This window comes from Hibiscus syriacus, unplaced genomic scaffold (genome assembly GCF_006381635.1).
Source record: "Hibiscus syriacus cultivar Baekdansim isolate YM2019G1 unplaced genomic scaffold, ASM638163v2 tig00110860_pilon, whole genome shotgun sequence".
Lineage (NCBI taxonomy): Eukaryota > Viridiplantae > Streptophyta > Magnoliopsida > Malvales > Malvaceae > Hibiscus > Hibiscus syriacus.
The window spans coordinates 153,636-212,107 of record NW_024062891.1 but is presented as its reverse complement, the minus strand read 5'-3'; the positions used below and the strand labels follow the sequence as shown (position 1 = coordinate 212,107).

Genomic DNA, 58,472 nt, shown 5'->3' with positions numbered 1-58,472 from the left:
TTCTTTAAAATGTCTTTTTGATTTAACAAAAAGGGGAGAAGTGTTAAATGTGTTTTAAATGATAAATGGGAGAAGTGTTAAAGTAAGGGGGAGTAATTTCAAAACTTGATTTCAAAATCTTAAAATACTAAAATGTTTTGTTATATCAAAAAGGGGGGAGATTGTTGAAAACATTTTGATATTTTGATATAACAAATTAAGTTAAATGAATTTTAAGATTTTTCCAAATGATTTTCTAAGTATATTTGATATAACTATTCGAATATCAAAACATTACTCCAAATCTTTTAAAGATCATTTTTAATCCTTACTCAAGTGTAAAATTAAGATTTAATCTTAAAACAATTTCAAAATAATTTTACAAAGTATTTCGAATCATTTCAAAGCCAAAAATTCCAGATTGCTCATAGGGAATCGATTCCCCCCCCAAGGGGGTACCGATTCCCCCTGAATGGTTTGGCTCCGAGAATTCCAGTATGCTCGGAGGGAACCGATTCCCCCTTGTATAACAGTCGAAATATTTGAATTTTACACTTAGGGAACCGATTCCCCCCATGCTCCAAACTGTTTTATTAATTGTTTTCTCACTAAAGCGGCTATATTATTTTATCTAATCATCCCCAATATTCAGAAGTGATTCAAGGTGTATTTAAGCAAGCTTAGAAGCCATTGATCAATAACAAGAAACATCAAGCAATTAGAATCAAGAGAGAATCAAAGAGAAAGCATCAAACCTCAAGTTTGAGCATTTCAAGCTTATTTTTCATTCAATATTCATTTTGCTTTCAAGAACACTTATTGTGCTCAATTGTATTTATTCTTGAGTGTTCTTTCTTTGTTCTAGAATTGTGCAAACATATTTGCCTTGTGAGGTTTTTTTCTTGTAAGTTTGCAAATTTGTATTTCTCTTTGAGAAAAGAGTGTTCTCAAGAATTGGGGTATATTCTTGAGGGAGTTGTAAGGTTATCTCTTTGACCTCAAAAGAAAGAACAAATTAGTGAATTTGTTGGAAAATCCTTAGTGTGGATAGCTAAGGTAGTGGACGTAGACTTTGGTTGATAAAGTCGAACCACTCTAAATCGCTGTGCAATTTCTTTCAATTTTCTGCAAAAGCTTCCACCAAAATTTTTATTGCCAATTCACCTCCTCTTGGCCAATTCAGTCAATCGATTAACTCAACAATTGGCATCAGAGCCTAACTCATTTGAAGGTTTAATCGCCTCTTGAGTCGATTCGGGAAGAGTTATATCGATAATCAAAGTCATCAATGGTCTCCGCTTAAAACTTCGACTCCGGTCTCAATTCGATGCCCGTCAACAAGCCTCATTTCTTCAATGGAGCTAACTATGCCTATTGGAAGAATAAAATGATGTACTTCATTCAAGCAAGTGACATGGGAGCATGGAATGCCGTAGAAGAAGGATACATCAAACCTCTCAATCATCCAAGGTTGTGGAGTGAAGGAGAGACAAGAATATTCCAGCTCAACTCCAAAGCCATCCATATAATTTTTTATGCTCTTGGACCAGATGAATACGGAAGAGTTTCATCGTGTACAACCGCCAAAGAAATATGGGACAAACTTCAAGTCACTCATGAAGGTAGCGATGAGGTAAAGAAATCTAAAATTAGTATTCTAAGCATAGCTATGAAAATTTCAGGATGAAACCAAATGAAGATATCAAAGCTATGACAGATAGATTTTCAACGATTGTCAATGGTCTCAAATCATATGGAGAGATCATTTCAAATGAAAAGCTTGTGAGGAAGTTAGTCTACTCCCTCCCAAAATCTTGGTAATCAAAGAAGACGGCAATCATCGAGTCTAAGGACTTAACGTCCTTAACTCTTGAAGAGCTAATTGGGTCACTCCTCACTCATGAAATGATGCTCGAATATGAGGTGGACCTCGACAAGATTGACGAGACACAAAAGGAGAAGGAGAAGAAGAAAAACATTAGAGTTGCTCTCAAATCCATAAAAGATGAGAGTGATTCGAATGACGATGATGAGGAAATGGCATTGTTTTCCAAACGGTTCAGAAAAATGATGAGACCTTATCGAGGAAGAAAATTCAAACGAAATGAAGGCCTAAAAAATAAACCGAAAGAGAATGACTCAATCATTTGCTATGAATACAAAAAGCTAGGGCATGTCAAATATGATTGCCCACAATTGAAGAAAAATGGTCAATCAAAGAATAAGCACATGGCTCATGTGGCTACATGGAGCGATGAAGAAAGTTCCGATGAAGAGGAACAAGAAGTAGCTAACTTGTGCTTGATGGCATTCGGGGAAGATTCTAAGGTAACCTCTAACTCATCCGATTTTGATGATTTATCCTATGATGAGTTATTAGAGGAATATAATGGGTTGGCTTCGGATTATGAGAAATTATTTTTAAAATATAAAAATGATGTTTCAAAATTGAAAAATGAAAACAAACTCATATCCAAAACCAACAACGATCTTAAAAGTAAAATCAAAGATTTGCAAATCAAAACTAGAAGAGTTTGAAAAGAAAAATTTAGATTTGAAAATTTTACTTTCAAAGATCAATGATGATCATCAAAAGAAAATTGATGATCTTAAAACTTCTTTTGATAAAGTTGGAACAAAACATTTTGAAAAAGGTGGAAATTCAAAATCCAACTTTGTTAGAAAAAGTTTTAGAAACTACAATCATAGAGGTCCCCAAAGAAACTCTAATGGAAAAATCGTTAGAAGTATGTGGGTTCCTAAAGAACTCATTACTACTAAAGATAAAAATATCCTACACAAATGGATACCTAAGGGGACTAGGATTTTGGAAACTAATGAATATGGACCCAAAAGAATTTGGGTACCAAAAAATCAAAAATTAATCTATGTTTGTAGGGAAAGGAGCATTGCTACAAGGCATGAGAAACAAATTCAAATTCATGGTACCTTGATAGTGGATGCTCAAGACACATGACCGGAGACAAAAGCCGGTTCATTGAGCTTAACGCCAAAAATGGAGGAGAATTGACTTTTGGAGACAATTCAAAAGGTCACATTGAAGGTATTGGTACAATAAGTAATACCTCTTCCATACAAATTAAAAATGTTTTATATGTGAATGGATTAAAGCATAATCTATTGAGTATTAGTCAATTATGCGATAAAGGATTCAATGTCTTATTTGAAATTAATGGTTGTAAAGTCATTGACATTGCATCTAATCAGATTATGCTTGTTGGTAATAGACTAGGAAACATATACATGGTGCATTTAGATTCTTTTGATATGACTAATTTTTGCCTAGTTTCTAAGGATTAGCATGATAGTTGGTTATGGCATAGGAGACTAGGACATGCTAGTATGAGTGTTTTGCAAAGGTTAATTCAAGGAGACCTAGTAAGAGGGTTGCCTAAGCTTAAATTTGATAATAATAAAATCTGTGATGCTTGGGCTAAAGGAAAACAAAAACGAGTTTCTTTTAAATCCATTAATGATGTATCAACTAGTAGAGTTTTACAATTGATCTATTTAGATCTTTTTGGGCCAACTAGAACTACTAGCTTGGGTGGAAAACAATATGCATTTGTCTTATTAGATGACTATTCTAGATATACTTAGGTTCTATTTTTAAGTACTAAAGATGAAGCATTAGAACAATTCATCACGTTTTCAAAAGTAATCCAAAATGAAAAAGGTTACTCTATAACTAGTGTTATGAGTGATCATGGAACTGAATTTGAAAATCTTGGATTTACTGAATTTTGTAACTCTAACAGTATTAGCCATAATTTTTCAGCACCTAGAACCCCTCAACAAAATGGAGTTGTTGAGAGGAAAAATCGAACTTTAGAAGAAATGGCTAGAACCATGCTTTGTGAAAATAATTTACCAAAATATTTTTGGGCGGAAGCCACAAATACTGCTTGTTATGTTGTAAATCGAGTAATGATTAGGCCAATTTTAAAGAAAACTCCATATGAAATTTTCAAAAATAAAAAGCCTAACATTAGTTATTTTCATCCTTTTGGATGTAAATGTTTTGTTTTAAACAACGGTAAAGAGAACCTTGGCAAATTTGATGCTAAAAGTGATGAAGGAATTTTTCTGGGTTATTCCTTAAATTCTAAAGTTTATCGTGTATTTAATAAAAGAACTTTAGTTGTAGAAGAGTCTATACATGTTGTTTTCGATGATAATCCCCTTCCGAGAAAGGATTCTTGTATGAATGATGATGTAGGTGTTATAAATACAAATGACGTTAGACATGACGTTGGAGAACCATCATCAAAGGAAGAAACGAAAAATGAGGAAACTCATGATCCTCTTGAAAATCCAACCATTGAAGAAAGGGAAGTATCTTATCCAAGAGAGTACAACTATGTCAAGGATGATGAAATTATAGGTGATCCATCCAAAGGGGTAACAACTCGATCTTCTCTTAGAAATATTTGTAATTATGTTGCATTTATCTCATGCATAGAGCCTAAGAATATTAAAGAAGCATTAAATGATGAACATTGGATTATGGCTATGCAATAAGAGTTAAATCAATTTGAGAGAAGTAAAGTATGGACATTAGTTGAAAGGCCTAGTAATAAATCTACTGTAGGTACTAGATGAGTATTTAGGAATAAGCTTGATGAGAGTGGTAATATAGTGAGAAACATGGCTAGACTTGTTGCTCAAGGGTATACTCAAGAAGAGGGCATAGACTATGATGAAACATACGCTCCCGTAGCTAGGATGGAAGCAATTAGAATGTTATTAGCATTTGCATGTTTCAATGAATTTAAATTATATCAAATGGATGTTAAAAGTGCATTTTTAAATGGTTTTATAAAAGAAGAAGTGTATGTGAAACAACCTCCAGGTTTTGAAGATTCAAATTTTCCGGATCATGTTTTAAAATTGACAAAAGCTCTTTATGGTTTAAAACAAGCTCCTAGAGCTTGGTATGAAAGATTGTCAAATTTTTTAATTGAAAAAGGTTTTTCAAAAGGAAATGTTGACACTACATTGTTTTTAAAGAGAAAAGGTAAAGATTTATTAGTAGTTCAAATTTATGTTGATGATATAATATTTGGTTCTACTAATGATGTTCTTTGCCAAGAATTTTCTAAGCTAATGCAAAGTGAGTTCGAGATGAGCATGATGGGGGAGCTCTCATATTTCTTGGGACTCCAAATCAAGCAAAGAAAAGATGGCATCTTCATCAATCAAGCTAAGTACGTCAAGGATATGCTCAAGAAATTTGGATTTGAAAATGGGAAACCCTATGCCACTCCAATGAGTTCTTCTATAAAGCTTGACTTGGATGAAGGAGGTAAATGTGTAGATGTTAAATTATATAGATCCATGATTGGTTCATTGCTTTATCTAACCGCAAGTGGACCGGATATTATGTTTAGTGTTTGCTTGTGTGCTAGGTTTCAATCATGTCCTAAAGAATCACATTTACTAGTTGTTAAGAGGATCTTTAGATACCTTAAGGACACTCCTAGTATATGACTTTGGTATCCTAGAGACTCTAGCTTTAGCTTGTATGCCTTCTTAGATGCGGATTATGGAGGATGCAAATTAGATAGGAAAAGCACCTCCGGTACTTGCCAATTCCTTAGAAATATGCTAATTTCTTAGTTTTCAAAGAAACAAAATTGTGTTGCATTATCTACCACTGAAGCAGAATACATTTCAGCTAGTAGTTGTTGTGCACAAATTTTATGGATGAAACAACAACTTTTAGATCATGGAATTGAAGTAAGTACTATTCCTATCAAATGTGACAATACTAGTTCTATTTGTCTCACTAAAAATCCCATCCAACACTCTAGAACTAAACATATTGAAATTAGACATCACTTCATTAGAGACCATGTCGCTAAGGAAGATGTAGCTCTAGAATTTGTTGATACTTTGCACCAATTAGCGGATATTTTTACAAAACCCTTAGATAAGGAAAGATTTTGAACACTTAGGAGAGAATTAGGTTTAACTGACCTATCTTCACTTAATGTTTAAAATAATTTTAGCACTTTTTAATAAATATTGAAAATTGCTTATAATAATAATCTTTGATTGCATTCTTGCTATTAGTTAGGGGGAGTTTATGATTCTTAATGAAAAAATTAATTTTATGTTCAAAGATTAGTTTAATTATTTGAACATGATTAATTTTCAATATATGAGTTGCCAATACCACTAGAGGAAATTAATTTAGCATTTTGAGTGTTTAAAATTGAATTTTAGCATTTTGGTGCAGAGGGAATCGATCCCCCCATGAGGGAACCGATTCCCCCTTTGAAGGAGAACCGATTCCCCCCACAGGAGAATCGATACCCCCTGGGGTTCTGGTTATACACGGGTAGAACCCTTATTTTTGTTCAAAACTATTTTCTCTCTTCCACCGTTCCCTCTCAACTCTCTCCCTATCTCCATTCTTGCCTCAAATCATCGATTTTAATCGGAATTCACTTCAAATATCATCTCCTAAACTTGTAATCATCATTAAAATCGTGCAAACAACATCAAAATCCACTCAATCTCTTCCTTCAAGGTAAAATTTTCTAAACTCTCTATTTTATTGATTTTGAACATAAGACTTATTTTAATTAGTTCTAGGATGAACTTTAGACCGGGCATTGATTGTTTAGTGATTAGAAACTAGATATTACAACCAATTTCATCAAAAACACAAGAATTTTCCAATTTTTTTAAAATTTTCGAAATTAAAAAAAAAATTAATTTTCAAATTATTGTGTTTTGATTAAATTATGTTGTTGTTATGAAAACTATACATATATTGTTTCTCAAAACCATATTTTTCAAAAGTTTTTCAAAAACTTTGCCCATTAGGATTGATTTAGAGAACCTTGAAATATTGAAGACTCAATTGAGTTTTGGGATTGATTGAATTACATACATGTGTTTTCTAAATTGCAGGTTATCAATTCTATTCCGATTTCCTAAACCATGTCCAATCCTAAACGTGCTAGGTCATCATCTAGTCGCTCACACCGTCAACCAAATCCACCTCCAAATCCTCCTCTTATTCCAATTTCTAATCCTAATCCCATTGATCCTAACTTGACTATCCAAAATTCATGTTTCAATCATCATGGTCCTAGAAATCATCGTTTTTGGTATTATCAATATTTCGACTTACAAAATCCGGGAATAACATATTCTTTCTCGTCAAGCTATGTTAGCTATCAATTGTAAATATCTTCCTCTTTTACAAGAGTGGAAATTTGATAAACTCTTTGACCTTGAACCCATCGTTTACCATCAACTTGTTCATATTTTCTATTCTAATGCCGTTTGTGTTAAAAACCAAACTGAAACCGAAACCATAGGAATTCATTCCTACCTCCTAGGAACATTCTTATATATTGACTCGGCTTACATAGCCAATACATTCGGATTAGATAATGATGGTATTTCAACTGAAAAACAGGTTTTAGGATCTCGTTATAAAAGAAGGGATAGTGCAAGTGTCTTATACCTTCATGAACGTTTTCTTCATCTAATGATTTCTTGGTGGTTTCGACCATCCGGAGGTCGTTATTCTACTCTTAGAGCCTTAGATCTTTGGTGGTTACATTGTTTCGAAAACAATATTAAAATTAACCTACCTCAGATTATTTTTGCTGAAATTGTTGAAACCACAAATCTTGTTCCTAACAAGAAACTCTGTTCATCTCTTGTTTACGGTTGCATTTTGAGTAATCTGTTTTCCAAAGCTGGGCTTAGAGTCGGTCTAGATGTCGTTTTTCCCCTTAAGAAACAAATTAACCTTCTTTCCTTAACGAGAGCGTGATGGATTAAGGATAAGGAAACCAGTGAATGGGTTCGATCTTCTGCAAATACTCCGGGAGCTAGTTCTTCACAAGCTCCACCCGAAGCTGACGAAGATCTCGAGCTTGAGCAATTAATGCGAGACATCGATGAAGCCGAAGATGAGCCTGAGCAGCCCGAGGAGCAAGCACAACAAACGCATCAAATGCCTCCATATTTTCAATCCTTTATGGAGACATTCGATTTCCGATATGCTACCATGGATTCGCGCTTTACTTCTATAGAATCCCACTTATCCACAATGGGAGCTCAACAATTAGAAATTCTTCGGGAGATGCGTACAAACAACGAAGCAACCAACATTTTGAACTCTATGTGATTCTATGTTTTGCTTTGAACTCTAAACTTATTGTTTTAACATTTTGAATATTTTGGAATGTTTAAATTTGTGTATTGATTGACTTTGAATTTGTTTGGATTTATGAATGGTTAGAACTTATCGATTTGCTGTGATTAAATTTATTGCATCATTTACTTCATGATTAGATATATGACCAATTTTTCCATTTCATATTAACTATGAATATTGATTATGAAACTAATGGCTAACGTTTCTCTTGCTTGTGATCTTAGCAGCTTAAAATATAATCAATTGGCTAAATGATTTCAAAACCTTGTTTAATTCTTTAAAATGTCTTTTTGATTTAACAAAAAGGGGAGAAGTGTTAAATGTGTTTTAAATGATAAATGGGAGAAGTGTTAAAGTAAGGGGGAGTAATTTCAAAACTTGATTTCAAAATCTTAAAATACTAAAATGTTTTGTTATATCAAAAAGGGGGAGATTGTTGAAAACATTTTGATATTTCGATATAACAAATTAAGTTAAATGAATTTTAAGATTTTTCCAAATGATTTTCTAAGTATATTTGATATAACTATTCGAATATCAAAACATTACTCCAAATCTTTTAAAGATCATTTTTAATCCTTACTCAAGTGTAAAATTAAGATTTAATCTTAAAACAATTTTAAAATAATTTTACAAAGTATTTCGAATCATTTCAAAGCCAAAAATTCCAGATTGCTCATAGGGAACCGATTCCCCCCCAAGGGGGTACCGATTCCCCCTGAATGGTTTAGCTCCGATAATTCCAGTATGCTCGGAGGGAACCGATTCCCCCTTGTATAACAGTCGAAATATTTGAATTTTACACTTAGGGAACCGATTCCCCATAGGGGGTACCGATTCCCCCCATGCTCCAAACTGTTTTATTAATTGTTTTCTCACTAAAGCGGCTATATTATTTTCTCTAATCATCCCCAACATTCAGAAGTGATTCAAGGTGTATTTAAGCAAGCTTAGAAGCCATTGATCAATAACAAGAAACATCAAGCAATTAGAATCAAGAGAGAATCAAAGAGAAAGCATCAAACCTCAAGTTTGAGCATTTCAAGCCTATTTTTCATTCAATATTCATTTTGCTTTCAAGAACACTTATTGTGCTCAATTGTATTTATTCTTGAGTGTTCTTTCTTTGTTCTAGAATTGTGCAAACATATTTGCCTTGTGAGGTTTTTTTCTTGTAAGTTTGCAAATTTGTATTTCTCTTTGAGAAAAGAGTGTTCTCAAGAATTGGGGTATATTCTTGAGGGAGTTGTAAGGTTATCTCTTTGGCCTCGAAAGAAAGAACAAATTAGTGAATTTGTTGGAAAATCCTTAGTGTGGATAGCTAAGGTAGTGGACGTAGACTTTGGTTGATAAAGTCGAACCACTCTAAATCGCTGTGCAATTTCTTTCAATTTTCTGCAAAAGCTTCCACCAAATTTTTTATTGCCAATTCACCCCCCTCTTGGCCGATTCAGTCAATCGATTAACTCAACAATTAGTTATTTTCATCCTTTTGGATATAAATGTTTTGTTTTAAACAACGGTAAAGAGAACCTTGGTAAATTTGATGCTAAAAGTGATGAAGGAATTTTTTTTGGGTTATTCCTTAACTTCTAAAGCTTATCGAGTATTTAATAAAAGAACTTTAGTTGTAGAAGAGTCTATACATGTTGTTTTCAATGATAATCCCCTTCCGAGGAAGGATTCCTGTGTGAATGATAATGTAGGTGTTATAAATACAAATGACGTTAGACATGACGTTGGAGAACCATCATCAAAGGAAGAAACGAAAAATGAGGAAACTCATGATCCTCTTGAGAATCCAACCATTGAAGAAAGGGAAGTATCTTATCCAAGAGAGTACAACTATGTCAAGGATGGTGAAATTATAGGTAATCCATCCAAAGGGGTAACAACTCGATCTTATCTTAGAAATATTTGTAATTATGTTGCATTTATTTCATGCATAGAGCCTAAGAACATCAAAGAAGCATTAAAAGATGAACGTTGGATTATGGCTATGCAAGATGAATTAAATCAATTTGAGAGAAGTAAAGTATGGACATTAGTTGAAAGGCCTAGTAATAAATCTAATGTAGGTACTAGATGGGTATTTAGGAATAAGCTTGATGAGAGTGGTAATATAGTGAGAAACAAGGCTAGACTTGTTGCTCAAGGGTATACTCAAGAAGAGGGCATAGACTATGATGAAACATACGCTCCCGTAGCTAGGATGGAAGCAATTAGAATGTTATTAGCATTTGCATGTTTTCATGAATTTAAATTATATTAAATGGATGTTAAAAGTGCATTTTTAAATGGTTTTATAAAGGAAGAAGTGTATGTGGAACAACCTCCAGGTTTTGAAGATTCAAAATTTCCGGACCATGTTCTTAAATTGACAAAAGCTCTTTATGGTTTAAAACAAGCTCCTAGAGCTTGGTATGAAAGATTGTCAAATTTTTTAATTGAAAAATGTTTTTCAAAAGGGAAGGTTGACACTACATTGTTTTTGAAGCATAAAGGTAAAGATTTATTAGTAGTTCAAATTTATGTTGAAGATATAATATTTGGTTCTACTAATGATATTCTTTGCCAAGAATTTTCTAAGCTAATGCAAAGTGAGTTTGAGATGAGCATGATGGGGGAACTCTCATTTTTCTTGGGACTCCAAATCAAGCAAAGAAAAGATGGCATCTTCATCAATCAAGCTAAGTACGTCAAAGATATGCTCAAGAAGTTTGGACTGGAAAATGGTAAACCGTATGACACTCCAATGAGCTCTTCAACAAAGCTTGACTTAGATGAATGAGGTAAATGTGTAGATGTTAAATTATATAGGTCAATGATTGGATCTCTACTTTATCTAACTGCAAGTAGACTGAACATTATGTTTAGTGTTTGCTTATGTGCTAGATTTTAATCATGCCTTAAGGAATCACATTTACTAGCTGTTAAGAGAATCTTTAGATACCTTAAGGACACTCCTAGCTTAGGACTTTGGTATCCTAGAGACTCTAGCTTTAGCTTGCATGCTTTTTCTGATGCGGATTATGGAGGATGCAAATTAGATAGGAAAAGCACCTCCGGTACTTGCCAATTCCTTGGAAATATGCTAATTTCTTGGTTTTCAAAGAAACAAAATTGTGTTGCATTATCTACCACTGAAGCCGAATACATTTCAGCTGGTAGTTGTTGTGCACAAGTTTTATGGATGAAACAACAACTTTTTGATTATGGAATTGAAGTGGGTACCATTCCTATCAAGTGTGACAATACTAGTGCTATTTTTCTCACTAAAAATCCCATCCAACACTCTAGAACTAAGCACATTGAAATAAGACATCACTTCATTAGAGACCATGCCACTAAGGAAGATGTAGTTCTAGAATTTGTTGATACTTTGCACCAATTAGCGGATATCTTCACAAAATCTTTAGACAAGGAAAGATTTTGGACACTTAGGAGAGAATTAGGTTTGACCAACCTATCTTCACTTAGTGTTTAAAATAATTTTAGCACTTTTACGAATATATGAAAAATGCTTATAAAAGTAATTTTTTATTGCATTCATTGCTATTAGTTAGGGGGAGTTTATGATTCTTAATGAAAAATTAATTTTATGTTCAAATATCGTTTAAAGATTAATTTAATTGTTTGAACATGATTAATTTTCAATATATGAGTTGCCAATACCACTAGAGGAAATTAATTTAGCATTTTGGGTGTTTAAAATCGGATTTTAGCATTTTGGTGCAGAGGGAATCGATCCCCCCCTGGGTTCTGGTTATACACGGGTAGAACCCTTATTTTTGTTCAAAACCCTTTTCTTCCTTGCCGCCGTTTCCTATAAACTCTCTCCCTATCTCCATTCTTGCCTCAAATAAACGTTCTTAATCGGAATTCACTTCAAATATCATCTTCTAAACCTGTTGGAATCATCAAAAACGTGCAAACTTCATCTAATCTCACTCAAATTCGAAATCCTTCAAGGTATTTTTCCAAAACTTCTATTTCATCAATTTATGAACATAGAACTAGTTTTAATTAGTTCTAGGATGAACTTTAGATCGGACATTGATTGTTTAGTGATTAGAAACTAGATATCACAACTAATTTCATAAAAAACACAAGAATTTTTCCAAAAATTTTTAAATTTTCGAAAAAAAAAATGTTGATTTTCAAATTATTGTGTTTTGATTGAATTATGTTGTTGTTATGAAAACTATATTGTTTCTCAAAACCGTATTTTTCAAAAAATTTCAAAAACTTTGCCCATTAGGATTGATTTAGAGAACCTTGAAATATTGAGGACTCAATTGAGTTTTGGATTGATTGAATTGCATATATGTGTTTTCTAAATTGCAGGTTATCCATTCTATTCCGATTTTCTAAACCATGTTCAATCCTAAACGTGCTAGGTCATCATCTAGTCGCTCACACCGTCAACCAAATCCACCTCCAAATCCTCCTCCTATTCCAATTTCTAATCCTAATCCCATTGATCCTAACTTGACTATCCAAAATTCGTGTTTCAATCATCCTGGTCCTAGAAATCATCGTTTTTGGTATTATCAATTTTTTGACTCTTACAAAATCCGGGAAGAACGTATTCCTTCTCGTCAAGCTATGTTAGCTATCAATTTTAAATATCTTCCTCTTTTACAAGAGTGAAAATTTGATAAACTCTTTGACCTTGAACCCATCGTTTACCATCAACTTGTTCGTATTTTCTATTCGAATGTCGTTTGTGTTAAAAACCAAACTGAAACCGAAACCATAGGAATTCGTTCCTACCTCCTAGGACAATTCTTATATATTGACTCGGCTTACATAGCCAATACATTCGGATTAGATAATGATGGTATTTCAAATGAAAAACAGGTTTTAGGATCTCGTTATAAAAGAATGGATAGTACAAGTGTCTTAGACCTTCATGAATGTTTTCTTTATCTAATGATTTCTTCGTGGTTTCGACCATCCGGAGGTCGTTATTCTACTCTTAGAGCCTTAGATCTTTGGTGGTTACATTGTTTTGAAAACAATATTAAAATTAACCTACCTCAGATTATTTTTGCTGAAATTGTTGAAACAGTAAATTTTTTCCTAACAAGAAACTCTGTTCATCTCTAGTTTACGGTTGCATTTTGAGTATTCTGTTTTCCAAAGCTGGGCTTAGAGTCGGTCTAGATGTCGTTTTTCCCCTTAAGAAACAAATTAACCTTCTTTCCTTAATGAGAGCGGGATGGATTAAGGATAAGAAAACCGGTGAATGGGTTCGATCTTCTGCAAATACTCCGGGAGCTAGTTCTTCACAAGCTCCACCCGAAGCTGACGAAGATCTCGAGCTTGAGCAATTAATGCGAGACATCGATGAAGCTGAAGATGAGCCTGAGCAGCCCGAGAAGCAAGCACAACAAACGCATCAAATGCCTCCATATTTTCAAACCTTTATGGAGACATTCGATTTCCGATATGCTACCATGGATTCGCGCTTTACTTCTATAGAGTCCCACTTATCCACAATGGGAGCTCAACAATTAGAAATTCTTCGGGAGATGCGTGCAAACAACGAAGCAACCAACGCGCGTATTAATGACCTCTCTCACAAAATGGCCGCTATGCGAGCTCGTTTTTCTCCTCCTGATCCTGATATGTGATTCTATGTTTTGCTTTGAACTCCAAACTTATTGTTTTAACATTTTGAATATTTTGAAATGTTTGAATTTGTGGATTGATTGACTTTGAATTTGTTTGGATTTATGAATGGTTAGAACTTATCTTTTTGGTGTGATTAAATTTATTCATTATTGCATCATTTACTTCATGATTAGATATATGACCAATTTTGCAATTTCACATTAACTATGAATATTGATTATGAAACTAATGGCTAACGTTTCTCTTGCTTATGATCTTAGCAGCTTAAAATATAATCAATTGGCTAAATGATTTCAAAACCTTGTTTAATTCTTTAAAATGTCTTTTTGATTTAACAAAAAGGGGGAGAAGTGTTAAATGTGTTTTTAAATGATAAATGGGAGAAGTGTTAAAGTAAGGGGGAGTAATTTCAAAACTTGATTTCAAAATCTCAAAATCTTAAAATTACTAAAATGTTTTGTTATATCAAAAAGGGGGAGATTGTTGAAAACATTTTGATATTTTGATATAACAAATTAAGTTAAATGAATTTTAAGATTTTCCAAATGATTTTCTAAGTATATTCGATATAATTATTCGAATATCAAAACATTACTCCAAATCTTTTAAAGATCATTTTTAATCCTTACTCAAGTGTAAAATTAAGTTTTAATCTTAAAACAATTTCAAAATAATTTTACAAAGTATTTCGAATCATTTCAAAGCCAAAAATTTCAGATTGCTCAGAGGGAACCGATTCCCCCCCAAGGGGGTACCGACTCCCCCTGAATGGTTTGGCTCCGAGAAATCCAGAATGCTCGGAGGGAACCGATTCCCCCCCAAGGGGTACTGATTCCCCCCTTGTATAACGGTCAAAATATTTGAATTTTACACTTAGGAAACTGATTCCCCCACGCTCCAAGCTGTTTTATTAATTGTTTTCACACTAAAACGGCTATATGATCTTCACTAATCATCCCCAACGTTCAGAAGTGATTCAAGGTGTATTTAAACAAGTTCTGAAGCCTTTGATCAATAAGAAATCATAGAGAAACAAGAGTGAAAGCATCAAACACCAAGTATGTGCAAATCAAGCCAATTTTCCTTTCAATATTCATTTTGCTTTCAAAGAACACCATTTGTGCTCATTTGTAATTATTTGTGAGTTTTCTTTTCTTGTTCTAGAATTGTGCAAACATCTTACCTTGTGAGGTTTTTCTTGTAAGTTTGCAAATTTGTAATCTTCTATTTGGGAAAGAGTGTTCTCAAGAATTGGGGTATATTCTTGAGGGTGTTGTAAGGTTATCTCTTTGGCCCCAAAAGAAAGAACAAATTAGTGAATTTGTTGGAAAATCCTTAGTGTGGATAGCTAAGGTAGTGGACGTAGACTTTGATTGAGAAAGTCGAACCACTCTAAATCACTGTGCAATTACTTTCAATTTTCTGCAAAAGCTTCCACCAAATTTTTAATTGCCAATTCACCCCCTCTTGGCCAATTCCGTCAATCGATTAACTCAACAGATAAATTCAAGGACTAATGGTTGGATATTTTGTATTAGGAGTTAATTGCAAAGAAGTAAGAGAATAAGGGCAAGATAGTCTTTTTGAGCATATGAATTTTATATCCATTTTATATTAAGATATTAATTGGATAAGGAAGGGAAAATTATGGATACTTAGTTCATTTCCTTCTTCTCTTGGTTTGTGCCTTCTTGGGAGTTAAGGTGAGTTTCTTTTAAGTTGTTGATTTTCTTTAATTATGGGTTTATATTGAAGCTATAAGAGGTATAGAAGATTAAGGAAGCTTTGAAATGAAGAAAAACTAAGTTAATAAGGATTTATCAGGGAATGAATAATATGGGTTTTGAGGTGAAAATTTGTAATTTGGTTGATTAGTGAATTCTAAAGGTAGAATTGACTTGTCAAAGTCCTAGCTAAGAGATTTGAGGTGTCAAAACTAAATAATAACATGTTTGATAAAATGATATGATTTTTAGTTTCAAGGATATTATTTAGAAATTTGGATGTTATAAGGGGATTAATGAAGATAAGTGATTAGTATGAATATTAGTGAGTTTGAGGAGATGATTAGAGTTAAAAGTAAAAGGTTTAGATGATTTTTGGGTTAAATTTGAAGTGGAAGAATTGGAAATCTGGGCACGAGTATCGGTACTATAAGAATAGTATCGATACTTCAAGGCTTAAACAATTGAAAATTAAGGATCAATATCGGTATTGATTGTCAGGGTACTGATATTGTAAGGGTAGTATCGATACCAAGAGTAAGGTATCGATACCATTTTGAAGCAGAAATTACACTATGTAAAAATTGTATCGGTACCAAAGGGAGGTATCGATACCAACCAAGGGAAGTATCGGTACTGTTGAGAGAGTATCGATACTACTAAGTATGAAATTAGAGATTTAGTGTTTCTTGCCGATTAAGCTTTTATGATTAAGGATAAGTGATTCGATATTTATTTTTGATTGTTTTGTGTAGACTGTGATCAAAATCAATATTCGGACAACTCGATATTACAAGTTTCGAACATAAGAGTAAAGGACCTTAGTGAGGCAAAGGTGAGTGCAATCAAATTGTTTTATATTGGATTTGAGGACGGCTTTGCGATAAACCAACTTCAAATTTTCGATCAAAAACTATTTTCAATTCTTTTATGCAATATTTTACGATGTTCATTCAATTATATATTAAAGTAAGTTGTATGGTTAATTGTTTTGAATATGAACATGTGACATGTGAATGCAAAATGGTTACGTGTAAATGATCTACGAGAATGCTATATATATATATGCAAATAAGATACACTTTAAATGGTGAAAATTAAAATAATTATAAGTTAAAACCCAAAATGTATATGTGAGAATTAGGGGTATAGTTGGCATGCCAAGAGTCGAGGGTTCTATGCGGTCCTTCGGGATAATTTATGTGATCCTTCGGGATACTTCTACGTGGTCCTTAGGGACAAATTCTACGCGGTCCTTCGGGACAAATTCTACGTGACACCTCGATGCAAATTATATGGGTTGGGGTGACAGCAATTGTGCACAATCTCAGTGTACTCAGATATCCTAAATTCTCAGTGTTATACATTAGGCTAAGTGAATAAAGTTATAAGTTGAATAAAGAAATGAGTTATTGAAGTTTTAGAAACCAAATTTCATTCAATTAGGAAACGTTTTATGTATTAATTGGAAAAGATGTTTGTAAATGTTTTATGTTACTTATTGTCTCACTAAGTCAAAGACTTAGCGTGTGGATTGTTTCCCACATAGGTTCAAAGAAATCTGAAGAGTGAAGAGTAGGAGAGGACAACATAAGCAGTGAAGATCATATCAGAATCATTTGAGATAGTAGGTTATTACGTTTTGTTCATTTTGTTGGCATGTATCCCTGCTTTAAATGAAAATGCTCTGATCAGTTTTTTTTTGTAAATGTAAAATTTTATAGTGTTTATGTAAATGATGAATTATACTTTTGCATTTAAATTTAAAAGTTGTACCCTTTATCCTTTATAAAAATGTTCTACTGTTCAAAAGAAAATTTTATTGTCAACTATTTGTTTAAAAGTCAAAGATATGAAAAGTCAATGTGACACATTGAATTCGTATTCGGGTCGAATACGGGTTGGGGTGTTACAAGTATAGATAACTGGAAACTGATAACTTATAAGTACTCATTTAATGGCATTCCAATTGTACATACGACTCTCAATACAACATATAATGGACTTTTAGATTATATCTTATTCGTTTTATAATCAATATTTCAATTCAGAATCATTTTTTCCAATCATTCTCATAAAAATCATAATTTGTGTAATTCGTGCCCTAAACATTCATAAGACATATATAAACATTATGAAAATAATAATCTATGCTTAATATAGAAAACATACTTTAAGTAATGCGAGGTTGACTTATAACAAGTAATCCTCGATCAAAATAGCTAAATAAATAAATTGCATTCACTTTGACACTTGATTAATAAATCAAAATATAAGCATCACTAAACTTTAGAATTAATCATTCGTTCCCAAATGCTTCAACTATCCAATTTTATCCAAATTTCATGTTATGGTAGTTTGCACTACCTTCAAAGAAATATTATTTTGTATTAATATACATACTTAAAAATTATTCCTTTAATACCATTAGAAACTAGAATCGAATACAAATCTAACCATATAAGACACTGCTTCTAGTTCAACTTGTACAATTTATAACGAATTTTTAAAGTTGGCTAACAGAAGTTGTTTTGAGCAGAATCTGCTGCCCTGTTTTCTGACCCATTCTTGATTAAAAAATCATATATTTTTGTATACACCTCGAAATCATTAGCCGTTTGTTTTAGACAAAACTATACTGATATACGAATTCAACGGTATAACATTCATCCTCTAATCATTTCTATGTAATTTATGGTGAATTTCTAAACTTACTGTTCGAGTCATGAATTTCTAGACAATTTTTCTTAATTTGCATCCTTAATTCTTTTCCCTAATTCTATAAGCTTAATAAATGAGCATATAGGCTAGAATAGCAATTCATATAACATTAGGAATAACTTTTTATCGTTGTAATTCTGACACTGGTCTATCGCAAGCCAATGTTTGTTCGATAACATAAATACAAATTAAATGCATTTACCTTTGCCTTGCTATCGAACTTTCTCCATGATAACATTCTCGATCTCAAACTCTTTCCTTCCCTTTTGAGCTACTCGAATCACTAGATTTACCGTGATCTAACGACATCATATAATAACATAGAATGTTCATACTACATGGTAGTATCAAACTAACATAATCTAAGCATAATTATAAAATTCGATAGAAATAAAAATGATATTTAAATCATTATAAACTAAATCATACTTCTATCGTAATTTCAAACTTCTCAAAATATTTCCTTAAATTCCATAAGTATTTATTTTCATTATCAAACCTTCAACTTTTGTCAAATACAAAATCAAGCCACTAATTATGAATTCTTTCTAGAATTCGCCTAACTTTTTCATTAAATTCATAATAATCCCTCGCCATTTAGATCATTGCACTATAATTTCTAAAATTTCCAAAACCTTATCAAAATTCATAAATCAATACTTTAACATTAAAAACTTACAATTTCATCCTAAATTTTCTTAGACTTTTCGAATTCAACCATCCATCTTTATAAACTTAAAATTTGATCCCAACTCAGTAGATGAACTTAAAAGTCAGCGTGTCCATAAAATTTCCAGTATTATAATATTTTACCCAAATGATATCTTCACATTTAATAAATGTGAAATCAAGTCCCTATAATATTGAGACCTTTTGAATTATACCCTTAAACTTTACCAAACTTGCAATTTGGTTCCAATCAACTTTCTAACTTAAATTTCCAGAATTTCAAATATTAAAAATCAGCATTGAACCCTTCAAATATTTCATTCTTGCAATAATGTCTCACAATTCTCAAAACTTGTATATTAACCCTTTTTCTTTTTCAAGCTTCCAAATTGATCTCCAAGTCACATGAAACTCTTCTAATATCAATACAAGACCATAGGAATTATTTCAACATTTTCACCCTAAATTTCCCAAATGGACAAATAGCCTAAGTGAATTAGGGCTTGATTTCCATTCAATTTCAAGCATGAATTCATCCTCCTAACATTAAATTCATAAAATATCCTGTTAGTCAAACATAATAAATAAGATCATTTGTCAATCATACAGAGATGTGAAGCTAACTTATAGCAGATAAGATCATGGATGCGAGAAACTGCCATTTTGCATCCACGACCAATAAATATTTCAAGTGACACGGACAAAGCAGTTGCCAAGACTAAGGCTGCTCCTGAAGGTATAGGCTAGATAAATCCATCTCCGCTCAAAATAAATAAATTAGAAGGGTCATTTCTGATCAAGTATCCTGTTAGTTGAACGTAATCAAAAAGACCATTCGTTAATCTTACAGAGATATGAAGCTGACTTAGAGGATATAAGATCATGGACGTGAGAAACCTGATTTTTGTAGAGAAACAGTTGCTAAGATTAAAGCTGCCCCTTCAGGAACGGGCTAGATAAATACATCTCTGCCCATAAAAAATAAATAAACAAATAAATTTGATTGTAGTCAGTAAATCCATATTGACAATCACTTTCAAAATAATCCAAAAAAGGGAAAATGTTATAATTATCCTATATCTACATTGAGAGTGCAATGCTGGGTAATATAAGTTCACAAGATTTAGAATGCAATTTACCAATACGTCTGATTTGATGAAAATTATGATTCCAAGATTAAAAAGAGAACGGCCATCCTAGACAGCTTGAGCAGAACACCATAAGAACCAAGAAAATTGGTGAAAACAGAAAAGATATAATATATAAATAGATAGATAGATAGATAGATCCACCTTGTTTCCTTCCCTTAGAGTTTCCAGTTTAACCCTCTCTTTCTTCTCATGCATATATAATTGGAGCCTTATCAAAAGTATCAAAATTCAACCATTACTTTACTGCTTAAAATGAAATATTCCCAGTACCATGTGAAAATCTATCTGATCACAACAAATAAAGTAAATGAAAATTTGAAAGCAAATAATTTTAGAAAAATATGAACAGAGATATCACCAATTATAAAAACACATGTTGATTTGTTCTGGGCAGCATCTACAAAAGGTGAACCATGCATCAGATTCACCTCATTGATGCCCTTCCTAATTATAATTAAAGCAATAACTGACAGCATTTTGCCTGTGCCAGTTTCAGAAGCCAATAAAAAGTGGGAAATGGTTCGTGGAACCTGTAAACAAATGCAAAAGAAAATAATCATGGTCCTGACATCCAATATTGAAAATACATCATAATCCTCCAATACAGACTTAACAAATAAACCACTGTGTTCTAAGATCACTCTAAATCACAGGTGCAGTTCTAGACAACATATCCTACACCATGAATGACCCTCCACATTCCTAAATTTATATTCATAAACAAGAAAAAACAGTTCAGTTGAACCAAATAAATTGCAAAATACCACAAACAACAATTGGATCCCAAAAGGCAAGTTTCAGATATGTCTATTGAGATTATTCAGAAGCTTCTTTATTAATAAAATATATTGAATTCACTAATCCAGATCTAAATGCGAAATGATTGCCAATTTTTGGAGTTGAAACTAACATACTTTTAAAGCTTAGAATGCACATCGTGTTTACTCGGAAGAAATAAGAAAATAACACGAAACTAATGAAAGCAGTTCCAGTGTTCTCTCTAGAAAACTCACTTAGTAATTATAAAAAATGAGAAGCAAAGACCGAAGAGAAAACCTACAAAAAGTCGAGGCCGACATTTGAAGGATTCCGTTTGTAGACAACTTTCCAGATTCCAGTCCTTAACGCATCCAATGACGAAAATAAATCGGTAAATTCAAGCGTCATTGCATAATTTGCAAATTTGAAACAAATAATAACAATGATGCTCAGAACAAAATCTACTTTATTGATAAGAAACAAAACGAGTTTTTTAACCCCCTGGGCACTGAGCGCTGCCGCTGACTGAGTCAAAGGCATTCTTCAGTGTATTGTACTAGATTCGCTTGTAATTGTCAAAGCAGCTGCGCTTTATTTGGGCTTGTCGGGCCTTTTAAGCAATTTCATTGGGATTTTCCATTGAGAAAAAATGTGACCTCCGAAAACAAGGGTGTTCAATCCCATCCTTTTATTCAACATCTACGCCTACGACAAACGACGCAGAGAAAATGCCACGGATCGCAGGTGCCTTTTACATGCATAGTCGACTGGAAGGTTGAACCTACTCCGCAAGGCAACATGATGCCTCCTCCATTTGTTTAATGAGTTTGTTTGTCGAGGCAAAATGATATATATATATATATATATATATATATATATATATATATATATATATATATATATATAATTCGTAAATGTAGCATGTGGTTACTTTTTGTTGTTGTTTTTTTTACATTTAAATCGAAAACGTTAATCAATTTGATTATATAACATGGAAAAAATTTCTCCAATTTGTCATTTATATAAGGCTTAAATATACAAAAGGTACCCAATCTATGTTCGTTTTTTCAATTTAGTGTTTAACGTTTTATTCCGTTACTCAAAATGGGTCAAGTCGTGACGGACTATTAGTTTTCTCTGTTAAGTGACATGTGTCACAATCTCGTAATTTTGATTTTTTAAATATTAAAAATAATATTACATTTATAAAAAAATTATTTCTTCTAAATTTTAAAAAAAAAACTCAAAATCCCTAAAATCTCCAAATCCACACTAACCCCCGTCGCTGCCCTTTCCAGCCACAACCACCGTCGCCAATATAGTCATTGTCATTATTCTAGTTATAAGTTGTCATAGTTATCGTCGATTGATCGTCGAAATCCCTTGATATCGTGATTTTCATCCTAGGATTCGCGGGGTATAAAACGTCGATTTGTCGTCGATTGGTCGTTGACTAATCACAATTTCATAGGAGTTTTGGTCGCCAGGGGGAGTGAGGTCGGGTGGAGCTTCGTCGACGGCAAAAGGGCAACGATCAGCTTGGGTTTAGGAGTTGAAATGAATATTTTTAAAGTTTTGGGGTTATTTCAAAATTTATGTGTTTTTTTAATATATATATATATATATATATATATATTAAAATTATCAGATTGTGACACGTGTCACTTAACGGAGAAAACTAACGGTCTATCACGGCTTGGCCCATTTTGAGAAACGAAATGAAATGGTAGGCACCAAATTAAAACAAAATAAACGTTAAACACTAAACTAAAAAACAAACATAGGTCGAATATCTTTTGTATATTTAATCCTTTATACAAACATTATTTTTTATTGATGGACAATCATTTTAATACAATCAGAGATTAAATAATGATGCATATCTAATGTTAAGAAGTAACTAATTATGGAATGATCTATTAAATTTAATGAAAATATGCATTTAAAACAATAGAATATTGGTACTCAGCGTTTCTGAAGATAAAAAAAAATGGCCACCACCAACCATCATCCATTCTTTGTGAGTGAGTTGGTTGCAATAACTTAGCACCACCGCGGAAAAGTGTGTAACGGTAGGTTAAAATTAACTTCAAAATTGACTCCATTTTTCTTTTAACCTGAATTAAGTAACCTAAATAGTTAAGAGATAATTGTTATCTCTAAATATTTCATGTTAGAGATAATTGTTATTCCTAAATATTATAGGTTCGAACACCAGAGATTATAAGAATATTTAAACTTTTATTGTCAAATGATTAAGAATCTATAAAACATATATCACATTTTAATCACCTTAAATTAATAAAATAAATAGTCATAATTATGTTTATAAGGAGAGGAGGGGGGATTACCCAAGATTTAATGTTATTAAAATACCGTCTTTAGTTATTATATTATATGTTTGGTCTATCAATTATTTAACATGTATTATATTTAAAATTTTAATTGAGTTTGATCTCACCGATTAAAAATATATCGATCAATTTAAAATTATTAAATCATTTTTATTTGAAATTTTATAAAATATTGTTTTAATGATTTTTTATTTTTCTTTAGAAAATATGGTGCAAACATGTCTCTTTTATTATTCTTATTAATATGAAATAATTACAAAATGATATTTATTTAAAATATTTCTTAATCATTGATGAAGTATACAATCTTAAGTATACAATTGAACGACCATTAAACGAATTCACTTTTATCAATATTTTATTTACCCCTAATCAAATAATCAAAGTAAACGTGAACTCAATTTAAATCTAAAACCAGACTAAGCTTCTCTTAACAAGGTTTAGGTGGCCTAAAGTGCAAGGTCCACCTATGTGAATATATTAACTCTTCAGGTTTCTGTCGATATTAAATTATTAATTAATGGATTTTCAAATTAGGAAATGGACCACTATCTCCGGATGGTACCACAACCGTAGTATTGGCAAATGGCAAAGTAACAATAGAAATACATGCAAGTATAAATTATGCCATTGTCGACTATGAAAATGTCAATAAAGATATCATCAAATTGTTGATAAAATTAATGAGATAAGTGTAAAGATAGGCCGATTCAAATGCTAACATCATATAAATAAAAAAAATTGAATCTTTCAAGCTACCATTTTTACAATATGCGCAAGTAATGTTATTAAGAAAAAATAATTAAGAAACAGAAAGTCGGCAAATGTGAATATTGAAAGGAAAAAAAAAAAGGATAAGAATCGGTTTAATTTTGGCCGCGACTCCCGCGCCATCTCACGCCTGGGCTCCACTTTCACGCGCTTTGCATTGTAAGTGGACCCCATCACTAATCTCTTTTTTCGTTTTTAATAATATTTTTCTATTATAAAAATCCCCACCAGCATCATTTCCACTCGCGCAGCTTGGCATGTTTGACACTCAAACCATCTCCAAGTTTCAAAAAATCAATCAAGCTTTCTTATAATCCATCGGCTGTTTGCCATTTTTGAAAATACTTTTTAATTTTTTTGAAAAATTTAAAATAAATGTAGTCAATAATAATAAAAACATTTTTTGAATACTAGTTATGAAAACGAGTTAGTTACTTATTTTATGCTAATAAAAATATAATAAATAAAATAATTTCTTCATATTTATAATCTCAATACGGGGACGGATAATTCAATATTTAAAATTTATTAAAAATATTTTTTTAATATTTATGTGAATTTAAATCGAAGTTAATCCGTCTATTAAATTTAAAGTGTTTTCAACTTTTTAATTTTCAAAGTATTCTTGTATATTTTTTTAGTTTTCACGTATTTTAATTTTTTTAATTATGTTTTTTAAAAAATAATCAAATATAATTTTTATTATTTTTCATTCTTAAATAAAAGAAAACAAAAATTATCTTTGTTTCCTAAAAGCTAAAACTGAACAGACCTTAATTTTGTTTTATAATGCGTTTGATTCAGGATTCTAATTATAATTAACGCAAAACTAATTTGATTTTAAAAATATTTATTATTTTTAAAGTTAAATAAATAATATGATCAAGTCTTAAAATAAAATTACTCGAATCTATTTATTTTTAAATCATAATTATAGTATGTATAACTATAATCAAAATTAATCATTGTAATTATTAAATAAATTATAATCACAGTAAATATTTGTACGTAATTATGACCATCAAAAAACATTATAATATATAAATAGACAATTTAAAAATTAAAATAGTTCTAAATGCAAATCATATATAGTGAGTCTACAATTTAGATTACTAACTTACCTATGCTATTTATACAAAATAAAATTTAAATACTTACATATAAAAATCTTAACATTACCATCTTAAATAAAAAAAATGAAGTACTGTCAAATCAAAAAAATTACATAATCAAACAATATAAATTATTTTTTGTATAAATTTATTTAAACGTAGAAAAGATAATAATTACTTCAAATGACAAGTATATTTCAATATTTATTTTCATGAAACAAACTAGAGTGAACTATTATTAATGGCTTATATGGTAAGGACATTATATCCATCGCCGGTGGACAACACGCGAATGTTTATGGAAAAGCAAATGCTAAATTGTAGCAAATATTTTAAATTCATAATTAGGCCAACATCCCGGGACTGGCGGGAGATTTCGATTTACAATTTTTATTATAATGTTTTTATTGTTAATTTGATATAAGAGGTATTATTTTTTTTAAAGAAATCACTATTTTTTTTAAAAGAAATCACTAATTCTATTTAAAATAGGAAATATTTTAAATTACAATAAATGTTTATCATCAAAATCGTAAATTAATCAAATAATTAAACAATTTCCTATAATTATTAAAACAAAACTAACAACTTAATATCACTTAAGGATCTTACAAGGAAATGTTAAAATTTAATCAAGAAAACTCGAACAAAGATAGATACAAACAGATCTGATTGCATCAGTAATGAACCACAAAATGAGATCAAACTACTGATTACTGAATGACCACCGACAAAACATAAATCATACTCGAGCGACGTGAAAAGCTATTCACGAACGCATAATGGGTACCCAAATCCAATCTGAAGGTCTAAAGCAGAGAATATTAACAATATAACATATAGACATCATCCTTATCAATCATAGCCGTGTCTAATCAACCATTAGAAAAAGATAAGTGAAAACGACAACCAAAAGATCGAATAATGTGCCAAAAGGTATAAAAATCATATTATAAAAGTATAGAAAAACGTGTCATATATGCATACTTATTGAAAAAAATGATAATAAAAAATATCGATAATCGGTAATCAACATTAAAAATGAGAGAAAACTATTAGTGATATAAGAATATTAGAATGGTTAATTGATGAAAATCAAATATATAATATTTAATAAGAGGTATGGTTTAATCATATAGATAATATTTATAAAATTTTACATTAATTTAAAATTATTGAATAAATATAAATTGATAGATAAAATTAAAAATTAAAATTTATAAAAAAAATAATTGAATAATTCCAACCAAAATTTTATTTTCATCAAATTATTTCAAATCAATGTATTTTTTTTAAATATATTATATAATGAAATCATACTACGTAATATACAGAGAGATAAAATATAATTATATAATTATAAACTATTTTAGTTTTACAAGGATTTAATTAAATAAGTGAAAATAGATCGTTGTGATTAATAATAGAAAAATAATAAGATATTCACAGGAAAAAAACATAATTAATCTCAGTTATTTATTTTCACTCATCTAACAGTCATAAATCCATGTAAAACTAAAAGATTTTTACACTGTGTAAATGAATCATAACCTCTATAGGGATATGATCTAATTAGTAATTACACATCGTTAGATAAGTGAAAATAGACAATTATAATTAATAATAGAAAATAATAAGATATTCACTGAAAAAATAATGAATTAATCTCAGTTTTCCATTTTAACTCATCAAACAGTCGTAATTCTTATAGTTTACATATAAATGTATATTAGGACGAGCATGGGTCGGATTGAGTTTTTGATCAACCCAACCTGAGCCTATAAAAATACATTTTCTATCTAAAACTAGACTCGACCTAAGTTTAGGGTGACTTCACTAGACTCGAAATCAACTCTTATTTTGAGAAAAAATTTACACCCAACTCAAATATATATATATATATATATATATAATTTTATTTGATAAAATAGGAATTTAATTGATATATATATATATAAACATAGTATTTTTCAATTATTGTTAAATATATAAGGTATAATTACATTACTTTTAAGTCTGATCAAATATTTTCACAATAAACCCAAATTTGATCAACTTGAATTTATACTCTAAAAAACTTGCCTCGACTAAAATCCAGTTTTTTTAAACTAAACCAATAAAATTTAATGGAAATCTATCGGATTTGAGTCGCGTGCTCGTCCCTATATATTGCATCAATTAATATAACTTGTAACATCAATTATAAATATTAATATAATTTATGTTATAATCAATATATTTTATAAATATAGTCAATTATTTTTATAAAAGTAATATATTTTAATTGATATTATAAATATATTCTTATAATGTTTCATAATTTATGTTATAAATAATGTATTTTTATAAATTATAGATAAGTAATTTTAATCACAAATTAATTTAAATATTATTTTTTTCAAAAATATATTAACTTTTAATCTTAGTGTAGTGATTATCACACCAAAAATCTTGGATCAAATTCTCCCAACATTAGTCTTGATAAAAAATGAAATATTAAGAGTAAAAAGGATGAATTTTGAGTTTAGTGAAATAGACTTTCGTATGGTGAAAGTAGGAGTGTAAATAAATCGAGATTGAATGAATAATGATATGTTTGTGTTCTTTTATTTATTTTTAAAGGTGTTCATGTTCGTTCGTTTAACATTCACAAATAGTTTTGTTTAATGCTCGTTTATATGTTCACAAATATTTGCAAGCTAAAATGATAAAATTATGCTACTAGTGCTTAAACTCCTTAAGTTTCATAGTTTAAACTCCAAATTTCACCATGTGTTCGATTTAGTACAGTCATCACCAATATTTAAAATGTAAAAAATAAAATAAAAAGTAAATGAGCTTCTAAATGAATCATTAAACAAGTTTGTTCATTAACGTAACGAATGAGCCGATAAACGAGTTTGTTCATGAACATAAACGAACCGAACACACATATGTCCATGTTTGTTCGTTTATTAAATAAACATAAAATTTTTATTCATACTCGTTTATTTAACTTAATAAACGAACATAAACAAACGATTCATGAATAGTTCAATGAACGCTCTGTTCATTTACATTCCTAAGCGAAAGTAGTTGGAAACTAATCAAGGCACAATTTTAAAACCATATATATATATACACACTATAAATATGACAAAGATATCATTCAATTTGATAAAAGGAAGGAAAATTATTATGATTGATGCACAATGATCTATAAACCAATTCGTACATTATTATCCAAACAAATATTTATAATATGGCAAAATAAACCAATTATATACACATAATGATATATCAACAATAGTATAGTACTATTTTCAAAAACTAAGATTGACTCCTAATACTAATGCCAATAAGAATCCATTGTTATTGAAATTGGGTTTATTGTAATAATTTCATGCAAGTACATATTTAAAAATTATACCTACAAGTTTGAATTTAAGTTTTATTTTTTAATTTTTCACATTCAGAGAGCTTGGCAGCCACGCAAGACTTGAACTGCCATCTTATTTGACAGATTCTGAGATCTCAACTAATTTTGATTTTTAATTTTCCAAAAATAAGAAGAAGAAAAAGCAACTTAGGGTGAAAGAAAACATGGGATTTGACCCGTTTACCCTACATTTACACTGGTGTCTGCATGTTGAGCATAAAATTAAGGGCAGTATCTTGTTACTTGCCTACCTACTACAACCGTAAATTAGGTCCTGTGTCGAATTCCATCGCACCTAATTTGTATCTTTTGCCTTTGATAATTGAGCAAGGAAAAATCAAACGCAAAACCACATTGTTTTTATTTATATTTATTTTTAACGAGGAAAGTAATTAATGCAATGGCCGAGTTTTAAAAGCCACAACTGTCTTAATAAAGACCTTGTGGTTTTCTTTTCACAATTAAACATATTTTATAAGCAAATCCACAAAAAATATATTTGTTTTTCAATATATTAGTATTTAATATTGATACTAACTTTTTCATAGGTTACTTTTAAGTTTTAATTAATACTAATACCGTTTATTGGTTAATTTGTTAAGTAAATATAGTTTCACCGGTAAAGGGAAAAGAAAAGAGAGGATATTTGTTTACTTCAACCAATGGGAAGTAAAGTTGAAACTTCAAATTTAACTTTATCCATATAATAAATTTATTTCAATAATAAAACTAAATTTAATATTTTGTTTTAAAAAGAGCATGCCTTGGATGTCTAAGTGGATACACTTTAAGGAAAGCTACCTCTTGCTTAACTTGCCTTTGTTATTAAGAAATACTACCAGTAATATATCAGTATGGAAAGAATAGATTAGGGAAAAAGAAATCCCTAATTAACCGGCAAAGCAGGCTTTATCATTTTTTTTCCTCTTAAAAGAATCCTGGCCTTCCATTTTGAGGGAGCAAATGAAGGCCGGAACGAAGCCGTCACGTCTTGCCCGTAAATCGCGATGTGCCACGTGGGATTCGGATCATACGCTGACGTGGGTATTGTAACAGTGTTTCTAACAAAAAATTATGAAAAAACTCGGTCAATGTCTAATATGTAATTTTATTAATTTATAGTATAAGATTTTAATTTATGGTATAAGTTGATATGATATTTTAATTTTTCATATAAATATAAATATAAAAAAGAGGGAGAAATCTGCAGTAAAGGAAGGAAAGAGAGATACAGAAGGCCGTCCAAGAGCAGCAGAAAAATAAATTTGGGTGTTGATGATGGTTTTATTGTTTGCTTAGCTGAAGCGGGGTTTATATTATTAAGCTCATCTCTATTTTAGGGTTGGAAAAATAAACAAGTAGAAATTTGAAAAGAAAAAGAAAAAAATAAGACGACAAAAAGGAAGACTTAGACGTAGACGAAATAAAGGACAGATTAATCGCAGATCCCGTTCTGCTTTGAAGACTCATCCTAATCCGATAGATCTGTTACTCACATTTTCTCCAGCTGTATTCACACGGTTTCTTTTAATTTTCTAATTTACTCTCTTTCTTCATTGTTTGTTTGATTTTATTTGATTATTTTGGGGGTTTGGATGTAGTTTTATTGGAATTCTTTGGTTGTTTGGCTGAGTAATCGGATACGGAGGTGGAATGAGATTCTTCTAGACGAGATTCTAGAACGTAAGATCTGCTGCTTGCGGCGGCGGATGCGGCGGCGTCGGATGAGAGGAGAGAGACGATCCAAAGGTATAAAAAATGAAATGGGTATCGTTGCTTAAGGACATCAAGGAAAAAGTCGGTTTAGCTCAATCTCCCACTACTACTTCGACTGCTACAACCGTTCCTTCTTCTTCTTATTCGTCTTCCAATCACGATACTAATGCTTCCTCAACTCGCCACGATTATGTCTCCTCTCCGTCGAGGTTCGATTTATTATTTTCATTTTTTTTCCTGAACTTTTGAATATTTGTTGACTTTTTTCTATGTTTGCATTTTCATCAGTTGATGATTAAACTTAGGAGATGAACTGATAGTGGTAGAGTCCTAGTTGCGAGCTTTATTAAAAGCTTGACTGCTTCTAACGTTGATCTCCAATGTATTTTGGGAAATTCGAAATATTGTTTCAGTTATATTTTAGGAGATGGAACTGAATGTCTTTTTCGATCTCTTTATTATTATCGTTATTTTTTAGGTAAGCTTTGATGAGATGTTCGTTAAGTGTACTGCTGCATTTTCTGTAACAAAAGATCAAAAGATTTAAGTTTGGATTTGAATAGTGTTTTGGTACTGTTCAATGTGCTTGTGTGCACGGTTGAACTTAATTTAAATGTATCAATGTACAGAATTTGTGATTGTTGGCTTGTATTTTATCTGTTAGGGTAACTGGTGTTTTATTAGGATAAAATTGCTCAACTGAGTTTCAGCTGTTTCAAGCAAAGTTCAGTTAGTTCTGGATTTCTGTTTCTACTTAAAGGTCTTAAGAGATTGAAAAAAATAGAAGCAAACAAGAATGGACGAAATGGAATCAATATGAATTAGAAATGATCCTATTAGAAGTTATTGACAATAAGTCTAGTACAATGGCGGGAGACTAACATTAAGTTGAAGGATATTCCTATTAGTATAGGAAGAACAATAAGGATTTATTAGCAATTATTATTTCTAAACTTCCATGTCATTTTGAGATGACTTGCCTATGGTCTAGTGATCTAAGTGGGAGCCAGGAGGCAATCCGCAATTGAGATCAAATTAAGTGTGGGCTTGTGTTTGCAGTTTGGAATAGTGTAGACATAGGTTTTTCAATGCATAGATGTTTTCTTTACTCAACTTTTAGGCTTGAACTTTTGATTGTAATTAGTATCATCTATCACCGGTATAAAAAATGTTAGATGCTCTTTTGTTACAAATAAGTCCTGCAATGTTGCAGAATTTCCTTATTTTGCAATGAAACTATGTGGGACAGTGCAAGGTACTTTCCTCTGCTACTGCTTCCCATTTTCTTTGAAGCAGGGAGTCAATAATCATGTAATGCTAATGCCTCTTTTGTTAGTCCTGTCCTGTTATACCATTGTGTCAAGTATGAGGTTTTATGCGAACTATGTGGTGGAACGTTTATTATTGTTGTTGTTCAGTATACGATCATACTCTTATCTCCTTTATTTTTTTTATTGTGATGACCTGGCCAGATTTTTTTGAAGTTGCTCATTTCTATTTATTTATATAATTAAGTCAAATTTGTACACTCGCAAAGTGCTTTCTTTTCTCTTCTTCCAGTTCTTTTGCTTAGTGAATGTGGATTTCTTTCTATATATTATTTTACTTGTGACAGCAGAGATAAACATGAGTTGGAGTTGGACTTCAAGAGATTCTGGGAAGAGTTCCGCTCATCCAATTCTGAGAAGGTTCCTTCTCATCTATGTTCTAAATCCTTACACTCTTTTATGTACCATCTCAATTTCCTTATGTTTTGTGTTGTCTTTGCAGGAGAAAGAAGCGGCCTTGAATTTGACTATAGATGTCTTTTGTAGATTAGTCAAGCAGCATTCTAATGTAGCTCAATTAGTTACCCTGTATGAATTCTGATCCTCCAGTCTGCTTTCATAATATTGCATACCATTTTTTGTCAAGGACTTATACTCTTTTCTGATCATTGAGCACTACTTGTTTGTAGCTTTCATGTTGTTAAGCACTGTTTCCATTGTTTGCTCTGTTCCATCAAATATTCCCATTTTTGTTTAGTTGTAGGGAAACTCCTCTTCTGTAACATTGTTAATTTATTGCCATGTTTCATCAGAAAATATTTCAATATGGAGTTGACCTTACTTTGAAGTTTGTCTATCAAAATTCATTCTCCTGATACTTGGTCATACTTTATGGTTCATTCTTGCTGCGATTTGATCTGATTGTCGTTAGAAAGATTACATTCTCTCTATTTTCTGTCATCATTTAGATTTATGTTGTTGGCTTTAAATTTTAGCTACTAGGATCCATCCTAAGAAATTTCAAACAAATTTTGACTACACAAACTATGTGGACACCTTTTGTTTAGTTAAGTCTGATGGGGATTGTTGGAATTAAAGTTAAATCTGATGGGGATTGTTGGAATTAAAGTTAAGTCTTTGTAATATTCAAAATTTCATCAGCTTCTGCTTCAAGTCTTGTTAAGAAATCATCTATTAATCATTTTCTTTGTGCCATTTGAGTCTATACTCTTTTTGTGTCTCTCCTAAAGAAAAGTTAGATTATTTCTGTGCTTACAGTTTGCGAAATGGTTACTAGATCAGCACTGTGCATCTCCATTATCATATTGCTGCTTTCTTCCTTTCTTGAACTGTGAGTCTGTTGACTAATGTTAATAGATTTAATTAATTACAGGTTAGTAGAAACACATATATTCTCTTTTGTTGTGGGAAGAGCATTCGTAACAGATATTGAAAAGTTAAAAATTAGCAGCAAAACAAGATCTTTGGATGTACTGAAAGTACTACGGTTTTTCTCTGAATTCACTGAGGTTTGCCTCTGGGATCCACGCACTTTACATCTCCATATCTTAACTACTGCTATTGTTTCCGGGTTTCTTCTAGAGTTATATTTTTACGTGGTTATCTGCAGGGTGGCTTCAGTCCCGGTTCAAATTTGTTGACTGCTGTTGAAATCCTTGTATCAGGGGTATATCTCATTAATCTACAATAGCTTATTGATGTTCTGTGGGTGAAATCATGCCATTATATTTCTTTGGGATATTTAAACAACATTAATTGCTATTTTTCTGTTCTTTGCAGCCTATTGATAAGCAATCTCTCCTTGATTCTGGGATATTTTGCTGTCTCGTACATATTTTGAATTCTCTTTTGAGTCCTGATCAGACCAATCAGAGGCCAAAAGTTAATGATCATGAGGATTCAATGCTAGCTGAAAAGGATTCAGCTGCTGATGTTTGGCAAGCCCGCAAACTTGAGGTTACTTTATTTTTAAGATTTCTTGAGCTTCTAATTGCTTTGTATATATTCTGAACATATATGTATGATCCTTGGGCATGTGCACATACTTTCTATCTTTATTATATTTTATTAAAGTTTTTGAAAGAAATCTTATTGCACAGTGCTGTTTTTTATTTTCAGTTATTACTAATCTATAAAACATTCAATTTAATAAGACATCTTTTCCTTTCCTTTTGGGAATTGCTATTTTTTTCAGTTTTATCTTACTCGTAAACAAGTCATATATCTTGAACGCAGATGACTTGGATAATGTCTTTTAGTTTGACTTGAAACTTGTTTCTATACATTCAGGTAGAAGGAAGCGTGGTGCATATTATGAAAGCACTGGCAAGCCATCCTTCAGCAGCACAGAGTTTGATTGAGGATGATTCTCTGATGTTGCTATTTCAGATGGTTGCCAACGGATCTATAATTGTCTTCTCTAGGTATAAGGAAGGTCTTGTTTCACTGCACATCATACAACTTCATAGACATGCAATGCAGGTAAATTTGTTTTGCTTTAATATATAAATGTTAATATGGAGGAGTTGATATTAGCTTCATGTGCTAATTGTTAACTGGTATAATTTTCTTGTTCTTGTAGATCCTTGGACTTCTTTTGATCAATGATAATGGAAGCACAGCTAAATACATTCACAAATTTCAGCTGGTATATGCTTTCGTGGAAAGTTTTAAGAGCATATCTGAAGAACAAATATTGCTTTCTATATGCCGTTTTTCTGCTTTTAAATATAGTTTCCTATGCTTTAGGGGATCTTTAATAATTGGATCACGTTGTCTTTACACTTAGGGCTTTTGATAGTTTATTTTGGCTTGAACAGTGAAGAATTATATAAACAGTAAGGCATGAATTATTCATTGAATTGTGAAGTAATTTAGGCAGAACATTTGGAGAGTGTCAGAGCTCATGCGTTAAGTGAGGGTAGGAATGTGTGTTAACTAATAGTGGAAAAGCTCAGGTGATCTTTTTAGGAGTATGACATATGGTTGTTGTGTTATGTAGAATTATGTATATACAACAATAGGATTTGTTCATAGGTCTCCCACTTATTTCTATTTTTGATATTTTCCTTAATTTGTCTGGGCATCAAATCAAGTCCAGTGATAATGGTTGTAACTCAATTGAATGGATACTGCATTGCTTTAGAGTTTGTGTCCCATTGTTGTTATGTAGTCTTTCTGAAGACAGAGGCTTAATATAAACTGTGAAGGAGTAAACCTTCATTACCCATTAGAAAATGTTCCTTTATATTTAGAAGACCATAAAGCCAAACCTCTTTGGATCTTCTCTACATGATTACAATATAGTGTTTATATGTATCTCTTTTTGTTCGCAGTTTTTCCTTATTTTATTTTATTTTATACATATAGCTTCACCTTGATGGAAAAGTTTAGATGCTGGCTTTCGAAACAGCTCCTTTTGTTCCCGTTTTCTGCATTTGACAGAGAAATAGTAAAGGTTCTGATAATATGTACTTGGTGACTTTGGAAAGTTTAAGATATTTATTTTGAAGAGCCTCTACTCTGCTTGTCAAGTTTCTTCTTTCTATCCGCTTTGCTTTCTGTATTATGTAGGTTCTTTTATATGAAAATTGTGGTAACAAATCTTTTACCTATATACAAATTTTACTCATCATGCTCTTATGCATTCAATTTTTACTTGTACTTTATTTGCTTCTTAATCTGTATCTGGCCTATTATTTCCTTATTGCTTTTTCACTCATAAAAAATGTGCTTAATTCTCTTTTTGTGCAGATTAAAGTTCTTTTAATGGCTGTGAAGGATTTTAATCCAGATTGTGGGGATCCTGCTTACACTGTTGGGATTGTGGACTTGCTACTTGAATGTGTGGAATTGTCCTATAGGCCAGGTAAATGGTTTGTGAATTTCTCTTGTTGAATTGTTTTAGAAAACTTTGGCTAGTGGATTGACTTTTTGATGTATCTTAAGCTTTGTGGTCTTAGATATTGAAAGAAGTAAAGATTTTTCCTTGTTTTGTAGAGGCCAGCGGTGTCAGTCTTAGGGAAGATATACGTAATGCCCATGGTTATCACTTCCTTGTTCAGTTTGTTCTAGTTTTGTCTTCGATGCCACAGAAGCAAGGCATTCAATCTATTTATTTGAAGCTTCAGGTTGATAACGATAGAGGTCATTCTTTTGATGAAGCACCTGAAATGGATTGCTTAGGAAAAGAGGACCCTTCCTCTGAACATCTCTCACCCACTTTGACTAGGCTACTTGATATTCTTGTTAACCTAGCTCAAACTGGTCCTGCTGAAAGCAAAACATCTAAACATTCTCGCACTAAGGCCGGTAGCCATAGCATAAGTCAAGCATCATCTACTTACGGGATTGGTGATAAAAATTGGGAACAGGAAAATAATAAAGTTAAAGACCTTGAAGCCGTTCAGATGTTGCAGGACATTTTCCTCAAGGCCGAAAGCAGAGATTTACAGGCAGAAGTATTAAACAGAGTGTTCAAAATATTTTCAAGTGATCTTGAAAACTATAAATTGTGTCAGCAACTGAGGATTGTCCCTCTCTTGATCTTAAATATGGCTGGATTTCCTCCAGCGTTGCAAGAGATAATTCTGAAAATTCTTGAATATGCTGTGACTGTGGTGAATTGCGTTCCTGAGCAAGAGCTACTTTCTCTATGTTGCTTATTGCAGCAACCAATTGCATCAGAGTTAAAGTTCACAATCCTTTCTTTTTTTGTAAAGCTCCTATCCTTTGATCAACAATACAAGAAAGTCCTAAGAGAAGTAGGTGTGCTGGAAGTCCTGTTAGATGATCTGAAGCAACATAAGTTTCTTTTGGGTTCAAAGGAACATGGTGGTAGTGCCAATGAGTTGGAGAGAAAATCCAGCTCCAGCAGCTTCCAGAAACACTTGGACAAGAAGGATGTTATTATTACTTCACCCATGCTTATAGAATCTGGTTCAGGGAAGTTTCCAATTTTTGAAGTTGAGAGTACAGTTGCTATTGGCTGGGATTGTATGGTTTCTTTAGTAAAGAAAGCTGAAGCCAACCAAGCTGCATTCCGAGCTGCCAATGGTTTGACCACTGTTCTCCCCTTCTTGGTGTCCAATATTCATCGTCCTGGAGTCCTACGGATATTGTCATGTTTGATCACAGAAGATGTTATGCAGGTTTGTTATGATGCACGTTCATCTGTTTGAAGTAGATCATACATTCAAACATGTTTTGCTTCACCTCTTTTAACTTTTTTTCCTTTTCTAACCTTAATAAGCATCCATGACCTTAATTTCCAGTTTCTTTAATGTTAAAATGTCCTTGTCCCTGTGTATGTTTTCATTAATGAGTGAACTGTACAATTGTTATGAATTACCCATTTGTCACACCATATTGTTTTATTTTCAGGGTCATCCTGAAGAATTAGGATCACTTGTTGAAGTTTTGAAGAGTGGAATGGTTACAAGTGATTCTGGACATCAATACAAGCTTCAAAGTGATGCGAAATGTGATACAATGGGAGCCTTGTGGCGCATTCTGGGAGTAAATAATGCTGCACAGAGAGTCTTTGGTGAAGCCACTGGATTTTCTATTCTGCTGACCTCCCTCCATAGTTTTCAGGGTGATGGACACTCAGAAGAATCTTCTTTATTAGTTTACATCAAAGTCTTCACATATCTATTGCGCCTTATGACAGCTGGGGTGTGTGGAAATGCTATTAATAGGACAAAACTTCATGCTATTATATCATCACAAACTTTTTATGATCTTCTATCCGAGTCCGGCTTGCTGTGTGTGGATTATGAGAAGCAAGTGATACATCTGTTGTTGGAACTTGCTCTTGAAGTTGTTCTTCAACCTTTTATGGCACCAGAGGGTGCCATAGCAGCAGATATGACTGAAAATGAGTCCACTAGTTTTCTTTTAAGCACTCCATCTGGTATGGTTAATCCCAACAAGGAGCGCATATACAATGCTGGCGCTGTTAGAGTTCTTATCCGTTCATTGTTGCTTTTTACTCCCAAGGTGCAAGTCGAAGTGCTGGACCTTATTGGGAAACTTGCTGGTTCTGGCCCCTTCAATCAAGAAAATCTCACATCTGTAGGTGAGATAGAATCTTCTATGCCTTTATGTTCTTTCTGCATTAGACAATAATTTTTTACTTTTTCCTTTGCCAATGTATGTAGGTTGTGTGGAACTTCTTTTGGAGACAATTCAACCTTTCCTTTCAGGATCATCACCATTACTCTCTTATGCTTTGAAGATTGTAGAGGTTCTAGGGGCATATAGGTAAGCCTTGCGGTCATTTCTAGGAATCATTACTTTTGTTTGTCATCTATTATTTTCTGAAATGAGGTTTGGATTTCTTCTGATAGGTTGTCCGCATCTGAACTCCAAGCACTTGTAAGATATATTCTGCAAATGAGGCTGATGAAATCAGGTTATACAATTGTTGATATGATGGAGAGGTTAATTCTCATGGAAGATACAACCTTGGAAAATGTTCCTTTGGCTCCTTTTGTTGAGATGGACATGAGCAAGATCGGGCATGCTTCGGTTCTGGTGTCTATGGGAGAAAGGTCTTGGCCTCCTGCTGCTGGATATTCATTTGTCTGTTGGTTTCAGTTTCAGAACTTTTTGAGAATGCAAGCAAAAGAAACTGATCCTGCCAAAGCTGGTCCTTCAAAGAGGAAAAGTGGCTCAAATGGGCAGCATCATGATCAGAATATTCTCCGAATATTTTCTGTTGGTGCAGTAAATAATGAGAATACTTTCTATGCAGAACTCTATCTTCAAGAGGATGGCGTTCTTACCCTCGCTACCAGTAATTCTTGCTCCTTGTCTTTTTCTGGATTAGAACTGGAAGAAGGCCGTTGGCATCACCTTGCTGTTGTTCATAGCAAACCAAATGCTCTTGCTGGATTATTCCAAGCTAGCGTCGCTTACATTTATCTTGATGGGAAGCTAAGGCACACAGGAAAATTAGGATATTCACCCTCTCCCATTGGAAAACCTTTGCAGGTAACTATTGGGACTCCAGTTACTCGTGCAAGGGTTAGCGACTTCACATGGAGACTCCGCTCTTGCTATCTTTTTGAGGAAGTGCTCACACCAGGTTGTATTTGTGTCATGTACATTCTTGGTAGAGGATATAGAGGTCTTTTCCAAGATGCAGATCTTCTCCGTTTTGTTCCCAACCAGGCTTGTGGCGGTTGTAGCATGGCCATCTTAGATTCATTAGATGCCGACTTGTCTGTTCCTCCTGGAATGCAGAAGCTTGACAATGCAAGTAAGCAGGAAAACACTAAGGCAGATGGAAGTGGAATTGTTTGGGAATTGGATAGATTAGGAAACCTTTCGCTTCAGCTCTCTGGAAAAAAGCTCATATTTGCATTTGATGGAACATGTGCTGAGGCTGTTCGAGCATCTGGGACATCTTTCTTGCTCAATCTGGTTGATCCCTTGTCAGCTGCTGCTTCTCCCATTGGAGGTGAATTGCATTTTGATTTTTCTCCCCTTTATGTGTAACTGTTTTGGAAAGTCATCTGAACTAAATTATTCTTCCATTTTCTGTCTATGCAGGTATACCACGGTTTGGGCGTCTTAATGGGGATAACTATTTCTGTAGGCAGTGTGTGATGGGTGATACCATCCGGCCTATTGGTGGGATGTCTGTCATTTTGGCCCTTGTTGAGGCTGCTGAGACTAGGGATATGCTCCATATGGCCCTTTCGTTTCTTGCTTGTTCACTTCATCATAATCCTCAAAATGTAAGAGACATGCAAACATACAGGGGATACCATTTACTAGCTTTGTTCCTGCGTCGAAGGATGTCATTATTCAATATGCAGTGTCTTGAGATATTTTTCCAGATTGCTGCATGTGAAGCATCATTTTCTGAACCAAATAAATTGAAACGAATTCAAACTTCTACCTCGCCTACCAAAACTACTGATGAAACTGGCTTTGAGGAACTAAATTTCGGAAAGTTCCGCGATGAAACATCTTCTGTTGGATCTCTTGTTGACATGGATGATTTTTCTGCCCCAAAGGATTCATTCAGTCATATTTCTGGGCTAGAAAATGCTGATATGCCGATTGAAACTTCGAACTGCATTGTATTGTCAAATGCAGATATGGTAGAACATGTTTTGCTGGATTGGACACTGTGGGTAACTGCCCCAGTTTCTATTCAAATCTCCCTGTTGAATTTTCTAGAACATCTTGTTTCCATGCATTGGTACAGAAATCACAACCTTACAGTTCTTCGCCGAATCAACCTTGTTCAACATTTACTGGTGACATTGCAGCGCGGTGATGTTGAAGTTCCTGTTTTGGAAAAATTAGTTGTACTCCTTGGAGTTATATTGGAAGATGGGTTCCTGGCATCTGAACTAGAAAATGTGGTTAGGTTTGTTATTATGACTTTTGATCCACCTGAGCTGAAACCGCAGCATCAAATATTGCGGGAGTCCATAGGAAAGCATGTCATTGTAAGGAATATGCTTTTGGAGATGCTTATTGATCTTCAAGTGACGATCAAAACAGAAGAGATGCTTGAACAGTGGCATAAAATTGTCTCCTCTAAATTAATAACATATTTTCTTGATGAAGCTGTCCATCCTACTAGTATGAGATGGATCATGACTCTTCTTGGTGTGTGTTTGGCTTCTTCTTCCACTTTCGCTCTTAAATTTCGCACAAGTGGAGGTTATCAAAGACTTATGCGCGTGCTTCCCAGTTTCTATGATTCGCCTGATATATACTATATCTTGTTCTGTCTAATATTTGGGAAGCCTGTTTATCCAAGGTTGCCAGAAGTCCGTATGCTGGACTTTCATGCACTAATGCCAAGTGATGGAGGCCACGTGGAGTTGAAATTTGTAGAACTATTGGAATCTGTAATTGCTATGGCAAAATCTACCTTTGATAGGCTAAGCATTCAGTCAATACTTGCTCGCCAAACTGGAAATATTTCCCAGCTTGTTGCAGAACTGGTGGAGGAAAATGTAGACATGGCTGGGGAGCTTCAAGGTGAAGCTCTCATGCACAAGACATATGCTGCACTCTTGATGGGTGGAGAGGCGTCTGCTCCTGCTGCTGCAACCTCGGTTCTGAGATTTATGGTTGATTTGGCGAAGATGTGCCCTCCCTTCTCTGCTGTTTGCAAACGAGCTGAGTTTCTAGAAAGCTGCGTTGATCTCTATTTTTCTTGTGTTAGGTTTGTCTTTGAGATATATTCTCCATTTATACTTGCACATTTAGTTTTACTTTCATTTCGAATTTAATATATATAATGTCCCTGAAAAGATTGTTAATTGTGATGTAACATAATGCTTACATGATCTCCAATCTGTTTCACTAGAAATCTTTTTTTTTTATTTGCATTGTCTTGCAGGTCTGCTCACACTGTGAAGATGGCAAGAGAGCTCTCTGCACAGACAGAAGAGAGGATTTTAAACGATTGTGATGATGCTAGTTCACAAAATACATTCTCTAGCTTGCCAGTGGTGCAGGAACAGTCTGCCAAGACATCAATTAGTGCTGGAAGTTTTCCTCAAGCACAGGTCAGTTCAAGTTCTGAAGAGATGCCTGTCACTTCAAATTTCATGGCTGGAGATAAAGAAGAGATGAAGCATACTACATCTCAGGAGGAACTGAAAAGATCAATGCCGGAAGATGTCCAAGTTATTCGGAATGTAGAAGGTGATCAGGTTTCTGCCACCTCAAGCTCAAATGAGTTCATCTTTCATGGTATCAAAGACAATCTTGCAATTCAACCACCAGATTCACAGAGTTCTGCATCTCTAGCTATCCCGGATTCTCCTATTTTATCTGAGAAATCCAATTACAAAATCCCCTTGTCACCCTCCTCATCTCCCATTATTGGTCTGACTTCTTGGTTAAGTCTAAACCAAAATGAATCGCATAATCCCACAATTGCCTCACCTTCCATGGACTCTTCTATTAATATTAGTGGTTTTGATCAATCCTCTGATTTGAATTTTGATTCTCAAGGGCCAACAGCTGCAAACTTGACCTTTTCTGTTACAGCAAATCTTCTTCTGGAAACGGATGATTCTGGCTATGGTGGTGGCCCTTGTTCTGCTGGTGCAACTGCTATGTTGGATTTTATAGCTGAAGTACTTGCTGACTTTTTAACAGAGCAAATAAAAGCAGCACAAGTTGTGGAGAGCATCTTGGAAATGGTTCCACTCTATGTTGAAGCTGAATCTATGTTGGTTTTCCAAGGTTTAGTACTTACAAGATTAATGAACTTTGTTGAAAGGCGTCTGGTGCGTGATGATGAAGAAGATGGGAAAAAGCTTGATAAGAACAAATGGTCCTCAAACTTAGATGCTTTATGCTGGATGATTGTTGATCGTGTTTACATGGGTGCTCTTCCCCAACCTGCTGGTGTTCTGAAAACTCTAGAGTTCTTGTTATCTATGTTGCAATTAGCAAACAAAGATGGGCGGATTGAAGAAGCAGTTTCTACAGGCAAGGGTCTTTTGTCTATTGCAATAGGAAGCAGGCAGCTTGATGCTTACGTACATTCAATTCTTAAGAATACTAACAGGATGATAATGTACTGTTTCCTACCATCGTTCCTGATCACCATTGGAGAAGATGATCTCCTATCCTCCTTGGGTGTGCTAATGGAACATAAGAAAAAGTTGCCAATAAGCTCTTCACAAGAAGATCCAGGAACTAATATCTCCACTGTTTTGCAGTTGATAGTGGCTCACCGACGAATTGTATTCTGTCCAAGCAATTTTGATACTGATCTAAATTGTTGTCTTTGTGTAAATTTAATTTCTCTTCTTCGTGACCTGAGGCAAAATGTTCAGAACATGGCAATTGATGTTGTCAAGTACTTATTGGTTCATCGAAGAGCTTCTCTGGAAGACCTGCTTATCTCTAAACCTAACCAAGGACAGCACATGGATGTACTGCATGGTGGTTTTGACAAATTGTTGACTGGAAGCTTATCTGCTTTCTTTGATTGGTTTCAGAAGTCTGAACAGATGGTAAATAGAGTACTGGAGCAGTGTGCAGCAATAATGTGGGTGCAGTACATTGCTGGCTCAGCAAAATTTCCTGGGGTAAGAATTAAAGGCATGGAGGGTCGTCGTAAGAGGGAAATGGGAAGAAGATCACGAGATACTTCAAAGGTTGACCTAAAACACTGGGAGAATGTTAATGAAAGGAGATATGCATTGGTGGTGCTTCGTGATACAATGTCTACTGAGTTGAGAGTTATCCGTCAGGATAAGTATGGATGGGTTCTCCATGCTGAGAGCGAATGGCAAAACCATCTCCAACAACTTGTACATGAACGAGGAATATTCCCAATTCGTAAATCCTCTGTGCCAGAAGATCCTCAGTGGCAACTTTGCCCCATTGAGGGTCCATACAGGATGCGCAAAAAGCTTGAACGCTGTAAATTGAAGATTGATAGTATCCAAAATGTTCTTGATTGGCAATTGGAATTAGGTGAGACAGAGTTCTCCAAAGTCAAACATGAGGGTAGTCCAGATGTTTCTGATTCCGATTCTGAAGTAATTTTCAATCTTTTGAATGAGAGTGTTGAACAGAATGGTGTTGACACTGAGCTATATGATGAATCATTGTATAAAGAGTCGGATGATGTGAAGGATGTAACATCTGTTAGAGAAGGCTGGAATGATGACAGAGCTAGCAGTGTGACTGAAGCTAGTCTTCACTCAGCCCTTGAGTTTGGTGGGAAATCCAGTGTAGTCTCTGTCCCTGTATCAGAGAGCATACCTGGAAAATCTGAATATGAATCTCCTAGGCAGTCATCTTCTGTTAGAATAGATGAAGTCAAAGTAGCAGAGGATAAATCAGATAAGGAACTAAATGATAACGGTGAATATTTAATCAGACCTTATCTGGAACCTCTTGAAAAGATACGATTCCGATATAACTGTGAGCGAGTAGTAGGTCTTGACAAGCATGATGGTATATTTCTGATAGGGGAGCTTTGTTTGTATGTAATAGAGAACTTCTACATCAACAGTTCTGGCTGCATATGTGAGAAGGAATGTGAAGACGAGCTCTCTGTTATTGATCAGGCATTGGGTGTAAAGAAGGATGTTACAGGTTGTATGGATTTTCAGTCAAAATCAACTTCATCCTGTGCCTCACCGCCAAAGATATTGGTAGGGGGAAGGGCCTGGGCCTACAACGGTGGTGCATGGGGAAAGGAGAAAATGGTTAGCAGTGGCAATTTACCTCACGCTTGGCGTATGTGGAAACTTGATAGTGTTCATGAGATTCTGAAGCGTGATTACCAGCTACGCCCTGTTGCTGTTGAGTTATTCAGCATGGATGGATGTAATGATCTCCTGGTGTTCCACAAAAGAGAGAGAGATGAAGTATTCAAAAATCTGGTTGCAATGAATCTACCAAGGAACAGCATGTATGTAACCTGTAATTTCATTATTCTCTTTTTTCTTTTAATTTTGTTTTTTGGTGGCTTTATGGTGTGGTATTAGCTGCTTCTCAAAAGCAAGCTGCAATATCATGTTACACGAAAAGATCAACTCTTTGTCTTCCCTGTTTTTTTCCAGAGTTGCTTGCCTTTCCTTTTATCATATGCATTTGGCCAGTATTTTTTTTCATGAACTTTACTTGGCCGTACTTGAGCTTCATTCCTTTATCCTATGTTTTTTCCTTTATATTTTGAATCTCGGAAAATATTGTTTAATTTTGTTTTTCTTTTCTTTGTACCAGGTTGGATACAACCATTTCAGGATCAACAAAACAGGAAAGCAATGAGGGTGGTCGTCTCTTTAAAATAACGGCTAAATCTTTCTCAAAGAGGTGGCAAAATGGAGAAATCAGCAATTTCCAGTATCTCATGCATCTCAATACCTTGGCTGGACGTGGATACAGTGATCTTACCCAATACCCAGTTTTTCCATGGGTTCTTGCTGACTATGAGAGCGAAAATCTGGACATGTCAGATACTAAAACCTTCCGCAAACTTGACAAACCAATGGGCTGTCAGACACCTGAAGGGGAGGGGGAATTTAAGAAAAGGTCAATCCTAATATTTTTCAAAATACCTTCAGTTAAAAGAAACAACTATTTAAAAATTGCATCTTTTCAAAATATCTTGTGAGGCATGCTTGTTTAACTACATCCTTTTTTAGATTAATTGTTTAACCTCATCTTTAAATGTTAAGTTGTATGCCTATATTACTGCTTATAATTCAGTTCTTTTATTTTTCAGATATGAGAGCTGGGATGACCCTGAAGTCCCAAAGTTTCATTATGGTTCTCATTATTCTAGTGCTGGTATTGTTCTGTTTTATCTGCTTCGCTTGCCTCCATTTAGTGTGGAAAATCAGAAGCTACAGGGTGGTCAGTTCGATCATGCTGATCGTCTTTTCAATTGCATAAGAGACACTTGGCTGAGTGCTGCTGGGAAGGGTAACACATCAGATGTGAAAGAACTGATACCAGAATTCTTTTACATGCCTGAGTTTTTGGAAAATCGTTTCAACCTTGACTTGGGGGAGAAACAGTCGGGGGAAAAGGTCTTGGTTAAAATTTTAAAACTTAAATTGTGTTTGTGATCTTTATTATGTTGTTTGGTAATGTGCAAAATAAGGTTGACTCAAATTTCTCATCCATGTTTTTTCTTTTCTTTGTATTCTACAGGTTGGTGATGTTCTCCTACCCCCTTGGGCTAAAGGAAGTGCTAGGGTGTTCATCCGGAAGCATAGAGAAGCTCTGGAATCTGATTTTGTCTCAGAAAATCTGCACCATTGGATAGATCTCATTTTTGGATATAAACAAAGGGGAAAGGTAGGTATCGATACTGGCTGTGAAAGCATATTTTAGCCTCCATTTCATGCAATCTCTAAAGATTGCTACTGATTTTAACACATGCACATCTTGAAAAAGTTGTTGAAAGTTAATAGTTTTCAAGTCACGTAGAATTCCTGCTGATATGATTTTCTTTATCTTTTTTTTTTAATTGCTTTGAAGTTTTACTAGTGGGTGAACTGCCGTTGCTGATGGCTACTATTTAAGAACTAAATAAATTGACTTGTTTGTTGGAAATATTGTGTTTGTTCTCTTTCTTTTAGTTCCTAGTTTGACTTCATTTACTTCCCCTTATATAATCAAATCCCAAGTTGTCATTCCAAGATCATATATCTTAATCTTCTCTGGTTTCTTCTTTTAATTCTGTATATTGTTTTTACAACTGACAGGCGGCCGAAGAAGCTGTCAATGTTTTCTACCATTACACATACGAGGGAAGTGTAGACATAGACTCAGTTTCAGACCCTTCAATGAAAGCCTCAATTTTAGCTCAGATCAATCATTTTGGACAGACACCTAAGCAACTATTTCTCAAACCCCATGTTAAAAGGCGAACTGACAGAAAGCTTCCTCCTCATCCACTGAAGCATTCAGCGTTTCTTGTACCGCACGAAATTCGGAAAAGCTCTTCTTCCATTACTCAAATTGTCACTTTCAATGAGAAAATTCTTGTTGCCGGGAAAAACACTTTGCTCAAACCTAGAACACATACCAAATATGTTGCATGGGGTTTTTCTGATCGCAGCTTGAGATTTATGAGTTATGACCAAGATCGTCTCCTTTCAACACATGAGAATCTTCATGGTGGAAACCAAATTCAGTGTGCCGGAGTTAGTCATGATGGTCATATTTTGGTCACTGGCGCTGATGATGGTTTAGTTTCTGTTTGGAGAATCAGCGAGGATGGGCCTCGTGCATTAAGACGGTTGCTGTTGGAAAAAGTGCTTTGTGGTCATACAGCTAAAATCACATGTCTTCGTGTCTGTCAGCCTTATATGCTGTTTGTAAGTGGATCAGATGACTGTACTGTTATCCTATGGGACCTGAGCTCATTAGTATTTGTTAGGCAGCTTCCTGAGTTCCCAGCACCAGTTTCTGCTGTCTATGTGAATGATTTATCTGGGGAAATTGTGACGGCTGCTGGAATTCTACTTGCTGTTTGGAGCATCAATGGGGACTGTCTTGCAGTAATTAGTACATCCCAGCTGCCATCTGATTGTATACTTTCTGTTACGAGCTGTACCTTCTCCGATTGGCAGGACACAAACTGGTATGTAACGGGTCACCAGAGTGGGGCTATTAAGGTTTGGCATATGGTTCACTGCACTGACCAAGACAAGACTGCCGGCAAGTCAAATATCAGTGGAACGGGAGGATTAGATTTGGATAAGCCTCCAGAATACAGATTGGTTCTCCAAAAAGTCCTGAAGTTCCATAAGCATCCAGTTACTGCTCTTCACTTAGTTAGCGACTTGAAGCAGCTGCTGAGTGGTGATTCTAGTGGGCATTTGCTGTCTTGGATGTTACCTGACGAGAGCTTGAAATCTTCTTTCAGTCGGGGGTAACAATGTTAAAGTAAAAAGCTATAGGATCGACTGGGGGGTAAAAACCCTAATCAGGTCTGTGCAAACTTTTGTGACAGGAAGTGATTCTTTGTTCTTTATAACATTGAAAAGCAAGACAACAGAACAGGGCTGGCCAGGTAGACAAGCTGGGATAAGTTATAGAGACGAGGGGAAAATTTCTTCCAACCTACCATTATATTCTATTTATGTTCAAAGTTACAAAGCACTTGGTGGTTTTGAGCTTTCCACCGCAAAGGTGGGATTTCAGGCAACTCTTTTGTTGTAATTTTGACAGCCGGAGGATATTGATTTTGAAAATATCACTCTACTGTTTTTTTTTTTTTGCATGTAAATAGACGGAATTGTTAGCAGTGTGTATGAAGTTGTATAGCAGAAAAACAGTTGCATTGGAATTGGTTTGTCTATCATGGACGAAGGGATGTATTACATTCGGCTAAATTCTCAGCATAACCGGGCATTCACTACCCATTTTTATCGTGGATCACAATTTGATTTCTTTTGATAATTTAATTTGTAATTCTCCCTAGAATGCAGTGTACCGAGGTGAGTTTTTGCACCAGCTGCTTCAACCCCAAATATCCAGTGCTTATATATCATGTTGAATTCAAATTTACCAGTGGCATGTGCCATTACAAATTTGCGTCTGCTTGCAAACCCCCTCTCAAAATCCCGACTGTTTTCTCGTGTGAATATAAACTACACCTTTTTGTTTTGTTCACTTTATATGTCTAAAGTATTTTCGTTCGGACTAAGTGTTCAATATTTTTGTTGTTACTCTTTTAAGTGTTTATGTTATAATGGTAGTTAAGAAAAGTCGTTATCTAACACGTGTTATTGTTAGTTGTAGATGATAAAGATTAAAGATTTAAATTATTGTAAATATTATCTGTTAACAGTTTTGGATAAAATCTAATTCTTCTCTTAAGTAGTTTAAATAACTCTTGTATCCTCTCTATTAGATGAGATAGGGTTTTGTTTAAAGTAATCGTATTTGTATTAGAACTCTATGTAAATTAGTCTATTTAAGCAGACTTACAGTTTTATTCTAATCAATGGAAAAACACAATGAATCCAATTGATCGCTGTACAAAATACTTTCCTCAATTTTCTACATGGTATCAGTTTAGGTTAGACGATCCTTTACACCCTAGTCAAATGACTACTCAAACATCATTCGAGACCAGTTTCGAAGTCACAGTTAATGTTTCCGAGTCTGGTTCTTCACTACCAAGGCATCTTTTATCTCCACCACAATTTCGACTACCGCTATTAGTAATGGCTTGGGAACATGGGTTGTCGACTTTGAGGGATCCGATCATATGACAGGAGACATTACCCTGCTTCGAAACTTTACAAAGTCATTTTCTCATTCTCATGTCAAGACAGCAAATGGGTCCTTATCACCAGTTGAAGGGAGTGGTTCTGTCTGGATTAACCAAAATCTTTGCTTAAACTCTGTACTTTATGTTCCATCACTTGCTTGCAATCTTTTATCACTTAGTAAATTCACCAATGACATGAAATGTGCAACTAAATTTACTATGAATGGTTGTGAATTTCAGGCACTGGATTCAGGGCGAGTGATTGGCACTGTGAGATTATCTGGTGGCCTCTACATCGTTCAAGGACAAGTACCTCCTGTAAGATAAGCCAACTCAAGTTTCCCTTCTCACTCCAATATTGTTAAATTTGATGTTTCCTCTATTCTTAGCCAGATTACGCTATGCCATTTTAGATTATGTCATCACAATTTTTTCTATTTTGCTAGATTTTTTCCTCAATTATTCATTAAAACAAAACTTGGTTCTCTTACTTGTGATGTATGCCAACCTGCAAAAACATACCAAATACAGTTATCTTCATTCTTCTTACAAACCATCTAAACCCTTTTCAGTTATCTACAGTGACATTTGGGGCTCTTCAAAAATTAAGAATATTAATGGTTGTTGGTGGTTTGTTTCTTTTATAGATGATTATTCCAGAGCTACTTGTTTCAGATTTTTCTCTCATTAAAAAGGTTAAAGTAAGAATTAAATAAAAATATTTAAATATTAAATTTATCATTATGTAAAAGATTAAAAAGATTATAGTATTAATTTGGAGAGGGAATAAAGATGAAAGAGTGTTGAATGTTGAGCCATGCAATTGGGGAGGGAATCTCTGCAGCCCCAAAGAGGTTAATGCTTAGGGTTCCTGAGGGGCAGAATTTCTCCCCTCTATAAAAGGTTAGTTGTTTGACACAACTTTGGCTACTTTATATTTGAAGTCAAATGAATATTATTTTTTAAAAAAGTTTACATTTTAAGTATATACTATTTTATAATTATTTTAGACTATAAAAAATATATAATTTTACTTGGGTTTTAAATTTTAAAGTTAATATTATAAACTAAAATGTTTAGTCTTCATGAACTATGAAATAACATGTTAATTTCACAAGAAAAATCATAAAAAGCTGCCAAAATATTATTTAAAACTATTAAAAAGAAAAAGAGAGAGAGGGGGCAATGAAGCATAATCAGGGATGAATATAGAAAGGACAGGTGGTGCAGTCGTCTTATTAAAAATTTTAAATTTTAATGTATTTTATATATTTTATATATTTTTTATTAAAATTATATTTTTCGCTTTCTCTAAAATTTTATAAGATTGTTCCTCCTAACATAAAATCATGCATTCGTACTAGGGATGGGCATCGGTCGGGTTTTTGGTCCACCTGACCAGATCCGAGAACAAGAAATCCTCCACCCGAGATCTGATCCGACCAAAACAAGATTTCACCCGACCTGATATATAACTTTAAAACCCGACCGATCCGACCCGAAATAATAATAAAAATATTATTTTTATTCAATAAAAATAATGATTTAATTGAAAACAATAGTATATAGAAGGGTATTATTGTAATTATATCTAAATATATAAGATAAAATTATATTTTTTCAGGTCAGATCGGGTATTTTTCTCCATAAATCCGAACCCGACCTAAACCTGAAATTAAAAAAAACAGAAGACAGATCAATGAAAATTTCACTGACTCAAGTTGGGCTAGAGATCTGACTAATAGTAGGTCTACTAGTGGTTATTGTTCTATGGTTTGGGACAATTTAGTCATCTGGAGAAGCAAGAAACAATCGGTTGTTTCCATAAGTAGAGCAAAAGTCAAGTATAGGGCCCTTGCACTTGGGTGGTTGAAAAGGTTGCTGGTTGAATTAGAGTTAAGTCAAGACAATAAGTTTGAGGTACTTTGTGATAGTCAATCTGCAATTAGTATAGCTAAAAATCCAGCTCACCTTTACAGAACTAAGCATGTGGAGATTGATCGATATTTCATCTCAGAAAAAGTTAATAGTGTGGTGGTAAAGCTGAACTTTGTTTCTACTAAAAATCAACTAGCTGATGTCCTTACCAAAGCACTGCCCATAGTTATCTTTATTGAAATCATATTCAAACTAGGAATCTACAATGTATACGCACCAGCTTGAGGGGGAGTGTTGGTTGTTGATGATAAATATTAAAGATTTAAATTATTGTAAATATTATCTGTTAACAGTTTAGGATAAAATCTAACTCTTATCTCTTAAGCAGTTTAAAAAACTCTTGCATCTTATACATTAGATAAGTAGGGTTTTGTTTAAAGTAATAGTATTTGTATTAGAATTCTCCGTAAATTAGTCTATTTAAGCAGACTTACAGTTTTATTCTAATCAATAAAAAAAAACAATAAATCCAATTGATCACTGTACAAAATATTTTTATCAATTTTCTACTGTTATTAAATTTTTTAGGGAACTATGTAATTGTCTAATCTCTTCCCACCAAATTAGTAAAAGTAGAAGGCAAAACTCATTACAAGAATCGACTGTGTAGGTAAATAACACTCGTTTTCACCGGTTGATGCGTTCATAAAACTAAAAGTTTTAGGCAAGTGGATCCTAACCCTTTTAATATTATTAACTACACTTTATTTCCCAACCTTTTTCATTATAACTACTCTTGGTTATAAATAATCAACCAACATATCACCAAAACCACTCAAATCCCCTCTTCCCCTCTGTATGTATACCTATATACACACACACTCTTCTTCTCTTTGATAATTATTCAGATGATTATTTATTCATCAGGTGGCGTGCACCTATTAGCAGTTGAAGCTGCCAGCATGATCTAAACTTCCTTCTCTGTTGAGGGATAGATCGGATCATGTGGTAGTTTCACCTGTTGCTGTGATCACGATATAATTCAACATATTACAACCATATCTTTTGAAATCTACTTCATTCACCACAACTTCTTTTCCAGTGAAAATTTGATCACCTTCAATGGCAGGCCAATATATGCATTTTCCTTTCTTTGTTTCCATTTTAAGTGTAGGTTTTTTCTTTTCTATGTACCTTGGAAATGGTTTGGTGTTGTTGACTATCCTTTTCTGCTTTCATATTTCAAGCCTGAATTTGGTGCAACCACAGCAGCAGGTAACAGGTTCCTGTCCCCATCTTCTATAGGAAATAAATTAGTTTTCACAGTAAAAAATAAAAACAAGAAAAATTCTCAACATTTATTTCTTCTTAAATCGGTTTAATTTTTATTTTTTAAGTTAAATTTGATTTTTAAATTTTAAGTAGGGTGTTCAATCGGTCGTTCAGTTAACAGAATAAACCGAATTTCTAAAATTTCATTAAAGGAATTTTTTTCTTTAACTGTTAACTGAATCGAATTTTTTTCGGAAATAATTAAATGAACTGAACAAAGTTTGGTTAATCGGTCGGTTAACTGAATTAACCAAAATTTATAAATAATATATATTATATATTAAATATTTTATATTTTCAGTTAATTCAATCATATAATTCGTTAAAACCGAAGTTTAAACACTCTATTAGATTAAATATATATATAATATATTAAATTTTTAATAATTTCGGTTAATTCGGTTAACCGACCGATTTTGAATTAAATGAACCGATAATCAAAGTTTAAAAAAATCATTAACCGCTAACCGACCGAACCTAAAATTAATCGAATGATTAACTAAAAGAACTTCAGTTCAATCAATTAAACTGATTTTAACCGAACTTTGAACACCCAGTTAAAAGTGTCAAATATTTTTTAGAAAATGTCAATTAAAAATATTATTTTTAATAATTTTAATATAACATATCACATGTATTTTAATTTAGTGTGTCATTATTTATCTTTTTATGTCTTGTTAATAAATAATTTAAATAATAAAATAATAATTTTAAAAAAATTAACATGAAACACATGTGAATTATTATGTTAGTACCATTAAAAATTAAAAAAAAAATAATTCATATTTATAGTAAAATAGTAATTTTTTAAAATATTAAAAATTAAATTTAATACTTTCTGAAACATTGATAATTAAATTTAATTCATAAAATAAGAATTAAATAAAAATATTTAAATATTAAATTTATCATTATGTAAAAGATTAAAAAGATTATAGTATTAATTTGGAGAGGGAATAAAGACGAAAGAGTGTTGAATGTTGAGCCATGCAATTGGGGAGGGAATCTCTGCAGCCCCAAAGAGGTTAATGTTTAGGGTTCCTGAGGGGCAGAATTTCTCCCCTCTATAAAAGGTTAGTTGTTTGACACAACTTTGGCTACTTTATATTTGAAGTCAATTGAATATTATTTTTTTAAAAAGTTTACATTTTAAGTATATACTATTTTATAATTATTTTAGACTATAAAAAATATATAATTTTACTTGGGTTTTAAATTTTAAAGTTAATAATATAAACTAAAATGTTTAGTCTTCATGAACTATGAAATAACATGTTAATTTCACAAGAAAAATCATAAAAAGCTGCGAAAATAGTATTTAAAACTATTAAAAAGAAAAAGAGAGAGGGGGTAATGAAGCATAATCAGGGATGAATATAGAAAGGACAGGTGCAGTCGTCTTACTAAAAATTTTAAATTTTTATGTATTTTTTATATTTTTTTATTAAAATTATATTTTTCGCTTCCTCTAAAATTTTATAAGGTCGTTCCTCCTAACATAAAATCATGCATCCGTACTAGGGATGGGCATCGGTCGGGTTTTTGGTCCACCTGACCCGATCCGAGAACAATAAATCCTCCACCCGAGATCTGACCCGACCAAAACAAGATTTCACCCGACCTGATATATAACTTTAAAACCCGACCGATCCGACCCGACCCGAAATAATAATAAAAATATTATTTTTATTTAATAAAAAAATGATTTAATTGAAAACAATAATATATAGAAGGGTATTATTGTAATTATTTCTAAATATATAAAGTAAAATTATATTTTTTTCGGGTCAGGTCGGGTATTTTTCTCCATAAATCCGAACCCAACCTAAACCTGAAATTAAAAAAAAATCCCAACCCTTGCCAGTAGTAGTTTTGTTTCTTCTTCTTCTTCTTCTAATCATGATATAAAATAAAGACATAATCACAAAATTTAATCCAATGTTTGCACTCTTCTGTTTGGAAATCTTTCTCTTTTCTAGCTCTAGAGAGTATCAAATAAAGAGTTTGCTGCAGTGGTTGGTATGCGCGTAGACCTATCCCAGGCCCAGGTCTGATTTTTATTATAAATTAAATTTATTAAATTAAATTTATTAAATTAAATTTATAACAATGATTAAATTGATAAAATATATAAAAAAAATAAAAAATAAATATATAATTATATTAATTTTTTTAACAATCACTTCTTTCAAAAAAATATATCAACACCACTTAAAAAGAGTATTATGCATGATTTCTTAAAATTTTAAAATTGTACTCTAATTTTTTTAATCCCTTCTCTGCTGTAGGATTTTTAAAAAAAAATAATCTCTTATTACTGTAGAAATTTTAGTTGCACATGGCCCAAAGTAATACGAATATATATATATATATAGAGAGAGAGAAAGAATCGTTTAAATTAGGACTAGATAATATTAAAACATTATAAATAATTACATTAAAATTTAAGTAATTTTTTTTTGGAATTGACACAACTCAAATTTGAAATGAAACTTTTAAAAATAGTTTGAATGATAAAATAGTATTAATAAACTCAACTAACTCAATCTTTTTCATTATGGTCGATCAAATATTCACCCCTATTATAACTTTGTATAATTTATACAACCAAACATATAATATATGGCATGCATCTCTAGGGATTAAAACATGTAATTTCATTCTAGTCGCAGGGTTAATATGTAATTCTAAATTTGCAAAAAAAAAAAAATACAAGTTAGAAACACATAACTCATATATAGAGTATCACAATGTTAATTGTTTGAGTCTTTTTGATTTAAAGATTTATGAGATAAATGAAGTATACGTGAAAATGATAAGTTAACAACATGTATTGATCATTAATCAATTAACGATTTTCATCTAACGTAAGTTATTTTAACTAAAAATTAAATCGTTGAAGCTAAAATGTTTCAAATAAAAGAATATGGGCTAAAATGACTATTCATGCAAATGTTGGGGGATTGATTTTGGCATTATGCCCATCTAAAATTGCAATATTCCCATGCTTGAACTATTTATTGTATATTCATTCTTCATCAATGCTTACAGTTATTAGCAGTACATGGCACAAGGTGCAGCTATAGGGGAAGAAGAAGAATCTCCATTCCCCCAACAAAGTTAACAATAATTTGAATAGAGTTAGAGGTTTTGTCAAAAGGCCATCATCATCCTTGCAAACTCCTCATAGCTCACTACTCCATCACCATCGGCCTCTCTGATCATCTGCTTTGCTTCTTCCACTGTTAATCTCTCTCCCAAATTCATCATCACTTGTCTCAACTGCAACCCACAAATGTGATTTTATCATACATTAATTTCCTCAAAAAATGTTGGAATAAGTTAGTGGGAACGTTGTTTTTCTTCTTCTTCTTCTTCTTCTTCTTTTTACCTCGTTTACTGATATAAATCCATCTTGATCTCTGTCGAATACTTTGAAAGCTTCTTGTAGTTCATCGATCACATTTTCCTGTGAGATTTATGTAAATGCATCATTCTCCACTTTATAAGATCAGAAAAAATGCATTACACTTGCAAATAAAATGGTTGAATTACCTTCATTTTTCTAGCCGTAATGTTTAAGAAATCATGGAAATCGATGGTCTCATTTCCTTGAACTTCTTCTTTTGTAGGGTTTACGTCTAATGCCTGGATCACTGTTGCCAATTCTCCCATGGTTATGAAGCCTGCATTATATCAAGAAGAAGGGTAAATGGTAAACATAATATCTTTACTGATTATCGAGGAAGGAAAGGATGATACATACCATCTGAATCTTTATCAATCAATTTAAAAGCTTCACGAAACTCGGAGATTTGATCTTCTGTCAATGTATCTGCCATGCTGAATTTGGTAGGCAAAAACTGATGAAAACTGGTTGAAATATGAACGGAAGAAGGGAATAATATGCAAGTCCATATGTCGGATCGCATATAAATAGGGAGTTGGTGAAGGAATTGGAAATAGTCAAACGCGCTTGAGTTTTGAATTCCATTCAAAGCACTACATTTTCTAGAGAATTTTTGGGGTAAATTCTAAATTTCTCTACTCAACTTTCTTTTTATTATTCTTTTAGTCACTAAAGTTTAATTTTTTTAATTTACTCATTGAAGTTTTGATTTGCTCCTATTTTAGCCACTCCGCCGTTAAATGCTTAGCGGCTTTATGACTGTATATTTTTTAAAAGAAGAAATTCCCCCAAATTTTCTTCATTTTTGTTGAGAAAATTCTAGATTCATATTCCGTTTGATTTTTCGACGATAAAGCATCTTCTTTCAAATCATAATAGTGGGAAGGTGGAGGAGGAATCAAGTTGTATGTCTTGATTCCGCATTTATTGAATGTTGGATAGTATATATCATATTGGTTTAAGGTTTTATGAATTTTGGATTTGAGGTTGAGTTTCTTAAGTTTTTAAAAGTGATTTTGAAAAAATATACATAAATTGATAGAGTGGTAGAAGACGATGAAGAGAGCTCGTTTGTATATTAAGTGGTCGTAGAAGACGTCGAATAATAGTAATTGTTACGCGTAAATTGAAAATTTACAATGACCTAAATTGTTATTAGACAAAAAAATTTGAGAACACGAGGTTATCATTCTTTAGTTCGGTTATGACTTGATTAAATATTTAATAAATTTTTATATTTTTAATTTAAATATTTATTTTTACATGAACCAAAATACTACTAAACCAAAATTATATTGAATATACAAATTTTAACAGGGGCCGGGGGCCCTTTGGGCTCTCACTAAGCTCTGCCCTTGTGACACCCTTCAATTTATCATTTAATACCCAGTGACCAAAATAGGAGCAAATCAAAAGTTTAATGAGTAAATTAAAAATATTTAAACTTTAATGATCAAAATAAGAGGTACAAAAATTTTAAGTGAAGGAATTTATAATTAACCCTAAGTTTTATTATATGAATTTTGTTGACTCTTTTCATTTACTTTTTCTAAATTAATTTCAAAAGCGAGAGAAAGGGATTCAACTAATTCTGGTCAAAGAAACATGAAGTGTTTTTTTCTTAGCATATGAAGCAGAATTCACACGGATGCAAATCCCTTTGTTGTTGTTGTCCTTCCTTTGCAAGAATAATTGCTAAAATTGGTGGGAATGTCTCAGGAAATGCGGGTTAATATACGGCTAATATACAGCATTACCAGATACATTAAAATGTATTTAATAAATTCGGTTTAGCGGTATCTATTATGTTGACAACTAATAATGTTTTAGGTAGAAAATATGAAAAACTATTAAAAAATTTGGTAACCGGTAAACTTTGGTTATCGGTAAGTATCTATCCTTTTTATAAAAGTGTCCATACTTTTAACATATCAAGTAAATTTTACCGGTTTTGTCATAATGAATCTGGTTTTGTCATATTTTTACCTGTTATATTGTAAATTATCTATCCTTTTTATAAAAGTGTCCATACTTATTTCACTGTGAAAATATATTTATTATTATCTTTAGTTAATATTGTTAAATTTAAAATCTAAATAATATTTTATAAAATATCAAAACAATCAAATAATTTTTTGTGTAAATGAAATTATTAAATTAATATTGTAGGTGGAAAACATGAAACACTATTAAATAAATTGAAACATAAATTACATAACTTTCAAAAAAGTATATATCATTTTTATAAAAGTGTCCATACTTATTTCACTGTTGAAAACATATTTATTATTATATTTGGTTAATATTGTTAAATTTAAATTCTAAATAATATTTTATAAAATATCAAAACAATCAAATAAAATTTTGTGTAAATTAAATTATTAAATTAATATTGTAGGTGGAAAACATGAAACACTATTAAATAAATTGAAACATAAATTACATAACTTTAAAAGCAGTTTTAAATCCTAAAAAGTGTCGATACTTTTAAAAAATATATCGATCCAAAATGATATACCAGATAAAAATATGATAAAACCGGTAACAAAATGATAAAACCGGTAAATTTAAAAGTGTCGATACGTTATATAAGGATCGACACTTTGTGAATTTAAAAGAGAAGCAGCTATAGCGCCTATAATGTGTCGATACTTTAAAAAAAATATATCGATCCACAACGATATAACAGGTAAAAATATGATAAAACCGGTATCAAAATGATAAAACCGGTAAAATGATACCGGATATATTGAAAGTATCGATACTTTCGTAAGTACGTGTAATAAATTATCGACACTTTCAAAGAAATAGGTAATTATCCTTTTGAAAGTATCGACACCTGACATAAAAGTATCGACACTTTTGTATTTGTATCGATTAAATATAAATAACATATCCGATGAAAATATAAAGGCCATAGCTAAATATCCTCTGAAAAAAGATAGAACGGACGAGTTTTTGAAATCGAAGAGTAATTGTTGCTGCATTTCAGAAGGCGTTTCTAAAGCGAAGTTTGTTTGTTTGTTGATGCAGTCGAATCGAAAAGTATGTTGTCGAAACCCTAATTTTTTATTATTACAGTAATTGCGATAGGGTTTTTAATGTGTTTTTTGGGGTTTTGGAGTAAGGAAGCATTTGAGACCGATTGCAGGTAGAAATAGATATTCAAGGAAAAATATAAATGTCGATACTTTTATTAAATATTATAGGTAGAAAATGATATTATAGGTTGTATAAATGTGCCGACACATTTTGGTGTGGCCATTCAAATTCTTTTGAAGAAAACCGTTTTACCACAAGAGTAGTTATCTATATTTGTATATTGAATAAAGTGTATGTAACGAAATAATTTGATTTGCGTAAACTGATATATGAAGGAAAAATGGAGTCAATGGGTTGGAAAATTGTTGGTGGAGCAGATGACTTTGAAATTGAGGCCGAGACTCGAAAGCAACCAAAGGGTGGATATATGTACTGCTAGTAAGTATCAATGTCATTTTGTTATTATTGTTGAAATGGTAATTGGATTAAAGTATCGATAAACTTTAAATTGATTACAAATTTTAAATGTTAACAGTATGGCCGAATGCAAAAGGATGAAGG

General features: G+C 32.7%; 2 protein-coding genes across 3 annotated transcripts; one reads left to right on the top strand and one right to left on the bottom strand.

Annotated features, from left to right (window-relative positions):
- The first annotated feature begins 29,721 nt into the window (after nucleotides 1-29,721).
- LOC120143696 (protein SPIRRIG-like) lies at nucleotides 29,722-47,387 on the top strand. 2 transcript variants are annotated; one of them, XM_039157949.1, is made up of 21 exons: nucleotides 29,722-30,013; nucleotides 30,106-30,151; nucleotides 30,190-30,429; nucleotides 31,836-31,908; nucleotides 31,991-32,076; nucleotides 32,882-33,017; nucleotides 33,119-33,175; nucleotides 33,289-33,465; nucleotides 33,799-33,990; nucleotides 34,091-34,156; nucleotides 35,263-35,377; nucleotides 35,509-36,659; nucleotides 36,892-37,588; nucleotides 37,671-37,773; nucleotides 37,860-38,974; nucleotides 39,067-40,705; nucleotides 40,883-43,927; nucleotides 44,242-44,550; nucleotides 44,744-45,050; nucleotides 45,175-45,321; nucleotides 45,732-47,387. In XM_039157949.1, the coding sequence occupies exons 3-21, from the start codon at nucleotides 30,263-30,265 to the stop codon at nucleotides 46,905-46,907; spliced, it is 10,758 nt and encodes a 3,585-aa protein (XP_039013880.1). In that variant the 5' UTR covers nucleotides 29,722-30,013; nucleotides 30,106-30,151; nucleotides 30,190-30,262; the 3' UTR covers nucleotides 46,908-47,387. The 2 variants fall into 2 exon arrangements, with proteins under 2 accessions (XP_039013880.1, XP_039013881.1); XM_039157950.1 differs by having other exon boundaries at nucleotides 31,839-31,908; nucleotides 45,732-47,386.
- Nucleotides 47,388-54,574: 7,187 nt separating this feature from the next.
- On the bottom strand, nucleotides 54,575-55,335 carry LOC120143698 (calmodulin-like). Its single transcript, XM_039157952.1, has 4 exons — nucleotides 55,227-55,335; nucleotides 55,016-55,146; nucleotides 54,852-54,929; nucleotides 54,575-54,742 (listed from the first exon to the last, which is right to left on the bottom strand). The coding sequence occupies exons 1-4, from the start codon at nucleotides 55,300-55,302 to the stop codon at nucleotides 54,614-54,616; spliced, it is 414 nt and encodes a 137-aa protein (XP_039013883.1). The 5' UTR covers nucleotides 55,303-55,335; the 3' UTR covers nucleotides 54,575-54,613.
- Nucleotides 55,336-58,472: the final 3,137 nt, after the last annotated feature.

Bases quoted from the DNA above. Each gene is read 5' to 3' on its own strand.
- LOC120143696 (XM_039157949.1), top strand. From the start codon at position 30,263: ATGAAATGGGTATCGTTGCTTAAGGACATCAAGGAAAAAGTCGGTTTA. The intron at 32,077-32,881 runs GTATGAATTCTG...AATTAATTACAG, and splicing joins GTAGCTCAATTAGTTACCCT to GTTAGTAGAAACACATATAT. The intron at 36,660-36,891 runs GTTTGTTATGAT...TTTTATTTTCAG, and splicing joins TCACAGAAGATGTTATGCAG to GGTCATCCTGAAGAATTAGG.
- LOC120143698 (XM_039157952.1), bottom strand. From the start codon at position 55,302: ATGGCAGATACATTGACAGAAGATCAAATCTCCGAGTTTCGTGAAGCT. The intron at 55,147-55,226 runs GTATGTATCATC...GATATAATGCAG, and splicing joins GATTGATAAAGATTCAGATG to GCTTCATAACCATGGGAGAA. The intron at 54,743-54,851 runs GTAAAAAGAAGA...TGTGGGTTGCAG, and splicing joins GATTTATATCAGTAAACGAG to TTGAGACAAGTGATGATGAA.